Consider the following 70,462-nt stretch of genomic DNA (forward strand, 5'->3'; position numbering starts at 1 on the left):
CCGTCTCTCACTCTCTGTCTCTGTCTCTCCCCCACCCCATCTCTCACTGTCTCTGTCTCTCCCCCACCCCATCTCTCACTGTCTCTGTGTCTCCCCCACCCCGTCTCTTCTGTTCTCTTTCTCGAGCCAGACAACAGCATGACGTAACTCACAGCCCAAGCAGCCAACTTGTGTCTGCAGAAGCCGCGTGTTTTGGGCGTCTCAGAAAAGAGCTACACCCTCTTTCTCATAGGAACAGGATAGAACCACCCTATCCGGGGCTCGGCCTCTCCCCAGAGCAGGGAGACCCCTGAAATTACAAGCTGGGTGCCCCTGGGACCTCCAAAGCCCCGGTGCACAGAGGCCCTTCTGCTCGTGGTACCCCACCCCCCCGCCCGGAGACCGCGGGCCTCCCCCCGGCCGGGCAGCCCCGGGAACATGCTGGCAGCGTCCGCTGGAGACGGCGGCTAATGGCCATCCCAGACCGTGCTGGAAGCGCTGGTCCGGGCGCAGACAGGACAACGTCCCTGCTTCCGGGCTGTCTTGTTGGCTGCACCGCGGTCGGGCTCTGCCCGCTGGAGACACGTGGTGGGCCGCTCCCCTCCCGCGTGGGTGTGACGCGCACTGGGGGCGGCGCCCCAGACCCCAAGGCCCACGAGCCACTCCTGTGCGACGAGGCGCGTCTTGGGCTCGGGAGGGACAGCGTAGGTTCCCTTTGCAGCGCTGGGGCAGAAGGCGGGCCTGATGCCAGCGTCCACCACCCAGCGCAGCAGCCGCCGGCACGCGGGGACCGGACGTGCGTGCCTGGTGCTCACGCAGGACCACAGGGCAGCCCGGGAGCCTGGAACCGAGCAGGATCCAAGGCCAGAAGACGTACGTTCCTTTCAATCTTGGTTTTGTTTGAAGGGGTTTTCAAGCAGAGAAGTTTGAAGACGGGACAGAGTCATCCCAAATCGCAGGCTTCTCTCCCCTGGTGAGATAAGAGGGAGACAGAGAGAGGGGAAGACTCGCTCGTCCGAGGTCAGGCTGAGCCCTCCAGGGCGCTGGCAGGGAGGGACACATCCCCGGTCTGTCCCAGAGCAAGTCCGAGCATGAGGGCGGGGGGGGGGGCGGGGACAGGGGCGTCCCTGTCCACAGGCTCAACTCCTCTGAAATCACAGAGAAGAGCTTCCACACACTGACACCCCGGGTGAGAGTCTGGTCTCATTTTACAGGTGGAGACACTGAGGCACCCCTGGGGGCGGACCTGCACATGGCTCTGGTTCTGTCCTATTTCCTCTTTGTCTAGAACTTTCTCTGGGGAAAGAGCAAAGAGCTGTGGAACAGGTGTGTCGTTCCCTTTAGACACTGACGTGGAGACGCATCATGGCCATGCCATCCGTGCTGCCGTCGTAAGACCCCCTGGCCTGGGCAGCCGGCCCAGCATCGCTTCTCCCGGGTCTGAGCTCAGGGTGCCCACAGATTCGGGTCCTGGTGAGAGGCCTCCTCCTGGCCAGCAGAAGGTCATCTCCTCACTGTGCCCTCGCTGGTGGCCAGAAGACGCTGGTCTACTTCCTAGGCTTATAAGGACCCCAATCTCACCAGAGAGACTCCACCCACGTGACCTCATCTACACCTAATCATCTCCCAAAGGCCCCCCGAGACCACATCAGGGCTTGGAGCTTCGACATGTGAAGCTGGGAGCGTCACAGACATCGGGTCCCTGACACCGCCCTTAGCTCCCCAGTGCTCCTGGATGGAAATATGAAGATTCAGCAGGTCACCGCGGAAGGGGTGCAGACGGTCACTGTCAACTCCAGGGGGCACTGGTCCCATGGGGGTCTATGAACAGATCCCTGGAGTTGTGCAGTGCACAACCTGCACAGTCATCCACAGGGAACCCGAGTCGGGCACACACCGATCACTTTGGAGGCCCTGTATCTGGGGTTCTCCTGCATGAGTGGGGCCATCACAAGCCCCACCGGGGTAGTCCTGACGTCCCCTGTAGTTCACAGATAATGGCGTGGAGACCCACAGAGCGCAAGTAGTTTGGCCAACTTCATACAGCTCAGGCCTGCGTGAGGCCGGGCATCATCTCAGCTTCATCCAGCCTCCGCGGTGATGCACCAGGCACGGGGCAGCTCACGGGGCCGTCACTTAGGCCCATCCTCCCCGGGGGCCGAGCAGCTTGCCACGAAGGGTGTGGGGTGCAGAGGTGGGGGACGACCACGTGCCAGCCCACAGGGAGCCGCCATGCCGGGCACCAGGCCGCCTCTAGACGCTCATTCATCCTGGGCCAGGCAGCGGGATACCCGGAGACGCATGGCAAGAGGACCCGACGGGCAGGTGCAAGGGAGGGCTTTCTGGAAGGTGACATTTCACCGAGTTCAGGATGACGGGTAAGAAATGCTGCCCGAGGCAGGCAGAGCCAGGCGCCCACTCTCTCTGGGGAGCAAGGAAGCAGCGAGGCAGCAGACCTCGAGGCCGGGCACAGTGCCCAAGAGGGCGAAGCAGCCGGAGGGGGACAGTGCCAGGGTTCAGACTTGCCTCCTCAGGCATGCATGGTCTTTGGCGGTGGACGCGGGATGGCTAGAAGTGGGTCCATCCAGCCTGTCCTCCTGGGGTGCACTGGCTGAGGCAGATGCTTCCTGGGGGTCAGGTCCGGTGCTCACGCAGAAAGACAGGGGTGACTGTTCCTGGGGTCCTGCCTGGAGCTGCGAGGGGCCATGGTCGAGCTTCTCCCCTGCCTGCCCCACGTCTGTGGCGGGTGACTGCCTGCCCGGGGCCAGCGCTGGATTACGGAAGAAGGAAATCCAGCTTGGAGCCCCTCTGTCTCCCTCCACGACCCGCCATCCCTCCTGCCCCAGCTCAGGACCTCCATGGTCTAGCAGATGAGGTCTCCGTGGCCACCACTTGGCTGGAACATATTGGGGATGTCTTCACATCTGCAGAGGAGAACGAGGTCCCTGGGTCCAGCCCTGCACGGTCCTTTGTAGGTGCTGCCTGGAGGACAGAGCCCCGAGGCACAGCTGCCTGGGCCAAAGAAGCATCTGCCACTGGCCAGTGCTGGGGGCACACACCTAACTAGACTCCCAGCGGCAAGAACCCAAGCAGGGGGTCCGCCCCACAGGCCACGGAGAAGCTTCCCAACACCAAATGCCTATCCCCAAGAAGTTCTCCCAAAGTCAGCTTTCGGCCAGGGGTGGCCTCAGAGACCCACGGGCACAGCAGACCCTGCGGTGGGAGTCCATATGGATCCCCGCCCCCCACCAGCCCTTCCGGGCCTGACCCAGGGGTGCCCTCAGGTCTAGAGGGGGCAGAGCAGGCGTGTTCCCAAGCCCAGAATATACGACCCACCAGTTAGGAGAAGCTTCCAGAATATTTGTGGGGCTGAGTCCTCCGGGGGCTCCAGCAAGGCCCCTTCCCTGATTCAGTCACTCGACAAATATTTTGGAGCACGTGTTCTATGTTAGACTTCATGCTAAGCACTAGGGAAGCCAACCAGAAAGTAAAGAAAGAGACTGAGAGGAAGGAGGGGGGGAGGGAGGGAAGGGAGGAAGGAGGGAAGGAAGGAGGAGGGGGGAGGGAGGAGGGAAGGGGGAGGGAGGAGGAGGACCAGTCCCTGCCCAGGCCTGCTCTCCTGCCCTCCCCGCCAGTGGCCAGGCTTGATGCAGGCCTGTGGAGTCTGGAGCCGGGAGGTGCGGGGCAGACGGCGGCCATGGGGCCCAGAAACACTAGGGCAGAGGGAAGGCAGGACGTGGGGAGAGCCCGAGGGTGGCACCCGGTGCGCAGGGTCCAGGCAGGGCAGGGAGGGGCACCCGCGTCTCAAGGGGGAGTCCTGGGAGAGCAGAACTGGAGGGTGAGGGTGGGACAGGGAGCCCCAGAACGCGACACCTCCCCACAGCCAGACCTCTCCCGGCCCGAAAGCAGCCAAAAGAGACCCTCCCTTGCACGGGACCCGGGGGCCCCGCAGAGTGCGGAGGAGCTTCCAGAACCAGAGACCGCCGGCTCAAGACCTCTCCCAGCACCTCTGTGCGGGGAACGCCCCCCAGAGCCCCGAGTCCTGGGCCGTGTTGCACAAGTATGGCCAGAGCCTGCGAACCCAAGGGGGCCTCGCAGCCGCGGGCGGAGGATGTTTGCACAGTGAGTCAGAGCGGCGGTGGGGCTCTCGTTACACACTCGTCCACGGGGGCAGGACACCAGGCCTCACTGCCACGGAAGCCTCCACGCCCACGCCCGCCCGCCAAAGGGAGGCCCTCGGAGGGGGCGGGGAAGGCCGGCTGCAGACAAAGGCCGTGGCCGTGGCCCAGGGCCAGTTTGAATTAGTGAACATATGAAATGAGGAAAGTTTTGTTCTGTTGGAAGAACCCAAGTGTGTCTGCACAGTCGGCCGCAGATCAGGGGCCCAGGATCACCACCACCCGGCGTCCTGCTCGCCGGCCTGCAGCAGCGGATATAAATAACCCGCTTGCAGAACGTGGACTGTTCCGCGGGCGAAGGTCACAATTAAAGGGACCCGAAAGTCAGCCTCCCGGGACCGGGCACCCTGTGATCACAGGGTCATCAAGTGGCCTCATGGTCGCGGCCAGCACAGGGCACGGGCTGGGCCGGGCGGGGGGCTCAGAGCCACTGTGCTGGGGGCTCTCGTGGTGGGCCCCCTCGTCTCTGGGAGCTTCAAGACTGCACTGCCAACACCTCTCTCTCCCACCGGCTGCATGGTGCACGGATAGGAACACACACACACACACACACACACACACACACTCAAATTCTCCTGTGGCTAATTCATTCCAGAAGGCACCAGACTGAATATCGCTACTGTAAATAGATTTCTTCATTATCCTGGGGCATTTTTTGGCCAAAAGACTAAGGAAAAAACCAGGCAAGAGCCAGTAAGTGTCTGGGCTCCCAGCAGGCCCGGCAGGGGTGTGGGAGGGAGGCCCGGGAGGCCGAGTTCCCACCGCAGCCCTCCGTCTGCTTCCTTCAGGTGCGCCGGCTCACGGGGCTGGGAGCTCGCGCTGCTGCTGCGAGTGAGCGAGATCGCTGCGGGACAACGGGGCACCCATCAACACCCGGGAGGGGCGGCCTCGGAGGCCTTCTGTGATCCGCCCCGGATTCCTTGTATGGAGGTGACCAAGCTCGGACAGGAAGGGTTCCGTGCCATCGAGGAAGGTTCATTACTTACAGTTGACAAGAGGCGGGGCTGTGCCACTCAGGGCACGTGGCAGAGCACCAGACTTGGTCGGGAGGCAGAAGGAGCCCAGAGAGTTCGGCCAGAGCCCACGCTGTGGTTTCCCGGGGAAGGAACAGGCCAGGCCGGGGATGCAAGTCACAGTGAACTCAGCACTGGGTGGGGAGGGGGGGCTGAGTAATCCCCACAGGCTCTGGGTCTCTGGGGGTGTCCCTAGCCCTCTAGCCCCTGGCCCAGGTGAGTGGGGTGGGGGGGAGAACTGGCTCATGGGTGACAGCCAGACAGGAGCATGGATGCGGGTGCGGGCTCCGGACCGGCCGGTCTGTATGAGAAAAGCGTGTTTGCGGGGGGAGTTGTCAGCTGTCCCGGGAATTAGCAGGGTGGGACCACTCCCCCCCAGCTGGTAAGGCCCCAGAGATGTGAAAGCCCCCGAAAATTGGGGAAATAAAACAGGATTAACGCAGGCAACTGGACGCTTCTCCCGCCAAGGCCCACGGAATCGCCTGCCCTGGGGATCCGGGGAGTCTCATCCCTGGACACGCCCTGGGCCCTGAGCCTGGCTCTCATCCGTGCTCACTACCGTGCCCCGGGCGATCTCCGGACACATGTGCAGGCTGGACCCCCCACCTTCCCGCTCCATGTCCCCCTGCTCCGGCCCTGCTCCTGAGTCCACACCTGGGGACACACCTGCAACCCGTCCCACGGACCCCACCCATGCCCCAGGCCTCTCCTCCGTGTCATTCTGTCTTGCGCTGTCTCTGGCAGCAGCCAGGCCTCTTACCCTCCCCGGGCCCAAGCCAGAAGAGCCCCTCGGTCAACCTCATCTCTGCTCCTCCTTGTCCGCCCCACCCCAAGCCCGTCCCTCGCGGCGGCAGGGGGAGGAAAGCAGCTCCTCCACGTCCGACCTGCACCCCAACTCACCACAGGGCTTGACCGCACTCGGAAGTGGACCCCAGGTGAGATGACATGACCCGATTTGGGGCCACTGCTAGCCGGGTGAGGCTAGGTGCGCCCATGACCCGGGCAGCCAGTGGTAATCCACACCAAGCCTGGGCTTGGCCACTCCCGCCCAACCAGTGGGCTCTCCCCATGAAAGGCCGGGGCTTTGCCCCCCACACCTGTGCTCTAGAAACATTCTCCAGCGTTACTTCTGCCGGGGAAAATCCACGGAGTCAGACGGCACAGCTGGCTTCCGGCATGAGTCCCTGGAGGGAAGTAGAAACCACAGAGACTCGGGGGGGGCTGCGATCTCCAAGCAGAGGGCCCAGGTGGGGTCTCCTCCCCAGTAGGGAAGCGGAGAGGCTGACCACAGTCCCCTCCTCCCACCCGCCCTTACTGGCTCCAGGCACCCGGAGCGGATCGCACTGGCTCAGCGGGAGGAAGCCGCAGCTCAGCGCACCTACGAGCCAGGCCGAGGCACCAAAACGGGGCTCCTGACCGGCCGCAGGGCATTCGGGTTCACTGCCCTGGAAAAATGCCAAGTGCGCCCACCACGGGCTGCCAGGGCCCCCGAGGCTCAGCCCTGCTGTCTGAGGCCCAATAGCCGCTCGCGCTCGACGTCAGGCCGCCAGGGAGGTGCCGAGGGCCAGACAGGGAGGCGCACGGCCTGGAGTCCTGGTCTCCTCCGCCTCACATCCCAGAGGAGTGCCACGTCCCAGGGCCGCCACACGGGATGCGGGGCCACACGCCCTTAGAAGGCACTGCGGGCGGCCTCGGGGGTTCTCTGTGGAGCTGGCACACCCACCTCTGAGCCTCCAGGGGTCAGGAGCGCCACAGTGGGCCCCTCAGAGCCCCTTATCCTAGCCGTGCCCACAGGGTGCCATCAGCGGGCCCATGGAAGCCCGTGCGCACCTCGCAGGCCCAGAGCCACGCCCCTACTTCCCCGGGGCCCCTCTCGGCACATTGAGAAGGGCACCCCATCTGCTCCAGCCCCATCACCCTCTTCCCACAGATCTCGGGGGGACAGGAAGGGGTAGGGAAGGTGTCTCTGGGGCCAAGCGTGGCCGCAGTCCAGGAACAGCTTTGGAGTCCCCGGGGGCAATGCCGGGCAGCGTTCCAGCTGGACGCGGGTTCTGTCTGCCTGCGCTGCCCGAGATGAGGCCAGCCATACACAGAGCTGGGAAGGAGGGGAGGCCCCAGAGCAGAAACGGGGGTCTGCATGCAGGACACTCAGTGTGGCCGGGGGCTTGAAGGAGGCAGACTGCTGGGCAGGTCCTCCCGGGGAGACCCAGAGATGGTGCTGCAGCCCAGGGCTGCCTGGCCAGCCACCCCGTGCCCCGTGCTCAGCAGCAGGATGCCAAGGAGAGCCACCGAGAGGGTAGTTTCGGGCCTGAAAGATAAAGCCTGTGGAGCATACAACCAGGGGGGACCATCGGGGGCATCTGCAAGAGGTCTCGTGCCTTCCAGCCCTGTGCGCCCCTGCTGCCGTCTGCTTTAAGCTGTTTCTACCGATATTGTAATGCTTTGTGTGCCCGCCCGTCCCTGTGCACCTTCAGCCTCGGCGGCGCAGGGGCCGTGCGTTCCCGCTCGTGCTCCCCAGCCCACAGATGTCGGAGCTCCGGTGACCCTGAGGACTCAAGAGGACACAAAGGCCCCTGGTGCAAGGGCCCGACTTGCCCGTCTGCTCCTGCCGCTGCTCCTGCCGTCGCGGGGGGCTGTCCCTTCATCACTTGCCACGCGTCTGCCAGTCCTGCTACGTAACGTGTCACGGAGTATCTCGGAAGTCTTTCCTGCGGCCCCCAAACAGTCCCCCTGCTCCTGCAAGCGTGACACTGTCTTCACTTCACACGTCATGACTTAAAATGCACCTGTTTTGAGCTACATATAAATGGAAACACACATTTTGGGGGGTTTGGGGTTGGTTTGTTTTAGCTCTGCCTGAAGCTTTCTCCCCCTACATTCTCTTTGCGATCCGAGCCCGCGGCCCGTGCCTAGGGCAGCCGTCCGTTGACCCGCTCGGATGTGCGTGGACACTGGGTTTCTCCGGCACTGAGCATTCGCAGAAAGGCTACGACTGACATCCTTGCACGCACACGCTGTCACGTCTGCGCACACCAGCGCGGGAGAGAGCTAAGTCCCCGGTTTGCACAGTGTCAGCTTCCAGAGCCGGAGTCACCGTGGCGACACCACTGTGTACCCCACCCCCAACGGGGTGCGAGCGCTCCAGCTGGTCCAGGCGCTCGTCACCACTCAGTGTGTCAGTCGTTCTTAATTCGAGCTCCTGGGTGGGGGGGGGGGGTACAGTGCATCCCTGTGGTTAAGGGAAACTCATTTACTGAGTGAAGTGAAATGGACCATTTGCAAGTGAACAGGCCCACGGCACATGCCTCGCGCGGCCACCAACCCTGTCTAGCTCCAAACAACCCCACGGCTCCGAGGCACAACCCTCCTCCACGCATCTCCTCACCCCCTCCACAGTCCCTGGAGGCCCCGGGGCATTGGGACTATGTGCCCCAGGTGGTTCCCAGAGACAGACGCACACGCTTCGTGACCTCCTGCGTCTGGCTTCTTCCACTTACTCATGGTCCCCAGATTCATCCCTGCTTAGTGTGTGTCCTGAATCATCTCCCACGGGAGGGACGGGCCGTCATCCTCTCGCCGTGCTGTGAACGGGCATCTTCGGGATGGCTCGGGCCGTGACGCACGCCTCCAAGTGCGGCTCGACCTTCCCAATACTCCCTCTCTCAAGGTCCTGTTCGAGTCTCTTGCCCGTTTTTCTGCCGGGATTTGAGTCGTTTTCTCACGGACCCGCCAGAGGCTGTGCGGAGGCCGGACTGGAGTCCGCGTCAGCTACGGTTGTCAGTATCTTCTTCCGCTTCCTGGTTTGCCTTCAGCGGATCCCATCCCTCATCCCTCTTTCTGCTTTCCTCCGCTATTTCTGTGCTCGGGCACAGAGACAGCCACGGCTGGGGGGCCTGCTCCAGACCCCCGCCTGCCCCTGGCTTCTGTGCGGTCGGAAGACGTGACTCACCCCCCACCTTCCCGGCTCTCCTAACATGCTTGAGTGCGGGCCCCAAGAAGGCCCACGACAGGCTCTTCTCTTGGACTCCCAGCAGCTGCCTGATCACAGCGCAGACCCCAGGCCCACTGGGGGAGGGCCCAGAGGACCTCACCAATTCCATGCCCCTGAACAAGCCCTCTGTGTGCAACCGCTCTGCACCTGGTGGGAAGTCAGCCCCCAGGCCACACCTGCAAGCAGCTAGGGGTCTGGTGGTGAGATGCACTGGAGCCAGGCGGGGATGGGGGCAGGGCGCACGGCCGACCCCCGGACGCTCGGGCCCCGAACTCCACAGCTGCGGCATTAGCGAGGAGCATCCAAGGGGAAGTAGACATCCATGAAGGAGACAGCACACGGGGTACGATGCTGGCGTCCCCAGGGACACCATCACAGAACCTCACCTTCAGCCCACAGCAGTGGGAGGGGGGCATGTCCCCCACAACCCCTGTCCTGGGAACTTCGAGGAAGGGAACCACCGTGGGCAGGGGTGTCAGCTGAGTAACAGTCCGCCAACATCCCACATCCTGATCACCGGTGCCTGTGAATGTCGCCCTGGATCCTACAGACATGACCGTGCATTTGAGAAGGGGCAACGAGCCCGGGTGCCCCAGGGGGCCTGTGTCAGCACAAGGGTCCCGACGGGGGCGGGGTCAGAGTCAGGGGAGTCTGACTCATAAAGCAGGGACCTGGAGGATGTGTCTGAAGATGGAGGAGGGGGCCGGGAGCCAAGGAATGCAGAGCAGCTGAGAGGCAGGGCCGCGTGTTCTCCCCAGAGCCTCCAGAAAGAACCACGCTTGTAGCCCAAAGAGACGGGCTTTGGACTTCTGGCCTCCGGGACCATCAGGGAATAATCACGTTCAGCCACTGAGCTTGTGGTCATTTCTTCCGGCAGCCTGCCGTACTCTCGTGGCGGGGTGAGGCACGGTATAGACACCCCATGCAGGAGGCTGTCTACACTGGTTCCCTGGGCTGTGCCCCAACGTGAGAGCGCCCAGCCAGAGGCCCTGAGCGAGGGGCAAAGACTGCCGTCCCGTGTTGGAGTTTGAGGACTCTGACCCCCATCCCAGGAGGTGTAACGGGCAACGTGGCTCCACCTGAGAGATGAGCTTCCTCCCGGGCTTGGAGCCTGGATGACCTGAGGCTCGAGGACCCTGGTAAGTAAAGGGTTGACCCAGCGGGAAGGGTAACGGCAGCGACACCACCAGCAGCGACGGTCACCAGGCCGAGGGAGCGCCCGTCCAAGTAGAAGCACAGAATGACCCCGCAGTCCCCCGCTGGTCCCGCTGCTCCTGCTCCCAGGTGAGTCCCCGAAAGTTCCAGGGGGGGCATGGTCCTGACCCCCAATCCATCACTTTCAACCCTGATGCTCTGCTACAGTTCTAACCCCCCAGAGCTTTACTATTTAAGGTCAAAGCAAACAAAAACTGCAAACGCTCACTAATTCTCATTTTGCAAACCTGGAGCCTTTCTGAACGAGGCATTTCCTCACGGGTAATTCCTTTCCCCAGCACGGCCGCCAAGCCAGCCCTCGGAAAGTCTGAGAAAACACAGGACAGGCTCTCAAAACCTCTCCTGACTGTTTACACAGAAGCAAGGAACAAATCCACGCTCGTTATTCGTCCGGTCCTTTAACGTTCTCCAGGGGGTGACTTCCAGTGCCCGACACACACCTTCCCCAAGCATCCAGCGAGCCCTGCAAGACACAGACCGGTGCCTGCGCCGGCCAGCGTACTCAGACTCCTCCAAAACCCAGACTGACCAGTCTCCTAATTAACTCAAGTCAGTGACGGCTCATCTGTCCGCGCCTGTCCTCCTCCTCCCCAGCCAGCCTCTCCCTGGGCCAGCCAACGTCCTAGGTGCCGTGGAGCCCAAGGCCACGGTGCGTACCCACAGCAGTGAGAGCGGCCCGGGGGGGCCTGGGCCCAGGAGGAGGGCACTGTCCCGGCTAGTCTGGGGGGCAGCCTGCACCGGCTCACCATGTCGACAGGACCGGGTGGGTAGGTGAGACAGCCCGAGAGCTGCCATCAGCCCACCCGGAACTCGCGTCCCCAGGTCAGAATGACGAGTCAGGGAAGAGCCGGGGCGGCACAAGGAGACAGCCCCCTCCTGGCTCGGAGCTCAGTGTCCACCTGTCCTCGGCTGACTCCCTGCCCCTTCTCCCTGTCTCCTGGACTCGCCCGTGTGCCCAGAGTGGAGCAGGTTAGCTCAGGGACTGCTGAGCCTGGGGATCTTATCCATCCGATAAAAAATCAGAAGGCACCTGGGGGTTGCCAGCTTTAAAACACACTGAGTATCGTGCCGTCTCACAACGGCGGCAAGGACATAACGTCAGAATGAAGGACGCCGCCGAACACAGAACAAAGGCAGCTTCCTGAGAACCCGGGCAGGTTTTCCCTGTTTGGTTGAGGCCATCCTGGGCCTGTGGGAACACCAGCCTGGCCTGGAGACACATGGGCTGTTGGCTCTGGGGGCCAGACAGCCCCTGACTCGGAGCCGCCGGAGAGCCAGGGCAGGGCTGCTCTCCCCGACCCGTGGAAGTGCTCCGAGGAAGGGAACGCCGCAGCCCACGCTCGGAGCGCCTGTCCTCGGTGCCCCCCCACAAGGCGTCGCCCCGACCTGAGGCCCCCCTCCCTGGCTGCAGAGCACCGGGCTCCGGCGGGTGCTTGTCTGTGTCTCCTTCACTTCAGGCAAACGTGCTTCCCGGGGTCGCCCACCTTTTAATCTAGAAACCTTGTGATTTACATTCCAGCTGTGCCGTTCTCCCAAGAGACGGTTGTCCTCCTGCCACCATGTCCCCCTTCACGTGTTGTCTCTGAGTCAACAGTACCTCTTAGATTATTTTTTACTTGGTCTCGTCTTTTGCCAAGAGACTCCGTAAATTTCCTACATACTAATGTTTCAAAAGTAAACATTTTTTTAAGAGCGCACCATTCTCCGTAAGCTCGCAAGCAGCCTGCGGCATGTGTGTGTGTGTGTGTGTGGCGCACGCGCGTGTGCGAGACAGGCTCGGACTCGACCCGCGTAGGTGGCCGCGCTCGGGGACGGGCCGGGAGCCGTGGGCACGGATGCCGTGTCCGATCCAGCGCGCGCACGTCTGCCCGCCCCCAGGCTCGTCGCCGCTTCCCGCACCCGGGTTACTTCTGGGCGAATGTGTAAGTGTCAAGGGAGTCAGCTACGGTTTCTACATTCGAACCTTACGTGACGGGCCATGAAACAAACACAGTGAACGTCGCGTCTTTGGAACCGACAGCTACAGACACCAATTCTGAAAAGCGCGTACGTATTTATGTTTACTTATTTATGTTTCTAAGGAACAGGCTCACCCCACACTTTGGTCTTAGGGTGGGCTGGGGTTGCATCACGGCCACAGAGGCTCTAGGGCTCTAACAATGTCACAAAATACAAGAAAATGTCTTGTTTTGGACAACGGCTCGCCAGGGCCCCTGGTACTGGATGACCCTCACTCGCTCCCTTGACATGAAGTGGAAATGGGCCAGGGCCCACCCACACCGACAAGGGTCCTGTGACCCAGTCTCCCGCAAAACCTGGGGGTGGACAGAGAAGGGTATCTTGGGGTGCCAGGAAAGACAGCTCAAGCACCAAGTGGGTCCTGGGACCACAGCTGTGGCCCATGAGAACAGTGAGGGGCTGGCCCTGCGGCCTCTGGCCAGGCCCTTTGGGGAACCCATGAGAACACTGAGACCGAGGAGAAGGCACATCTTGGGGTCACACAGCGATCCCCAGAACAGCCGAGGCCTGGCCCAGCAGGATGGGGGCTGCCCTGCCAGGAAGACCGGGGGCATTGGCTAGAAACGGCCATAGAACGTTCTGCCACAGAGCCATTGTGGTGGCGAGGAGAAAGGGCACAGAGGGAGGGACATGTCAGGACAAACCCTGTCCGTGGCCAGGAAAGGCAGGTGTGAGGCAGACTGGGACCATCTCAAATTCACACGAGTTGCGACCCAGCCTGTGTGAGTCCGGGAGCCAGCCTCAGCATGGGGACCCCCACAAGTGCCATGACTCGGATGCCCCAATGCCCATCGTCGGTCGTCTCGCCCATCTGGCGACTACTGCAAACCCTTGACCTTAGAAGCCACACTAGCGTTTCCTCGGACAGTTTTCAGAAGAGCGCAGCGGTGGGCTCCTGGAACCCGCTCCTTTAAAACGTCCAGTCCTGGGGACAGGAGGCCGGGAGTGTAGCGGGGAGGGCACAGCACCCCAGAAGCCTCACCGGCACCAGGGACAGAGAGCCAGCCAATAATCCCGTGTCCGTCTCATGGGCCAGGCCCCCGAGGCTCTGCGTGTCGGACACGACCTCACAGATGGCCCCCGTCGAGGACACCTGCAGGAACAGCCCCTTCCCCACACACCCCCTCAAGAGTGACCTCGCCCCCTCCATCCCTCCCCATGTATCTGGGGAAACTTGGGACAGCTGTGGCCAACCAAGTGTGGAGAAAGTGCCACGTGCTGCACGCCCGGCTGACAGCCCCCGGAGCCCTGAGCCAGCAGGTGACAAGGCTGTCACTGGAGGCGGCCACGCTGGGAGGAGGCCCGAGCCACATGGAGGGGCCACGTGGAGGGGCTCTGGTCAAGTCCCGGCTGAGGTCGTCTGCCGGCACGGACCGCCACATGTGGGGGCAAAGACGCCTCCGAGCTACCCCAGACCTACTGTCACATCACTCAGCAAGGCCCCAGGCGAGAAGCATCGGGGACGGCCGCGCCCCCCACGCCACATCTGCTCTCGACTCTCACTGCGGGACTGGTTCGCTGCACTCCGTTCGGCCGGTGAGTTCCGCGCCCGAATCACCGGAACACCCAGGATTTAAAGTCTTTAACTTCTTTCCAACGTCATTCAGAGTTTAAAATTCGGAAGAAGGATTATTTCTACCAAGCGAAGAAAACATTCATCCCTATTGTACAAGCCGAGCGCTCTTAGCGCCTCCTGACACCTTCATTCCCCACGGCTTCCAAGCAAGAAATACGCACAGCATGTGGGCCAAGCCTGGTGTGGGGGGTTTGGGAGGAGCTGGACACGACCACGCGGTGGCCATACAGTGGCCCCAGCCGTGCCACCTCCCTGCCTCCTCCTCCTCCGTGCAGGCCAGGGGGACGCTGGCACAGCCGTCTGTGACCGGCTCCGCGTGCCGGCCTGTGTGTCGTCAGAGACTGGTGAGCTCAGCGCCCAGTGACTCGTCCGCGTGGCCTACTGAGTCTCGCCACCTAAGACCACCCTTCTGGGTGGGTGTTACATATGCCCTTTGCTGGCAACGGGCCCAGAGATTGCTTAAAAACCAAAAAGCAAACAAAACGAAACGAGACGTGATTCACACACCACACAAGTCGTCTGTTTAAAGCATCCAGTTCAGTGAGTTTCTGTGTACTCCCAGACATGTGCAGCCATCACCACCGCTGGTTCTGGAACATTCTCATTATCCCAGAAAGAAGCCCCCCGCCCTTAGTGGTAACCCCTGCACCACTCCCCAGTCCTCAGCAACTGTTCACCTGCTTTCTGTCTCAATTTCCCATTCTGGACTTTTCCATGAATGGGATCACCCGGTATGTGGCCTCTTGTGACTGGCTTCTGTCACTCAGCGTGCCCTCCAGGCTCATCTGAGTTCCAGCACCCCCTGGTGCTCTGTTCCTTCTTATGGCTGAGTAATATTCCAGAGCGTGGCTGTGGCCCGTGGCCATCCTCCACTCATCAGCTGAGGGGTACACAGGTGGTTTCCAGCTCCGGGATCCTATAGGCAATGCCACCGTGAGCACTCTCAGACACGTGTTTGCAGGAAGGGATGTCTTCATTTCAGGAGGGGAATGCTGGGTCATGTGGGGACTCTGCACATGACCGTCTGAGATGCTGCACGGCGGCTTCTTCCAGAAGGATCTGAGGGTGGGTGTGGACTAGACACCAAACTGTCCCCACGGTGTCCGTGGCATGCAGCCCATGACAGGGCAGAGCACCGACACCCCTGCCTTGCACCATCCTCAGCAGAAGGCAGTGTCTTGGGCTGTGCGTCATGACCTCTGACCTGGAACTCACACCTGCCCCATTCCTGTGACGGGACCAAGGGGAGCGGCAACATTCGGTTCTGATCACTGACTGGATGTGACAGTTTCGGAGGGTTCAGCCTCATACAAAGGTCACGCTTCCTTTCATGGATTTTTTTTTTTTAATTCCTCCTGCCAGAACTTTCCTGTTCATACATGTTGCCCATTTCCCTGCTCATTTGAGGGAGGAAGTCGTGCTCTCACTGACACGTGGAGAGCATGTGTGCGTCCTGGGCACAAACCCACTACTGCATGTACATTGGTAAGTGTCGCCTGCTACTCCATGGCCTGGCTTTTCAACCTGCCCCCAAGGCTCCCCCATCAGGGTTTTCAAACTGTAAATACCAGCAGATTTATGAATGTTTTCCTGGCCTCTGCACCCTTTTCACATCTCAGGTAAGACATCTTTTCCCTACCTCGAGATCATAATAAAAACTTCCTTGTTTTTCTCTCCTAGAGATGCTAAGGTTGTGCTCATCGGGTCATGTCTCCCAGTATCGGGGGCATATCTCCGGAGAGTGACGCGATGTCAGAAGCCAGCCGATCTCATTTCCACACCAACACTGAGCCACGTTGGCCACATTGACCAGCCTCTGCCCCACGCTATGTGCCCAGTCTCCTGTGCCAGCTGGCCGCTCACCTCCTCCTCTGTCCCCATTTTTGCCACAGCTTATACCAAGGCAAAAGAGTCCCCATCTTGTTTTTCAAACGTATTTTGGTGACAGTCCTGCCCTGGCTGGCGCTCAGCCGCACACGTGGTTGAACCAGTTATCGGGGTCGCCAGAACCAAACGCAGACCTTGCAGAGACTGTACTGGGATTCTGCTGAATGAAGAAAACAGGTAAGTCAGGACACATGGTGTCTTTAAGATCCTGAGTCTTGGGACGCCTGGGTGGCTCAGTTGGTTAAGCAGCTGCCTTCGGCTCAGGTCATGATCCCAGCGTCCTGGGATCGAGTCCCACATCGGGCTCCTTGCTCGGCGGGGAGCCTGCTTCTCCCTCTGCCTCTGCCTACCACTCTGTCTGCCTGTGCTTGCTCGCTCTCTAACAAATAAATAAATTAAAAAAAAAAAAAAAGATCCTGAGTCTTCCCATCTGTGAGCCTGGGGCACTGCCTCCTTCCTTCTTCCCAGCTGTCCAGGATTTCACTCTGGGGAGGCACAGCACTGACCCAAGCAGCTCCCTACTGAGGAGCGTTCAGCTGCATGGCTTTCAGTCACAAACCACACTGCGATGAATCCTTCCAGACACGGCTCTTGGGTGGTGAGTGGCAGGACATCTGTGGCATGAACCTCTAGAGTCGGGCTCTCCCGGCCGTACAACCCAGCACTCCGAGTTTGGGAAGATGTGTCAAACTTCGTTCTGGAAAGGGTATACCAATGTACCTGGCAAGGCTACCCACATTTGTGCACCAACAGTGGGCTCCGGGCTGGTGGGATTTCGTCCATCCTGACCCCATTCAAGGCCGGCAAAGGTGGAGGTGGTGTGCTCTGAGTTCATACACTACTGGTCCCTCTGCCCCTCTCACTGATGGGGCTCCCAGGACCGTGGCCGGTTGTGTGGTTCCCCCCTGACCTGGCCTGAGGCCTGCCCTCGACCTGCGCCTACAGAGCTTATCTTGACGGAGTACAACCCTCAATCACAGGGATGGGGCTGCACCCCCAGGGTGGCGGCAGCCTGCCACAGAGCCAGAGCTCAGGAAACGCTGGGTGAACCGATTAGGTTAAGAGCACGCCTGGCCGCTGTGGTGTCTCTCAGGCTTCACACTCGGCAGGAGTATTCCCACTTCCATTAATACCTTCCCAGCCTCCCGATGCACCCAAGGACCTAGGCACCACAAGAGCCAGGAAGCTACTTCCCCCGGGACCAGGCTCTGCAGCGGCGGGATACCTGCCCCAGCGAGCCTCTGGCCTCACCTCCCGCAGGAAGTCAGAAGTGCCTCGGTATCACCTCTGCCAGGTGTCACCGACCAGCGGACACAGAGGGCCAGCCCAGGTCCAAGGGGAGCGGAATTTACTGTTGACGGGCAGGTGACATCCGTGTACAGGAAGGAAGGAACCGGCAGTGGCTGTCCGTGGATCCATCTACCCCGGACAGTTGTCAAACCACCAACATCAGCACGCATCTGTGATACGGCTGGTCTGTGCCAGGACTGAACAAGGTACAGTCCTTTCGATCACTTTGCCCGATACATATTTTCATTCCCATTTTAAAGATCGGCAAACTGAGAGTCTGAGCGGTCGGGGGTCTTGCCGGAGGCCCCGACGATGTGAAGCAGCAGCACCAGCGTTCAGAGCCTCTTCTGTCCGCCCAGAGATCCCGTGCCTACCGCACCGGGACACATTCTGAAGAGCGGCTCCAGGGTCTCTAATTACTTTCTAGGACATTCATCCAAGAGCACTCACGCGGCCTCGGCCCTCCCAGACATCCTAACTCCTTAAATTACTCTCACTGTGAGACGCGAGCTGCAAAAGAGCGTCCACGTATCCCCCGCCTTGGTCAGGACGCAGACACCTCCCCCTTGCCCACCGAGCAGCCCCTGCATCCCTCGGAGGAAAACCACCGCCCTGACTCCTGTGGCCACCGCTTCCTTGTTTCCCTCCTAGGTTTACTATCTAATTACGCAGCCCTAACAACACAGTCTAGTGCTGTCTGGGTTTTAGTGTCCTGTAAGCGGGACCCCACAGTGAGCATTCCTTCATGTCTATGCCTTTCCCCTCCTCTGAGCTCTGTTTTCAGGGCTGTTCTAGGATTTTTCCGTGTTGTTTCAGGGAGTTCAGTTTACTCGTGCGCGCCCGTGTGCGGCTTCTGTGGGTCGTGCTTTGCTGTAGGGCACTTCACGGCGTGAACCCACCACACTCTCCGGGTGGGCATCTGGGCTCCGGCGGAGCTCAGGCACCCATCTCCCGGAGCGCACGAGCACGGGTTCCCGGGATGCGGTTCCAGGCATGGGGCGTCCGGCTCACAGGGCAGGTGCTCCGTCGGCTTCACCAGATGGCAGCCCCCACCCTCCCTCGTCGACCCCCACCCGCGGAGATTACGTGCTCCCGAAGCTTGGCGTTCTTGCCGACACCGCTTACTGACAGGCGTTCTCCGTCTCGTCCATCTGTTGGCTCCATCGTGGTCTCTCAGTGGTCCCGGTGTCCTAGAGCACCAGCAGGCCCATTCCAAGGGTGCCAGGAATGAGGAAGCCACAGCAAGGAGGACCCTCTCTTGCATCCAGAAGCCTCATTCTCTAATGAGGTGGTAGGACCGGAACCCTCTGCCCCCCGCCCCTGCCTTCCACGGTCCCGTGAGATAAGCAGCACAGACGTGCGCGAGGACGAGAGCCGCCGTCCGCGGGCACCTGCCTGGCCCGCTCCCGGAGCCCTCCGCACGACGGCCGGATCCCGCGACCAGTGGGTCGACGGAAGCAGGGGTCATATCCCGCCGTCTGCTAGTTCACTCCTCCAACACACCTGTTACCTCGGGTCAGCCTTCAAGTGAGAGCGGGCGCACCCTTGGGCGCACGTGCCCGGTGCCGACCGCAGTGTTTCTATCGAGTTAGCTCGTTGGACCTTAGACGGCATCTTGAAGGAGGTACAACACTTGCCCCAAATGACTGGCAGAAACACCAGGGCCCAGAGAGGTGAAGCAAGTTACCCAAGGTCACACAGCTAACCAACAGCGCAGCAAGGGGGTCAGAGCCAGGTAATCTGTGTGCAGAGACCACGCGCAGGCAGGGTCTGCGCCGGGCCCAGCGGCGTGTGTCCAGGGTGCCCTCCTGAGAAACCGGCCTGCTCCGTCTCAGGGTCCAGGACAGAGCCCGAGGCCATGTGACGGCAAACAGGTAGACTCAGGAAACAACCGAGCGAGACAGAAACAGAGCCACACAGGTATGCCTGCATGTTTTGCAAAAATGCACTTTAAGGGGACGCCTGGGTGGCTCAGTTGGTTAAGCAGCTGCCTTCGGCTCAGGTCATGATCTCAGCGTCCTGGGATCGAGTCCTACATCGGGCTCCTTGCTCGGCGGGGAGCCTGCTTCTCCCTCTGCCTCTGCCTACCACTCTGCCTGTGCTCTCTCGCTCTCTCTCTCTAACAAATAAATAAATTAAAAAAAAATGCACTTTAAGTTTTAGAACAGTCCTGAACTTCCAGAAAAGGGGCAAAGCCAGTACGGAGTGTTCCGGGAGGCCCGGTTCCCAGGGTCCCCCGCTGAGAGCATCTCATGCTCGTTACCCCATCCATTTGTCAAAACGGCAACATGGGAGGCTGTTGGCAACGCGCTACACTTCATGCTCGGTTCGGCAATGTTGCTCAAATGTCCTTTCTCTGCCCCAGGATCCTGTCCAGGTCACCGGTGGTCCGTGGTCACTACAGGCAGTGGTCACACCTCCTTAATGTCCTCTGTCTGTGACTACTTCTCAGCCTCCCCTCATTTCCGATGAATGCGGCCGTTTCGGGAAGACCTGGTCAGGGAGCTCCGAGAACCCCCCGCCGCCCCGAGGTCTGCCTTGCGTTCCCTCACAGGAGGGCGGGTGGCGGGGTCCGGGAGGGAGGCAAGGCGAGGCCTTATCGCGCCACGTCGTTTCAGGGCTGCGTGCTGCCACCGCGGCCGTCTCGGGTGCCGGCGGCCCTGCTCCCTCCACCCGCTCCCTTCCAGACCACCTTCCCTCCACGCGGCCTGCGCTCCAGGCGGGGGGTGTGCGGTAGGACGTAGACAGGAGCATCTACTGAAATTATTTGGAATTTTCCTATGGGGGAGACTTGTCTCTTCTCTCCATTTATTCCTTCAGCCACTTACACAGATCAGTCGGGAATCGTCGATATTTATTTTATATTTCGGGTTGGAATCCAATTCTAAATTATTTATTTTGTGGCTCAAATTGTTCCGGATTTGTCCACTAGCCGCTCTCTCAGGTTGGCTCCTGTGTCCCTGTGACGCAGCCCCCACCTCCCATTTGTGCGAAAGTCCCTACCGTCTGCCCCGCGGGATGCTCCAGGCCCCTCTCCCATCTCCCTGCCCCCGCCCGGGCCCGGCTCCTCTCACTGCAGGCGGCGTGAGACACCAAGGCTGGGCCCCGACTTCTCGGCTCACAGAGCCTGGGAACTCACCCTTGTGCACTCGTGGCTGCGTGCACACACACATGTACCATCAGGTCCGTGTGTGTCCGTCCCCGTGTACGTCACACTAACACGAGCTCGGATCGTGGCCCCAGCTTCAGTCCGCGCTTCACCCTGGCCTGTGTGCCACGCCCTCACCCCGGAGAAGCCCAGCTCCTCTGCCACCAGAGTCACTGACCTGCTCGTGTGTGGACGCACAGCTAGCGTGGCCTGCGCACGGCCCTCCTAGTTTCCGACTTTCTAGCTACTTCGGTCGGAGCTTTCCACCCACTCCCTTCGGAGAGGCTCTAGCACTCATTATAACACGGTTAGGACCCCCTCCATCCAGGGTCCCCCCTCCTTCCAGTGGGCTTCTTTCAAACTTCACAGCTGAAGGGTCCCTCCTAGAGAGGTAAGGGCATGTGGGATTTGACAGAAGCGTGCTGTCCCCCATTCCGGGGCCGTGCAAGTTCTTTCCACCCCCAAAGCGCACCCGTGGCTCTCCCTCGAGATTGGCTGCCTCCCCCACCCCAGGCCCTGGCAACCACTGATCTGTTTTCTATCTCTGCAGTCTGGCCTTTTCCAGAATGTCACGTCAGCAGAATCCGGTGAAACGCTGCCTCTCTGGTCTGGCTTCCGTCACTTGCCGGGGCGCGTGCAGACTCATCCGTGACGTCCCGCGAATGGACAGCGCGCTCCTTCTCACTGCTCAACGACAGGCCGCTGTCGGGCGGCGTCGGGGTTGGCGCAGCCCCCACTGACGGACCACGTGGCAGCTTCCGGGGCTGGGGGCTGCTGTGAACCTCAGGGGCAGGCTTCTGTGTGAACGTGAGCTCTCGATCCCCTGACACGACTGCACAGGAGCGTGAGTGCTGGGTCACCTGGGAAGAGCGTGGCCGGCCCTGGGAGACCCTGGGTGTTCTGCAGCAGCGGCCCACTCTGCTCCACCAGCAGCTGAGGGACAGCTCCTGCTGCTCTCATCCTCGCTGGCACCCGGTGTCGTCAGCGTTTGGGATTTTTCGCCTTTCAAACAGGCGCAGAGTGGTGTCCCGCTGCTGCCCGGGCCGAGTCTCCGCTGACCGAGCACGTGGTGCCACGTTCCAAGCGCGAATCTGCCAGGCGTCGTCTGCGGTGAAGTCTCTCCCCCGTTCTGGATTTGGCTTATTCTCTCGCCGGGCTGTGGGGATCTCAGTAGCCCCCACACCAGTCCTTCACGGGCGGCAAGACTCCCAGATGCTCTTCTCGGTCTGCGGCTCGTCTGTCCCCCCCGTGCACGGAGACCGTCCCCGTTCTCACCCCACCCTTGCACTCTGCCGCCTGCAAACCCTGCGCGCTCCGGCCGATTTACGCCCCGACGGCTCCTCGCTCTTCCATTTCTGACCACAACGTGCAGACGAGTCAGGGACGACGGTCCGACCTTTCCAACAATCGGTGCTGTGAAAATCGGTCATTTATGTGCAGATGAGCTCCAACCCGTACTTCTCCCAGAGCAAAACAGAAGTATCTGAGGTCCCCCATTAGCCAGACCTCCGCCCCAGCCGGCCTCCTGGGTCAGGGACACAGGAGCCCTATGGCCCGGGGCTCAAACCCCGGCAGACGTGCTCCTGGGCCGAGGGGCCTCCATGCTCCGCGGTCTCCGCTCCCCCAACCGCAAAGCGAGGACACCGCTCCCATTTGCTGGGGTCTTGGCACAAGGAGCACATGCGAGACACACAACACGCGCCCAAAAGCGGTCTGTCCGAGCTGCTGCTGAACACATTTGCTATTATCAAGGTCGCAGTCCTAAGCCCCCTTTGCTGGCTCCCGCACCCCTCCGCCCTCCCCCGAGGAGGTCCTCCCCAGAATCTTGGGACCGTGATCTCCAAGGGTCCTGTCATGTTCCCGGTGGGCTCCCTCCCTGGATCTCCTGGTCTGCAACCATCACTGAGGTCCCCTGTGGGAAGGCCTGGGGCCTGACCCAAAGCTACAGTCCACGGTGTCAGTCCCGACTGAGTCACATCAGGTTCTGGGCAGAGGTGGGACGCATCCCGTGAACGTGGCCCCCGGCCGGCGAGCAGCTACCACCGGCGGACAGCCCAGGCTTGGACGAGCATCCCCCCACATCCCCCACACCCCCCACATCCCCCACACACCCCCCTACACCCCCCACACCCCCCGACACCCCCCCACACCCCCCACATCCGTACAGACGCGGGGGCCAAAGTCCACAGGTCGCCCCAGGTCGCGCGGCTCTGAGCGGTGGAGGGAGGCTGTGCGTCTCACCCACCGGCTGCCCCCCAAAGGCCCAGGCAGAGGAGGCACGTGGCGGGGCCGTTGTGAAGCCTTTCTGACCCTTAGCCTTTCCTAACGCGTTCTTGTAGATCACTCTAAGGCCCCTGAAACCGCTGTCCGCCCCCAGGCAAGTGGCACAGGGAAGGAACGCATCTCGGACAAACACGCGAGAGGCCAGATCACCTATGGCGGCCACGGACCAGCCTGCCCCGCGACGGGCCGTGAGCGGTTTGCGTGGGGACCGTGGTTTGCCTTTGACAAACTTGCTGCCCCGGGCGCAGGCCTCGCTCCGTCTCCTGCTCACATCTGCGCGCCAAGCGGTGATGCAGGGGGCGGGCCGGGCCGGGGACCTCGTCGGGGTGCGTGAGGAGCACAGCCCAGCTCCGGCTCACTTCCTGCCCGGGAGAACATTGTCCCCCAGGGGGATTCCTGAGCCCCCAGCATTCTGGGCTAAATCTGGTTCCCTGCAGGCCGCCTAGCTCAGGCAGACGCACAACGTATAGAAGCTGCCAGGCCATCTGGACCGGAGTCTCTGCAGGCACAGGGCTGACGTGGTTCAGGGCTGGGAGCCCGGTGAGCCGCACACCCTCTCCCTGCGCCTCCCCGTCCAGCCGCCACCGGTGAGAGGCCGCTCCCCGGTTCCAGCCCCCCAGGAGCCCCCAAGCACTCGGCCCAGTGGTAAAGCGCCAGGGCGCGCCGGGCTTACGCAAACCTGGACTCAGAAGGGCTCTGCCCCTCAGCAGCCGAGCACCCTCGGGAAGAAAGCCACGGCCCCATGATGGGCCTCGGTTTCCTCATCCGTGATGTGGGGTAGCAGAAGCCACCTGATCTGTTGGGAGGACGTGACGAGGCCGTGGGGGTGGCGCACGTGCGGGACCCCTTCCTGGGGCGGCGTGTCCTGGCCCCCAGCCCTCCACCCCTCACCATCCCGGGAACCTCTACCCTAAACCTGCCCCTGGCACCTGACGGTGTGAGGTCACCGACCCATTCGGTGGGTGGGCAGGACCCCCAGAGAGCGCAGACTCTGCCAGACTTATTCCTGAACCCCCAGGCTCCCCGGCTCACAGCAAGTCTTCCAAAAAGGCTCCTGACTGACTACCATTCGGCTGGCACAGGCTTCTGGTTTACCCTGTGAGACTAGAAGCTCATGGAGGACCAAGAAACACGGAGGATTCGTAATGGGGACGAAGGACCCAGAGAGGGCAAGCAACCTGCCCAAGGCCACACAGCACAGTTGTGGGGAGTGCGACGGACACAGTGTGTCTGTCGTTCTCTGCACACAACACACCTGAGAAGCCTTCCCAGGGCCCCAGAGTTCTCATACCCAGAGCCCCCGAGAACCCACGCCCTGTGTGGGAGCCCCACAGCTGGACCCACTGTCCGAGGGCCAGTGGCCTGGCCTCCTCGGGGTAATTCTAGCCCCACCCACTCCCGTGACCTCGTGGGGAGCTGCTGGCCCAGCGTGGGAATGAGCTCAACCTCTCGTCTGCTCTCCAGATGCCCAGATCCCGGACCTCCGCTCCCTGCTCAGGCGATGCTGATCCTACCCCAGAGCACATTCCACAGCTTGTCCTCGGAGACCAAGGTCGCACGTCATGTGTGCCGCACTCAGCAAGTAGCTGTCCCAACAAAGCTGGGGCCGTGGCGGACGCACGGCCAGGACAGCCGGCAGATGCCCCCTCACCTGCCACCTGGTCGGCTTCAGGGGCGGGCAGGAGAGGGGAGCATGGGCAGGAGTGAGCCAGCAGGGACGGGTGATGTCGCCCTGGCCACAGAAGGAGGCTGCCCAGACTCCTGGGGCATCTGTCACCTCCAGTTCATCCGCTGACTGTGGGCGGGGCAGGGACCTGCTGGGCACAGTCCAGGACCCCGCCTGGGTGACACTCCTCCTCCCAGACAGCTCCCCAAGGCAGACCCTAGTGGCCATCCCAAGGGGAGCTGCTTCCGGTCTCCACGGGCCCCAAAGCAGCTAAACGGCAGGCAGCACCAGGGCAAGGCAGGAGGCAGCCGTGGTCACGGATGAGTGCTGACCCCGGGCTGGACAGCAGTCAAGGCCGGCCCGGACTCAAATCTCCAACAGGCCCCCACCTGCTTCCTCCAGGCCGGGCCCAGGATGCCTCTCGCTCTCACGCCTCGGCTGCCACCTCAGACCCTTTCCAGGCCTCTGCATGCTCACCTGAGTCCCACACCTGCTCCCTGGGTCCCTGATGTGCCCGCCGCATGACACACACCTGGCCCTCACCACCAGGCCTGCAGGCCTCCACTCCAGCTCTCCCTCGGGGGGCGCCGCCTGCCCCTCCCTTCTGAGCCCCTCAAGTGCAGGGGTGCCCCTCCTTGCCAGGGCACTCTGAAAGGCCCCTCCTACCCTCCTCTGCCTCCCATGTGCCCATCGGCCTGGAATGGCTTCAGCGAGAACAGGTACAGAAGACAGACGTTTCCCCAGCACAGGAACACGGCACAGCAAAGCCAGGCCATGTCTGCACCAAGAAAGCACTACTGTCCTCACAACCATGTCTACCACGTGTGTTTTCCTGGAAGGACAAGGGCCTAGAAACTTCCAGAGCCACACGAGCCCGCAAGGCCTCTGACAGTGCCCCTGGATGAGCTGGGGTTCCCCAGGGAGAGGCTGCAGAAACCCAGTGTTTCAGGAGGAGGACACCGGCTGCACCTGGGTGTCTGTCCGGCGAGTCCCGTCTTTAACACCATCGTGGCCGGGCTTCAGCGAGGCTCCCTAAGTGTCTATGGACATGCCAGAGGGGTGCGAGGAGGCGGGGGTCCAGGAGGAGCTGAGCACGGTGGAGAAGGGAATCCATGGGCCCTGGCTCTCCTCATCCTGGCCCCACACGGCCCCAGGTCCACATTCTGCACAGGGGCACACAGTAGGCGCCCAAGAATTATCTGTTACATTCAGGGCTAGGATGAGAATCGAGGCCGAGGCAACGCTCTGACCAGAGGTCATCAAGGTGGCCCCGGGGGCAAAGCCCTACTGCTCCTTCCGCCCCAAATCAGAGGCAGGTACCCACGTCCTGAGAGCAGGGAAAGCACTCTAGAACCAGGGGGAGGCCCTACGCCCGTGACCTATGCCTTCCAGTCTGCCCACGCCCGGGGGCCCAGGACAGCCAGGGGCAGGGCCACTGACGGCAGGCGGGACGTGTCATCCTCTCTGCCAACCGGACCCACCACCCCCAGCCCCTAGACGGTCACTCCCACTTGCCCAAGAGAAAACGCCGCAGAAGGGCTCAGGGGAACCTGAGCCCCAGAGGCAGCGCTTCTTAAGCTCGGAGTCTGCTCTCCCGAATGTTCACTAAGCTCTCAAGGCGTGGCCAGCGTGGCCGGCGGGCCCTGGCCAGCAGCAAGGGCCTGGTGGAAGGCCCAAGCCCCTCCGGGAAGCCACAGGCTGGGCGGGGCTGGCCCCAGGACACATGGGCGCGATGGGCAGCGCGAGGCTCCCGGTTTTCTCGTCTGCTAAGAGGCAGACAATGCCGGGGCCCAGAAGGTTCCTGGGAAGAGCTAGGGTTTGCCACTCCAGGAGAAGGAGCCGGCGTGCCACGTGTCATCCATCTGTGGTGGCGCACACGGTCTTAGGTCTCTGAGCGGGCGACACGGAGGACCCTGGTCACACTCGCCTCGCCTCTTTGGCTCTTGGAGGGCCCTCCCCAGCTCCAGGGTTCCCGTCCACGTCTGCCCGGCCCACTGATCCCAGGAGGCAGGGGACACAGGACTCCTGCCAGCCGGGCTCTTTGACGCCCCCTCAGGCCCTATCCTCGGGCCTCCGGGGTCCACGGATCAGGCACGGCATGGCCCCGGCGGGGAGACCCAGAGCCCGGCTGGGCAAAGACCCCAGCTCTTCCCTCGCGCCCCTTCTGTTGAACTTGGCCGTCCCAGGTTCCCCTTCTGCTTGTCATTTGAATCACTCAGGGCAATTTCCTTTCTCGTCTGAGCACTGATTCCTCTCCAGATGGCTTCCTCCCTCCGTCTCCCTCTACCAGGGTCTCGGGCCAAACCCCACAGCTAAAGGTGGGGCAGGAACAGCAGAGGGTGGCGAGTGGGCAGGAAGGCGCTGGCGGCCCGGAGTGCTGGGAAAAGGGCTGTCCTCTGCACAAAGTCCGGGCCCAGTAGGCTGGGGCTGGTCCCACCAAACCAGGCTCAGTGGCCACAACTATGCCGTGAGCACATTTTTAGACTGTGAGTCAAACTGGTAATAGAGTGACTTGTTTAATCACCCCAGAAGGAAGGCTGACTTAAGAGCTCTTCTCCGAAGCATCGGGGGCGGGGGAGGGGCGGGGTCCGAAAGAGGCTCAGGAATGGTAGGTGGCAGAGGGACCCCAGAGCAGCCACCGGCTACGGGGGAAGGGTGAGGGGAAGACTCACAGACCTCCAGGCTGCAGCTCCGCGAGGAGCCCGTGCTCCCCGAGACGAAGGGCAGGACGGACTCCCTGGCCTACCAGCACCAGCTTGACACCAGCTATGTCCCTGTCACCTCAGCTCCTAGTTACAAGGGAAGATGAACCAACCACAGAGATGGTTTTCCTGGTCCTCCAGTCTGTGCCAAGCCTCGTGGGCATCGAAGGGTGAATGAGATGGGCCTCTTACGTAGCGAAGTCCCCACGTACGACAGTCCCAGATCTAAGTAAGGGTGCTTGTGTCCTGTGGGAGCCTATAGGGCTGGGGCCTGGCAGGAGGGAGGCTGCGTGTGCTCCCGACGGTGGGTCGTTGTGGCCTAGGGGAGGGGGGGACACGAAGCTCCAGCCCCGCCCGCCTGCCTGGTGGCTCCTGGGAGCCAGCCCCCAGAACCTCTGGGGTCTCCAAGGACAGCCCCACCTTCACCCCCGGGGCAAACAGACAATCCTGCCACCACGGGGAATGCCACTGCCCTAGGTCACAGCTGCCTCGGCACAACACAAAGGTCGCTGTCACACCGGCCTCAAGAGGACATGAGGGGGGCACCTGGAGACGCCCACAGAAAACAGCAGGGACACACGGGTCTCCCCCCGCCGTCTCCCCCCCCAGCCGTGGCTGGTCTACACAGGCTTGCTTCCTGGAAAGGCGAGTCAGGATCCTGCACACGGCCCTGGACGCCACCGCTTGTAAGTGCCAGGACTGTGTCCGGAAAGCCACGCCTCTGTGGGCACTCGGTACCACAGATGACACAGAAGCGAGTCCCCAAGGGGGCCAAGACGGGCCGGGGCCCTCGGCATCAGGAGGAGAGCAGACACACCGCTGCGACTGCCCAGGACAGGAAGGAGGGTACAGGGAGGGAAAGTCGGTCCAGGCGAGGCAGGAGCCGCCAGGTTGGAGGCACCGGAATGAAACGGGACCAGAAGGGGTGGCCACGGAGCGGGACGTGCTGGGGTGGGGCACCTGGCCGTCACCGGGTCACTCGGCAGCCCCTCCGTGCTCACACCTGGCCAGGGACAGCCTGAAGACGCCCCCCGAAGGTCAGGAGCTCCAGGGCCCAGGCCGAGGGCCGGCCGAGCAGGAAGAGGACCTGGCCTGCAGGGCTGAGGGCCTGACACGGTGCGGCCGGCAGCCAGCCCTGCCCCCGACAAGGGAGCCGCCTTGTGGGTTACACGGCGTGTCCGTTCCCTCCGCCCAAGAGGCAGGGACCGAGAGTGTCAGGGACGCAGGAGCTGCAGCCGGGACAGGGCAGCGCAGAGCGATGGTCTGTCCAGGACACTGGCACACGCTGGTGTGCCCCGGGCTCCCTGCGCACACGCGGTGCCCAGGTGCGAGAGGCGAACTGGGGTCACAGACGGGTGGGGACGCACGGGTCTCCATGAGCCCCTGCCCCGCAGCGCCGGCCCGGAGCCACCCGGTGACACTTGTTGAACGCACGGTCAATGGGCCCCGCTGGCCGGGGGCGGGGTCCCGGTGGCCGGCGAGACGTGCACGGCAGCTGGGACAGCAGGTGAGGAGGCGCGAGGTCCCCCTCCCAGGCCACCAGGATGACACCCTCCGCCCCAAGAGCAAGGTCCCCAAACGAGCAGAGACGAGGGGGCGGCGGTCACACGTGACATCGCTGTCCTTCAACAGGAAATCTTGCCTTGGGTGGTGCTCGGGGGGCTCAGCAGGCTGGGCGCCCAACTCTTGGTTTTGGCTCAGGTCGTGATCTCAGGGTGCTGAGATCGAGCCCCACGTCCGGCTCCTTGCTCCGAGCAGAATCTGCTTCAGATTCTCTCCCCGTCTGGCCCTCCAGCTCGTGTGTGTATCCTCTCTCTCCCTCCCTCTCTCTAATAAATAAATCTTATTTTTTTAATCTCTTTTAACGGTGGGAAAAGAACATAAACTTGGACCAGGCCCTGGGAGGGAGTGAGTGTCTCCAAACACCCGGCAAGCAGCAAGACGCAGAGGAAGAAACTCTCTCGGCCGGAGTCCCTGCAGAATCATTTCTCGGAAGGCCAGTCCAGGGAGGTCCCCTTGAGGCCTCCCAGAGAGGGCCAGGGGCTCTGGCAGCCCCCACAGCCTTCAGAGGCCCCCACCTGCCCGGGACGAGCGCCTGTTCACCTCTGCCCCCTGGGACGTGGCCCAAAGCTAGCATGTCCGCTAAAATGAGGAAAAGGAGCCGGACAGAATAGTTATTTCCTCCCAAATGACCACGTTCATGCTTTCTATGAAATGTCAAGCATCACGTTATGTTGTAGGAATTCGACTTGGCACCCCTGGCTCGCCCGGGGTGCAAACGACATGTCAGCCCAACCTGCGGCCGGGGCCCCGGTTTTCTCGCACAAACCCCACCAAGGACTCTGGAGGCAGATGGTCCTGCGGGCCCGCTCTCCCCCAAGGGACCTGCGTCCCCATTTCCTCCACGCCGGCCCCACTCCAGCAGTACCCAGTGGCCAGGTGGGACCCTGATTCAGAAATGCTCAGCAAGCTACGGGCCGCGCTCTGAGGCTTCAGATCCCTCAGATCCTCACGGGGATCCCCACGGCTGCCGGGAAGCAGCGAGAAGCCAAGGAGGTCTGAGACCGCCCGGCCCAGGACTCTCCCTCCGAGAGGCCAAAGAGACCACCCAGATGAGGAGGGCTGCAGTGGGACAGATTCTACCAACCTGCACGGTCAGAAGTGCTGGGGACCCGCAGTGGGAGGGAAGCACAGCCCCCCACGCGCAGGGGCAGGGAGGGTAAGAAGGTTCGAGACTCAGACACACCTGGGTTTGCATCAGACCCTCCATCCCAGCCCAAACCTGGGGGTCGGGAGATTCCCGACCTCTGCACGCTGACTGAAACACACACATCCACGCATGTCCCCACGGGCGACAGGCCCACCTTGGAGCATCTGCCACTTTCTGTGGCCTAAATATCCCCGTTTTGTCGCAACATCTCTGAACACAGGGCTGCGCGGAGGCGAGCAGGGCCCGGCTGCATTGAGCCACTGGACACGCCAGCCCCACCAAGCCACACTGCAGAGCTGTGGCCTGAGGGAAGGACGGGAGGGCCATCTGGAGACGCTGAGGCCCCTACTTGAAGATGTCACCTTGTGGGCGGGGATGGGCCCCTCCCCAAGGGCATGGCATATGCCCCAAGTCACAACCTGCTCCGAAGAGGGTCAGCACACGGGCCTGAGAGCCAAGGGGCAGAAGGAAGGCTCCCCCGCTCCTGGTCACTCCCAGTGATTAACCAGGGCCCTTGTCCCCAGTTGGTCCAGAAGTCCAAGTTCTCAGAGAGTGCCCCGACTCTGACCCATGACCATCTCCCGGTAACCTTGAGCTCCTCTTGCCAAGAGACCAGCCTCTCAAAGGGAGAGTAAGGCCCCCAATGGGCTCACTGGCCCATTACCCGGAGTCACTGCCCCGTGTGAAAGGAGACCAGGCCGGGGCAGAGGGGTGGGTGCAGTGCGGGGGACGGAAGGACATGGGCACCAGTCTGTGCCTACAATGGGAGGAGGACCTGGAGGCTGGGAATGGCTCTGACACCCCCACCTGGACCCCTTGGGAGTTAGAGACGTCCACTGTCTCTGAGCCCCGGGGACCCTTCTGCAGCAGACGGGGGCAAGAGAACACTGGAGCCTCGCCCCACAGGCGGGCTGCTGTCCTCTTCAACTGCACAGCGTCGTAGGTAACCGCCAGAGAGGGGAGGGCCTGTCTACATGGCATATTTTCATATACGGCGAGTACGCCTGTAATCAGCGGTACGAAAGCACCATGGGGATTGCCTGTTCACTGGCTCCCTTTCAAGGGGCCGCTGGAAGAACTGAGCCACATACACGAGCCTCGGAAAAAGGCAGACCGCTTCCCCGAGCGCATGTGGATTCCCGACTGGGACCCTCGGCGCAGGCCCGAGCCAGACGTCGATTCCTCTAGGAAAACATCTGAGACTCTACTGAAAAGCAGTGAGAGAATCACTCCATGTACGCACTCTGGGCGATCCTCACGAGGGAGCGGACGCCGTGTGTGAAGTCAGGCCTGCCTGGGTGTGTGCAGACCGGAGCGGAGTTTTCTAAAACACAGTTTGGAGGGAGTGAGAAGCAGACAGGACTGGGGAGTTTGCTCATTTCCCAGCTGTGTCTTCTGGAGCCCGAGGGGTCCACGGACGGCACACTGACCCCAGACATTGCCTCCGGTGGCCCCGGACATTGCCTTTGGCGCCCTGGACTTCCACATGCGACTTCGTGTGACACCAGGAATACGGTCACACAGGGACAGCTACTCTCCCACGAGCTCCAGCCGGAGAAAGGGGAGCGAGCCGGCGGTGCCCACAGAGCCATGAGTCAGCCGGGCACTGAGCGGCCCCGTCCCACGTAGGCAGCACGCAGGACCGCATGGTGGGGGGAGGGTAACCATGGCAACCCCCCCAGTCATCGCGAAGTCATTCCTCCACAATGTACAATTGCTCTGTTTATAGGAAGAATGCTGACCATATATTCTGGTTTTCCATGCACAATACTTCACTAGGAAAGAATGCAGAACCCACCAGAACGAGCACACGGCGCACATTTCTCTTTCAACCGAATCTCTTCCCAGTCCTTGGAGGACCTGATGGATGGGGCCCCAGGGCTCTCCCCGAAAGCGGAAAAGGCGGAGATCATCCCAGCCATGGGCGCACCGCCCCAGGGGGTCTCCCCGGGGCGAAGTGTGGGCTCTCCCTCCCAGACCGGCTCCGCGGGACAGAAAGCGCGTGCGCCGTGCCAGGTATGGGCCACAGCGTATGATCAGGCCAAACTGCACGGCACCCTCACCCGTCACAGTGAGACCCCCGCCGGGGCAAGTCCCAGAGCCAGAGCCTTGCTTCTTGCCCACGAGGCCACAGGCACTTCCTTGTGACGGGGCTGAGCTCGGGCTCTCCGGGCAGAGGCGCACACTCACTCATCTCCTTGCAACACCAAGTTCAATTTTAGGAGGGAAAGATGAGTTTCAGATGCTAAAAATAATCTCTTGGGGCTTTTCAAGGAAAAGCAATGGGTCCGCAGTTGGAGAGATGTGTCCACTCCCGACTTCCGCGTTTCACGGATGCGGCGGTCATGTCATGGATATTCCAAATGTGGCCCGTAATTTCCGGCGACCTGCAAATCCAGATGGTCCCCGGCTTAGACTTTGCATCTGAGAAAAATGAATTGGAACATCTTAAAACTTTTTTTTTTTTTTTTAATGGGACAGGCATTCTGGAAACCTGCACAAATCCAGAGTGTCCCCATTGAGGGATCACAAAGTATGCGCCCGGGCAGGACCCCCCACCCCGTCCAGAATCCACACGGGCCTGCTCCCTGGACACATCTGGCACCCCACCCCCCACAGCCACCCCTGCCCTCAGCCAAGGGGCTGCCCGGCCCCACAAGCACATGCGATCCCACCAGAGGTGAACGCGCTGCCTCCCTCCTCCTGCTCAACACGCGTGGGATGTGCCGCGTCGCCAGTACGGCCTTCGTGCGTGCCCTCCCGCCGCTGCGTATTCCTATGGGGGCCTTTAAAAAAAATCCCCTCCCACTGTGGCTGTTTGAAAAGAAACCTGCCTGGGGCTGAAAGATGCAGCCCCCAGGGGCCCCTCTGGTGGGGCACAACTGCCCCCCGTCGGCCCCCTCGGTCCCCGGGCCCCCAGGCCGGGCACCACGTGGGACACGGCCACAGCCTCCACTGAGCTGGCAGCGGGAATCTCAGCTCCCTCCCTGCAGCCACGGCGGCGGGAGCCACGATGTGGGAGGGACAAGGTGGCTCTAGGATTCCATCCATGAGCAGGCCCGGCCGGCGCCCCCCGCCCCCGCCAACATGCTCCCCCACCCAGAGTGGGGACAGAGCTTGTGTGAAAACACCACAGAGCTCAAAAGCCACCGTGCATGTTTAACGAGACACGTACGGGGTCCGTGGGAAGCAGGAGGAAAACGTGACAGAGGGGAGGACGAACGCGGGGGGAAGACGGTCACCCCTCGTGGACGGAGATAGGCTGAGCGTAAGGCTACCTCCTACGACTGTATCCAACTCTACCCCACCCAACTGTTCAAACGCCGACAGTACTCTCCGTGCGGGTGTTGGAGGGCCCCGAGAAACGATCTTTCCGTTCAAACGAAATGACCGGGAACTGCTGCTGGGTAACGAAGCCCAGGGAACCCACTGATGCGCCAGCCGCCACGCCGTGGGCAGCCCGGTGCCGGAGAGCGCGCCCCCTCAGCGAGGCCGCGTGGATCCAGACAGAGCCCCAGGGAGACAGGTGGGCTGCAGAGTACGATCAAGTGCAGGGAGACGACGGGACGTCCCATCCGTGGCGGTGCCGTCTGGAGGAACAACGCTCAGGGGGAACGAAGTCCTGCTTCCCCTGGAACAGCTTCCCGCAGGGCAGAGCTGCGGACAGGACAACAGCACCATCAAAACCTAAGGGGCAACCGCACGAGGATTTACAACACCGTCCTGGGCAGGAAGGACCAGTCTGGGGAGCACCCAGACACGTCGTATCAGAGGACACTAACTAGGACACGTACCGGGCACACCCCACGTATGTCCGTGTCACACACACAGGCCTCGGGCTCCGCATGAGCACGCGTGTGTGCACATTCCCACGGGAAATCTCTCACACAGAGGAACACAAAGATCACCCGCCACCCACGGGGTCCCGCTACCGGACAGAGCGAGGCTCCCGTCCCTTCCTCAAGCACGAGTGGGCACGAGTCAACACGGCGATCGACGCGGCCACGGACAGGAACGCAGGGAGCCTGCAGCTGTGTCAAAGACGCGCAACCCAACTCCGGCTCTTCTTGACCTGCTAGACCGACGAGGACGCAGAGCCGGCACGGGTCTGGGCGAGGGGACAAGTCGGGGGGGGGGGGTACCACCGCGTGCTGTGAGCCAGCACTCTGGTCCCATCCCCCCTCGTTTACAGTGCACCATCCTCTCCATGGAGCTCCCTGTGAACTGACTTATTTTCACACTCGGCTGCAGGGCGTTTACAGGCACAAGTCCTGGGGGTGCTGGTGACGCTGCCCAGCACCAAGGTCCTCACCGTGGGTGCCGCTCCAGGGACTCGGGGGACAGGGACAGACTCCTGGTGAGGGAGGCTCCCACCCCATCCCTGAGATATAGACAAGGAAACCAAGACCCAGGGAGGCGGGGCTGCCGTGCAGGGGTGCAGGGCAGGGTGCGGTGGAGCCTGGCGTGGAGTCTGGCACGCGGCGCACGCCACGCTTACCACGGGCTGTGCCGGCGAGCCGGGCACTCGCTGACTTCTACCATCCTGCCACAAAGCCGGAGGTGGAGCGTGCTTGCCTAAGCACTCTGACGGGCAGCAGACCGCAGGGCGGACCCGACACGGGCCAGCAGGACTGTGAGACCGCAGATGTGGTGGGGCTGCTGTGTCCCCAGCAGACCGTCCCGGGGAGCACAGGACGGTCCCGGGAGCCGAGAGGGAGTCAAGTCCGGAGCTCCCGGGGGCTCCACGGATTCTGTCTCCCTCCCAAGCAAAGCCGCAGAGCCCACGGCCCACCGTGCCCCTGCTCTCTGCATGGAACATTGCTCCCCAACGAGGCCGCGGGGACGGCAAGCCGCACTCGACCATTTCCAGGAAGTTATTTGAAGCAAGTCATAAAAGTTGGGAGTATCCCCCCTCCTCTGGGTTCCGGCTCTGGAGTCGTTCCAAATGCGCTCCCCACGCCCTTGGCGGAGGTTCAGGGGGATTTTTCCCTCTAGTTGAACCAGAGAATCAATGGGGTGTTTGTCCCGCCGATGAGGTGGGGGGTCCTGGGTCACTGAAGGCGCTGTGGAGGTCACTCGGGGGGGCAGCGCCTGGGGAGGTCATGGCCTCGGCCCCCAGCAGCTGGAGGAAGGCATTACCCAGCGGCTCCCGGCTCCCGGCTCCTTCCGTTCGGGGGGTCCCCGGACCCTCCTCTGGACCCACGCCAGACCATCCCCAGGGTCTCCGAGAGTGCGAAGGGGAGGCCACAGGGGACATGTTAGGGGCCTTGGTGGGAGTGGCTCGGCCAAATGGCAGGGAACACACGGCCCACTCTGCGGACAACTTGTCCACCCCACCCCACCTAGCACACACGACCCCCCCAGTCCGAGAGAGGAGCGCTCATGCGCACATCGGGAATCTCCTCACAGAAGAGAGACCCAGCGGCCAGCTCTGGGCAGTCAGTGCATGTGAGCGTTCGGGGGAAAGGAGGGCTGGACGGCCCAGCTGGAGCCCTCCAGCCCCCAGGTGAGGAAACCACTGCTTTCGCTACCCCCGGCTCAGCCAAGACCGTGTTGTGCGTGGCCGTCAGGAGGCCTTCAGAAAACGCGAAGTCGAGGACAGTACGACGGCGGGGTGCAAACAGGCAGCCTCGAGGTGGGCCGTGGACGCAGCCCCTCCCTCCGGGAACCACCCTGGCAAGCTCCTTCCCCCCCAGTGCTCAGGTTCCCCAGAGGAGCGGTTGGCTGCTTCGGCTCCCGCGGACCCTTCCGGCTGGCCCTTCCAGGCCCCCCACACCTCCCAAGCAGCTCCACGGTGTGGCTGGGCACATGGGGGACGGAGGACAGCTGGTCACAGTGGGGCCGTGGAGGGGCCGGAAGCAGGCAGATGGGCTGGGACGGGAGAGAGGGAGGGGACGCCACGAAGGGGCTTGGAGAGTGTCCAAGAATGGGGCTTCGGCCGCGCTCGGGGAAGGAGAGGAGCTGCGGTGGCAGGCGGATGTGCCCCTGGGCGAGGCCCCGGGGAGGACAGGGCAGCCCCAGCCAGTCCCCTCTCCCACGGCCTGCAGCTGGGCAGCAGCTGTGGGCCTCTGACCGCTCCCCACTCCCCTGACGTCCTTTGCTTAGAGTGCTTCTTGGTCTCGTTGGAATTTCATTCCAAACGGTAAATATTTCATTTCCACCCGCGAGGCTCCCGTACAGATGACTTTAACACAACGTGGAAATACCTCCCGCTCCTCACTGCAGCACGGGAGTGGGGAAGATAAGTTCACGGGGCGGTCAGAGGGCAAGCTCTTGGCCAAACACTTTGACTTCAACTGGACCATGATAAACCAAGGCCCTGTGCCCCCTCCCTCCCCCAGGACCCGCTTAGAGTGTGGAAGATGACATCACCGGGGCAAGGAAGCCGGGTGGCCCCAGACGGGTTTCTGTTTCAATCCCGGCTGGCCCAGGGTTGCCACACAGCCCCCACCGAACCCCCTCCCCCGAGGGCAACGCTGCGGTTGTCAGCCCAGACTCCCTGCCTAGCTGGGGGATCTGGGGAAGGTTACTTTCCCTCTCTGGTCCTTGCTTTCCCTTTCTGTGAACTGGAGGTCAGAACAGAACCCACTGTGCAGAAAGTCACAGCACCGTGAGGTGATACTTGTGAAATGTGTCCTCCCCCGCCCCCAGAAACGCTGTCAATCTGGCATCTGGGAAGCGCAGTGCGCTCCCTGAGCTCACGAGTGGGCCGTGGCACCCAACACACAGCGCACACTGTTTGGATTGCTAATCAAAGCAGCGCTCCGGGTACGCAGGGGCTGCTGACACGTCAGCGGGGTGCGTGCTGAGCCCCAGAGCAAACCCTGTGCGCCCGCAGAGCAACAGGCCCCAGGCCTATTAAAAGAACGACCTCGGGGGTGTCTGCGTCCAGGGAGAACGCGCGGCGCGCCCGTGCGCGGCCGCTGCTGCCAGCCTGAGTGCGGTCCGCCAACAAGGGGACGGTGCACGGGGGCAGGGGGCCCCTCTGGTTCTCCCCTGGAGTCTCCCAACAAAGTTCACACCCGAGAACAGCTGCCTCATAAATGCGATTTTCATTAATTTCCTGGAAAAGGGAGTTCTCGTTTCCACACGACGGGTCTTGGGAGAACGGGGACGAAGGCCCGAGCGTGGCTCTGGAGCCTCCGCGGCACCTGGCGTCTGGGTCTCTGTTCGTCCCGCCCTGCTCGGTGCATCTCTCCAGCCTGCAGGCCCGGCCCCGGGCCGGACAGGAGTGAGTGGATGGGTGGGAGCCCGAGGCAGGGCAGCTGGAGGATGTGGGGGGCTCGGAGGACCCCGGAGGACAAAAGTCCTGTCCCTCCTCTAGAATGGGTTTAGCTTTCCCCAGCGTCCATCCCAGGGAGCAGACGGCTGCGGCCCAGGAGGCCGGGGAGGGACCGTCTCAGCCCCTGCCGCAAACATACGGTGTCTGGACAGACACCGAGTCCGGCCGGTTCCAAGAGTCCAGAGTTTCTGATTTTCTCCAGGCTTCCACACGCCCTCTAGTAAAGGAGAGGAGAGCAGGGGTCATTTCCAGTATGAGGCCAGGGCGTGGGTGGGATGAGGTCATGCGCCTGTGCTGCTGAGACCCGGACCTGACGGCAGCGGCCCAGCACAGCCCCCCTGAGCCAGGGCTGGCCCCGCACACACGGGAGGCCCGGCCGCGCCGCAGAGGTGGAGGGCCACGGGCCTCGGGCTGACTGACTCCATGGGGTGGGGCCGGGGCCCGGGTCCCTCTTCCTCCCCAGCGACTCAGAAACACTGAACGGTGACAGACCCTGCAGGACGGCAGAGCCGCACACGGACACTGAGCCGGACCCCCCACCGACCGACCGCGTGACCCGGCGCCGCCCACAGGCCCCTTCTGCCTCAGGCTCCCCCACTGTCCAGTGAGATGCATCTCGTGGGAGCGCCATACGTTAGATCGGCTAAAACCCGCGGTTTTTCAAAAGCAGTCGAGGCACGGAGCAAGTCCTCCATAAGTTTTACTTAAACGGAGAAAATGCAGGGGCGCCTGGGGGGCTCAGTGGGTCAGGCCTCTGCCTTCGGCTCTGATCATGATCCCAGGGTCCTGGGATCGAGCCCCGCATCGGGCTCTCTGCTCCGCGGGGAGCCTGCTTCCTCCTCTCTCTGCCTGCCTCTCCGCCTACTTGTGACCTCTCTCTGTCAAATAAATAAATAAAATGTTTAAAAATAAATAAATAAATAAATAAATAAATGGAGAAGATGCAAGAGAAAGGAAGCCGGACTTAGGAGAAAGAAGGCTCCCCAGCCCCAGAGGCCGGAGGCGCCACTCGTTCCACAGAGGGGGAGTGTAGGCATCCGAGGCCCAGGGGCGAGCAGGGCCTGCCTGGCTGCCCAGCCATGGGGCCAGCCCCTCCGTGGACGGGGCAGCAGCTCTCGCTCCTGGGGAGGAGGGAAAGGGCCTCGAAGGCCCCCTCCGGGCCACCAGTCAGCCGCAGAACCGCACGGGCATCTGCGGAGCTTCGGGCCAGCGGCCCAGGGACTTCCTGGCCTGCACGTCCCCGTCCCAGCTTCGGGCCTCAGAAGAGATTCCTGCTGCGGGAACCAGGACACATGCTAACGTGGCACGTGTCCCTGCCCCAGGACGGTCCTGTCCCCAGACTCACCCAGCTCGGTGGGTCCAATCCAGACGGAGAGGCTGAGTCCAGGGGCGGGGCTCCGAGCCAGCTCACCCCAAGCCAGCGCCCGCCGGCCGGCTCTGCCCCCAGCCTCTTCTGCTGCACTGGGGTCCAAACCCAGCTCACTTCGGCTGTTTGGGGACCTTTTAGCACTCTGTTTAAAACAGTCTATTTAAAAAGCATGAAGTGTTTCGAACACACCAGCAAGTACAGAGCAGCATAGGCCACCAGAGCTCCGAGAGAGGACTGGGACGCCCAGGTCGGTGGCCACGGGACGGACGGACGGAAATGCACACAGAGGGCCCGCAGACCCGCACCCCAACCTCAGTTTGCCTCAACCTGTGCACTTTGGGGAGCTGCCGAGCCGCCCTACCCGCGGGTCAGCACCGGCGTGCAGGAGGGACACTTAACAACATACATGACGTCCCTGCGAAGTCAGAGCTTCCAGAGTCGGGCGCTGGGACAGGTCTGTTCACACGGCGGCCACGGCTCCACCCCATGAAGGAAGGAAGCTCTGACACCACAGCGCCGGGGACCATCAAACACGGCGGGAGGTGGACACAGAGGCCGCCTTGGTGCGTGCTTATGACCATGTGAGATGTCCAGAACCAGCAAGTCCCCGGACACAGAAGCACATTCGTGGCTTCCGGGGGCCCTCGGGGAGGGGCGAGGGGCATGGGGCTAGCAGGCCGGGGGCGACAGAGTGCTATGGAACCGGCAGAGGTAGTGGCTACAGGTCACCATGCACGTACCAAGTGGCCCTAAACCGCTCGCCCGAAGGAGGAGTCCCGCCTGGAAAAGCAAGAGCATATGAAGCCGGCCCCGAGAACGTGACTGTGGAGGGAGTCCTCTGGGGCACACAGGGGACCGCCCAGAGCTGAACCCACTGGGGTTCACCTCCCCGACCCCCGCTGTCACACTGGTGGGGCGTCTGGGGCCCAGAGGAGCCATCACCGGGCCAGGGCCATGTGAAAGACCGCCCTGGGAGGGAGAGCGGGTGACCCCTCTTCCAAGTAATAGTAGTGGCACATGGGAGAGCCCAGACCAGCAGGCGCCCCCCTGCACACCTCCCGGATCCCACCCCTCCCCAGAGACCACCTCACTCTCTCCTCTGGTAGGGAGGTGATGGGCCCCAGGGCCTGTGTCCTCACACCCTAAGCCCGTGGCTAGTGCTGCTTTGCGCCCCCCTCCGTGGGAATGATCGAGGGAGAGTTTGAGGGGGGCCCGGGGTCATCACAGGGTCCCCTGAGGAGGGAGGCTGGGGTCAGAGATGGGAGCCCGTGAGCAGGAGAGAAGCTGCTAGCTTGACGCAGGAGGAGGGCCCGGGCCAGGGAGGCGGCACGGCCAGCAGCGGGAAGGGAAGGGACCCGCTCTGGCCACACCGCGACTCTCGTCCCGGGACGCTGCCTGCGGACTTTGGACCTCCGGGACTGTGAGACACTGAACGTGGGGTCTGAAGCCCTTGGGTTTGGGGCAGCTTATTTCAGCGAGTCAGGTTGTCACGGTACAAGCGTGGATGACCGGCCCCTGCCACAATGGTGTGTCCCGCCCATCCCCGCTGACGCACATCCCCCACCCATCCTCCTGCTGCATCGGACCCTGCCCCATGGACACGTGGCACCTCTGTCCGGTCGCCTGCGATGGGCCCTCTCCGCGCTTCGGGCCCGTAAACAGCGCTGTCACGAACGCTCCCACGCATCTTCCCTGTTCTGTAAGCAGGAGTTCTCTGGACTCGTGTGCTCTGGGATCCATTTACTCGGCAAATCCTTCCGATGCAGCTGTGCGCTCTGCTAAACCCGGGGAACACAGCTCGCTCCAAACACAGCTGGGCCACCACCCACGGCCCCCGGGACGCAGGCTGGGGGGGTCCCCCGGCCGGCCGTGAGGAGGAAGCCCCCTCTTCTCCATCACCACGCGCATCCCCTGTGCCCCGCAAGGAGCCCTGCCCACCTGTCCCCTCCAGGGGCAGCGGAGCCCCTGCCGCGTGCCCTGGGCAGGTGAGGCAGAAGCTGACCCACGGCTTGGAACCGCTCTTGCCCTCGGGCCCCTTCCCCAATCTCAAGACACGAGGAAGGCCGTATTCGGCAGACGTGTCCACACTCGTCAGACCAGGAGCATCTCCAGGCCCGGCGCTCGGTGCCGTGACGACACACCGCACAGCTGGGAGGCGGTGCCATCCCAGGGGCCAGGCTGGGCGCCCCTGCACCCCTCTTCCCAGCAGCATTCCGGTCGTCCTCACAGGGAGGTTAACGTGTCCGCCTTTTACACACGAGCCGCCGACTCCGGGAGGTGACATCACCTGCCCAGGTGAGCCGAGGAGGGCAGAGCGCGTCCTGCCTCTCCGCAGCCCGCAGGGCCTTCACGCTCCTCTGCTGCACGAACTCGCACCTCGCCGTGGGGCCGTCCCCTGCCCCCGGAAGTCACCTGGGTTTGTTTTCCATTGGGAAACTCCTAGGAGAGAGGTCAGTCTCTTCTGCAGCCTGGACCCCAGCCACTGGCTCTGACGTGCTCGGAAGAAACAAGACTCGATTTCAGCGGTGAAATAGTCCCTTCCTTTCTCCAGTAAGTAGCTCCGAGCCCCGCCAAGGGCTGGATGGGGGCTTGCTGCTAGCGGGGCCCCTTCAGGGAATGACAGCCCCGGAGCTCCTGCCTCAGGGACGTGGACAGTCTGACCGCTCACTCGCCCGGCTCAGACCCTCTCAGGAAACAGGGGGCTCGCTCAGGTCAAGATATCTCAAGGAGGGCTTCTGTACAAAGGCAGCATCTGCAGCGTGTGCGTGAAGGGGACCCCAGGCATAGTACAGTAACGGGGGGCCACCCTCCCCTTCCACCGAGGGGAAGGGGAGGCTGAGCTTCAGATCCCGCCTTGAGGGGAGCAGCCTGACAAGGCCCCACGGCGGGTCACACACCCTGCCTGACTCTCGTCGCCTCCTTTCCTCTGACGCCCACCCTTTGGTGGAGCCCAGCCTGAGGTCAGAAGCCAAGGTCTACCCGGGGCCACCTCCCAGAGCCAAGAGCAGATCCGAGAAGCCGGGACCGGGGGTGTGGAGGACAGTGTGGAAGGGCGCCCCATGGGTGTGGGGGCAGCTGTGCTTCCTCGTAAACCAAATACGGTCACCCCAGGACCCAGCAACTCTACTCTCAGGCACACACCGCGAGGAACTGGAAACCGACTCAAACGGAAACGTGTGCCGTCCCACGTGCGGCCGCACCATCTACAGCAGCCAAGAGGCTCCAACTACCGCAGTGTCGTCTGCGGACGAAAGCATGATCCAAACGTGGCACGTCCATCCACACACGGAGCCAGACCCGGCCGCGCGAGGGAGCGGCCCCGGCACTGGCCGGGGCTACGACACAGGGGGACCTGCAAAACGCAGGGAAAGCAGCGGACACAAAGACAAGCGCTAGGTGACACCACCTGCAGAGTGTCCGGAAGAGTCAAACTGCTAGAGCTGAAAGCAGACTGGAGGCCCAGAGGAGAGTGAGGGCGTTAGTGCCCTGTCCCGGGGTTCCTGCCGGGACCGCCGAACAGCCTGGAAACATGCGGTGGGGACAGCTGCAGGGCACAGTGTAACGAATGCCACTGAATCACGCGTTCAAACGGATGAATTGTTCGGTCTGTGGGTTTTTCTCAATAAAGCTGTTTATTTTTTTAAAGGTTTTATTTAGGGGTGCCTGGGTGGCTCCGTGGGTTAAAGCCTCTGCGTTTGGCTCAGGTCATGATCCCAAGGTTGTGGGATCGAGCCCCACATCGGGCTGTCTGCTCCGCGGGGAGCCTGCTTCCCCCTCCCCACCGCCTGCCTCTCTGCCTACTTGTGATCTCTGTCTGTCAAATAAATAAATATATAAATAAAATCTTAAAAAAATAAAGGTTTTATTTATTTATTTGACAGAAACACAGTGAGAGAGGGAACACAAGCAGGGGCAGAGGGAGAAACATGCTTCCCACCGAGCAGGGAGCTTGATGTGGGGCCGATCCCAGGACCCTTGGATCATGACCTGAGCCAAAGGCAGACACTTAACGACAGAGCCACCCTGGCATCCCAATAAAGTTGTTTTTTAAAAAAAAGCACCCAACACATTTCCCCCTCCAGCCCCTCGACATCCATCTAGTCCTATGGTTGAAAAGCTCCTATGCACCATCCAGACGACACACCGAGCCCCATGTGACATCCCCGTGGGTAGGGTTGTGACCGCACGTCCCACTCCCCTGAGACACGCGGCCCGCCCGCGGCAGGTACAGCGCGTGCAGGGCAGAGCAGAAAGGGTGGCGGGGAGTGGAGGCCGCTGCACAGCCCAGGCGGGGCTCCACGTGCCCTCGCACCTGTGCCACGGTCTCCGCCGGCACCACCTCCCCTGAAGGACCGGGGTCCCTGGTGGTTCTGTGTTGTTCCCCCTCCTTAGGGGGACTCCCCATGTGAACCGAGCCTTCCGTGTGTTTCCCATCTATCCGTGTCCGTGAACCGGTAAGTCCAGGCCCCTGCCATTTACTGTGCTCCCTGCCACATTTGAAATTCTTGTCTCCCTCTGCGTTCACCCATTCTGACGCACCCGTGCCCCCCACCCCGCCCCTCCCGCCTTTGCGCTGAGTGGGGAGGCCTTCCTGGGTTCCACGGCCGCCCGCTCCTTCCGCTGCTCCGCCGCTGCCCGCCCCACTTCCCACTCTGCGTGTGGCCGCCGTCGGCAGTTCTGCGGGGAGAGCGTCCCCACGCTGGACGACGGTGTCTCCACCTGCTTCCGGAACAGTAAGAGAAGTCCAGACTCCTCCAAGGCCCAGCAGCCCTCCCGTTTTCTCGGTTATTCCTGGCTGGTACTGTAGTTTTTCTCCTCGACCCCTCGAATTAGACTTGGTTCCGCACAGTCCTCGCCGACAATGCCGCAGTCGGGCCGGGTGTTCCCCCTCACCGGTTCTCCAGCAGCGGCACCAGGGAGCGTGTGTGTGTACCCGTGTGTGCAAGCCCATGTGTGTGTATACATACACATGTGCATGTGCGTATATGGGTCTGTGTCTCTGTGGGCCTGTGGATGAGTACATGTGGATGTGTGATGTATATGAGTGTGTCTGCGTGTACTGTAATGTGCATACATGTCTGTGTGTCTGCATGAGTGTATACACGTGTGTGATGCAGGGATGCACGTGTGTGCATGTCTATGTCTGCATGTATGTGCAGGTGTGTATATGGGTCTATCTGTGTCTCTGTGGATGAGTACGTGCGGATGTGTGTCTGTGTGTACTGTAGTGCGCATGCATGTCTGTGTGTATGTGTGCCTGTCTCTGTATATGTGCACACGCGTGTGGATGCGTGTGTGCATGTCTGCGGGCATCTGGGTCTGCGTGTGTGTGTGCACACACATGTGCCAGTGGGCCCATCCTGCCGGCAGCGGCTGGGATCACAGACCAGGTGGGAGGCCCCGGCAAGCCCCCAGCCCTGCCTCACGGCGAGGGGCGTGTGGTAAACACGGGAACGGCTATAAACCAGGACTTTGCAGACCAGTCCTCCGGCATCGCCTTCTCCCCGGATCATCCTTTCCTCCCGCACCCTGAAACCCACGTGGAGTTGTTGTCCCCTCCCTGGGGACACGCTCTCTCGGACTATGTGCGTCTCAAGCTGCAATGACATGCTGTTATTTAAATGACACTGAACCGAACACAATGAAGGTGGCGGCTACTTGGAGCCTTTTGGAGATGTCGTCTGGCTGTTTTGGCTTCCCACTGTTGCTGTCTGGGGACCCGCTATCGGCGCAGTGGCTCTCTGGGGGAGGATCTTTCCCGGCGGCCGCCTGCGGGCCTTTGCTCTCGCAACCCGGTCGCTGCGCTGTGTCTCGGGCGGCTTTCAGTGACCCAGATCCCCTTCACGGAGCGTCTGGAATCAGAGGACCCTCGTCCTCCACCGACCTCAGACACTTCTCAGCTGCGGGCCGGCCCACCACCGCCCACCACCGCCCTCCGGTCCCCTCCGTCCCCTCCCCCCTTAGTGGCCGGTCCCAGACAGGGCTGCACTGCCCACCCCCCCAACGGAGTCAGGGCTGGCCTGGGTGGCTTCCCCGCCGAGGTCCGAAAGGTCGGCGAAGCTTCTCCATGCTCTCTGGGACATCTCACTCCAGGGAAGCCGACCTCCACTCCACCTGCCACTAGGAGGACACCCAAGCAGCCCCACGGAGAGGCCCACAAGTTGGGGAACTGAGACCCTGCAAAATACCTCACCTACCTCCCTGCCACCCGAGCAGATCCTCAGAGGGCAGACAGTGGCCGCCAGGATTGCGGGGAGGGTGCACACTGGGAGGGTCTGTGAGTGGGGGTGTCCTCTGTGGGAGATGCACGTGCTCTGCGAGGTGGTCCTGGCTGCCCAGCCTCCAGGGGCGCTGAGAGCTCCACCTGCACGCTTCAACGCCTGAATCGCGTGGCACGTGAGTTACAGCCCAGCCGAACTACTCGGGAAACCGGACTGTGCTTTCACGGCCGGTGTAGCTGTCGGGGCCCCGCCTCCTCCGCGTGGCTGTGTGTGCAGCCTTGCTCTCCGCCGGCTGCTGACCAGGCCTCGCCCGTCCCAATGCCAGGGAGCATCCCAAGCAATCTTGAGTGCTCATGAATCAGGCCCAGCTGCATTACCCACACACGCATTCCCCGCTCCCCCACTCTGGAAAGTGTCAGACTTCACTCTCCTCCTGTGCCCACGTGTGCATTTGCAGGGGTATTTGCAGCAATTTACCCAGAACTTGTGTTTTGCAGTGAGGAGGGGATTCCAACGTCACACTGGTGAAAGAGTTGGGGTCTGGGGCTGGCACCCTCCTCAGGGATTTTCCCAGAAGCCTCGTCGAAGGGCGCTCATGGACAGACAGATGCTCCGACAGCAGACAGACGCACCCAGTCCCAGCTCTGCTGCTCGGCAGCGGTGAGGCCCGGAGCTGCCTACCTTCTCTCAGCCTCGGCTTCCACATCCACTAGCGAGCTCCCCTGCACACGCGGACCTTCCTGGGCCCCAAGAGCCTACTTCTCTTTCTCTGTCCCAGGCAGTTTCCGGAAGACCTGAAGCCCCTCGGCTTCTCCTCCCTCTGGGCATCGGGCCCGCCTTCACTTTAGTGTACGCCCCGCTGTGGCCCAGAGAGACATTTCACTCATGCGCCTTGACTGGTCCACAGACTGCCATCCCTTTTCCATCCCTTCTCCTGAGTCCCTCGTGGTGCTTGATTCTGGGCACAGCGGGCCCGGCAGCTGCTCCCGCGCCCACATGAGATGCTGTGAAAGTTCTCGGAGAGGCCAGGGCCCGAAGCAGACTTCTTCCCGTGAACTCATCAACAGGCACAGCTGCAGAACTGGCTTCCGCGGCGGCAGGGACCACGCTGCTGTCCTCATCGTCGGTCCTGGGTCCCCATGCAGGGCCTGACACACAGGAGGGGCTCGGTTTCCATTTCCAGGATGAGCAAGAGGCGCGCTCCCACCTCTGGCTGGAAACGCAGGAGCCGGGCGCACACCACAGGCTTCCGGCCGAGATCACCTTGCACTCCTCCCCTATCCTCTGGCCCTCATTTCTGTTTTGTTTTGTTTTGTTTGAACCTCTTCTTATTGTGGTAAAATACACATAACGTAAAACTCACCATCGTAACCACTTTAAAATGGACAATTCAGGGGCACACAGCCGATTCCCAAAGTCGGGCCGTAACCGTCATCGCTATCCTGTTCCAGAGCGTTTGGCCCTGACTTTTTCCAGTGTATTCACACTCCAGTGTTTTACTCCGAGTGTCTCCTGCAAGCTGCCTCGGATCCTCACGGAATGAGGCAAGACTTCCGTTAAGAAAATGCCCGCGGAGAAAGGGTGCACCATCGGTTCTCAAACCTGTACCGGCCGAGTGCGTGCAGCCAGTGGAGGGGAGCCGAGGGCTTCTGGGGCAGCCTCCAGCGGGCCGCGCGGCCCTCCCTAAGCTCTGGCAACTGACAGTCTCCACCCGTGGGTGCCGCAGGACTCACGGTGCCTGTGCGCCAGGCCCTCGGTGGCTGCCAGAGCTCCCGGGGCTGCCGCAGACCACGGGCTGTTTCCCTGGGTTACACACCAAAGTTTTGTCCCCTTGGCTCCGCAGACAGGCGCTGTGTAATACAAAATGACCGACGCCAAGAGGAGCCGGCCAGGAGCCCGCATCCTGGAAAGGCCGAGGGTCGGCTCTCAGCCCCCCAGGCCCCATCGTGGGGGTGGGCGGGAGGGGGCTGCTCCGAGGAGACCCCCACGAGGCCGGCCAGCAGCTGCCCGCGAGCCGCGGGACGCTGTTGCCTTTCTTGGCCGCTGTTCGCCTCTGGGGCATCTTTGCCCAACCCTGAGTGGAAACATCTGTGCTAGTCTGGCTTTGTCTCAAGGCTGGGATTGGAACACAGTGATTTCGGCCTGTGTGCAGCTCAGGGTTGCCATCTGGTCAGCACATCTCGGGCCGTCCTTGGCAGCTCTGCATAGAGATGTCTTAGACAAGAGGTCCCAGCTTTGCCTTTTCCTGTGACACATGGCAACCCAGGCTGGCTCCCTGGAGGAGGCGGCAGAAGCAGGGCCGGGGGAGGGCAATAGGAGAGTGGAGATGGAGGTGGCTCCTGGCCCTCTCGGCCCTAGAAGCCTGATGTCATCTGTGACTTGACCATTGTAACCGTACCCCCATCCTGTCAGGAGTGCCCGTGAGGCCTTGGGAAGCACGAAAGGGAACCCCCAGCCTACCACGCCCTTCTCCTGCCCCCAGACCAGGCTCGGCCACTCCAGGCTGAAGGTCCAGTGGGCCAGAGCAGCTGGACAGGGTCCGTCCCACTGCCTGGGGGACTCAGGGAAGGCAACGGGGTCACTCTGCAGCCATGGGGTCCGTCCGCGGTGGTACCGGGTCGTGTCTCCAGGCGTTGCAGCAGAACTGTGATCCCAGGGGTGAGGGAGCCGCTCAGGACCCTCAGGCCGAGAACGAGGAGTTCCTGTCTCGGCTCGCTTGAGGGGAGAACAGTCAGCCCTGCTGGTTCCCTCTCTGGGCCTTGCAGGCAAGGAGGGGCCAGGGCGCATCACGCAGCTCCCCACAACCTCATCCCGCGGCACAGCCAGAGACTGGGGGCAAGGGGGCTCAGGAAGGTGGGAGCCAGTCCACTCACTCCTGGGAGGCAGAGGCACACGGCAAGTGTCCGCTGAGGGTACCTGCCCACTTTACACAAGGCCCGGTGCCCACGCACGACGAGGCCCCGAGCAGGAGGGCTGAAAGGAAGTGCTCCCGCTGCAAATGCGCACAGGGCCCAGAGCCAGCCCTCGGCACCAAAATACAGGGGACGGGGGAGCAAGGAGGACGACACCCAAGGGCTCCCACGAGCTCGCTCTCCAGAGTGGCTCTCCCTGAGCCACTGCTGTGGGGTGGGGAGTGCTCTCCAGGAAGACGGACCGGAGGCAGACCGTGGCACGTATGTAAGGGCATTCCCTGTCCCCTTTCTTTAAACACAGGAATGCCGAAGTGTGTGCAGGTGACGTGTCCTGCCGTCCGCAGGACGTGTGTTTCTCTTCATCGGTTATTGGGCCAGGAAGGAGGAAGGAGAGGAGAGGGAGAGAGAGGAGGAAGGGAGGCGGGAAGGGGAAGACAAGGGGGAGGAGGGACAGAGGGAGGGGAGGGGCAGGGGAAGAAGGAGGGGGGAGAGGAGGGGGGCGGGAAGGGGGAGAGATTCTGTTAGAAACGTGGGCCCTTTGACAACTTTCGTAATAAAGAACAACTGGGCTTTGGGGGAGGGAGAAGGTGGCCAGAACGGAGTGAAAGCAGGACCCGGGCCCAAAGGAGTGCTCGGGAAAACTGCTGCAGACCATCCCTCTCCGGGGCCTGGGGCTGGGCAAGGAGGGCAACAGGGGGCAGAGCGGGCACGAGCGCGGGACGCCCGAATACACTGGGTAAAATGGGAGTGGGGTTCTGGGGGGCACACATCCGGGACAACACCAGTCTCCATGGGAGATGGTCACACCTGTTTCATGGATGAGCCCTGCTTTCCTGCGGAATGACAAGGGTGTAGGAGGGTTAGGAACCTGGACCTGGAAGCAGAGAGCGACAGCACGGAGCAGAGCTCAGGAAACCAGCAAACCCTCAGATGTGCTCAGACGCGGTCCCCAGGTTAGGACCAGCACCGCCGTGTCACACAAACACAAGAAGGACACGCCAGCCCCAAGCCTGGCCCGGACGGGACCCAGAGCACCCCCACCAGAGCCTCCTCGGGGGGGCCCAGGGCCCTGACAACCCCACCCGATACGGACCCATGCCATCCCAGCCCAGAGCCGGAGGCCTGGCCCCTACACTCAGGTCTGTGTCTTGGTTGCTAAGCGCCCAGAGCAGTGACCTCATCGGCACAGAGAGACCAGCTCTGGCTCTGCAGAAGCCAGAGCAGAGAAAGAGGAGGGGGTGAGGACCAGCCGGTGCAAGGTGCCTGCAGGGACCCCACAAGTAGGGAGCAAGCTGAGGCTCAGGGAATGGGAACGGCCCTCATCACCGACCCCTGCTCTACTGGTGAAACCTGCAGGCAGGGCAGGGGCCAGGCGGGCCCAGGCGGGAGACCACAATCCCTCTTCCTGGCTGTGTGCCCTGGGCAGGTCACCCAGCATCTCGTCTCTGAGCCCAATGGCTGCTCTGTAAAACGGGCCTGCCTGTGGCACCCACGTACAGAGGCCCATGAGAGCCACCCGTGAGCACGCATCTAGAGCAGTACTTCCCCCCTTGAGTTTACGTCCTCGTTTGTCAATGTCCTGTGGCCGCTGTAACACATGACCACACACCAGGGGCTTACAACGACAGAAGGGTATCCTCTCCCAGTTCTAGAGGCTCAAGGTGATGCTGGGCCACGCTCCCTCTGACGGCTCCAGAAGTCCCTAGGGGCCCGTGTCCCCAGGCCTGCGGCGCATCCCTGCAGCCTCCGCCTGTCTGCACGGGGCCTCTACCGTGTCTCTCCTCTTCTTCAAGGACGCCTGTCATTGGACTGCGGGCACCCTAAATCCAAGCTGACTTTAAAACCCTTAATCAGTTACATCTGCAAAGGCCCTAATCCCCAATTAAGCCACATTCTTTTTCTCCCCCCGCTAAGATTTTTATTTTTTTAAGTCATCTTTATACCTAATATGGAGCTCGAACTCACGACCCTGAGATCAAAAGTCGCAGAATCTACTCACTGAGCCAGTCAGGAGCCCCAATAAAGCCATTTTCTGAGGTTCTAGGTGGACAAGAATGGGGGGGGGGGATGTTCAACCCGCTACACTTAGACTTATACATCAGGGTAGCTACAACATCTCCAAATTTCACTTCTGGGCAACAAAGGGTCGCTTAAATATACCAGCTAGAAAAAGGGGTCTGAGCGGGTCATGGTCGGGAGGCAGGGAAGGGGCAAAGCTGACCCAGACAGACGTTTACATGGGGACGTTTTAGCCCTTCTGAGGGTAAAGACAGCAGAATGACTCCCCCATTAATAGTTCAAACTCTGAAAAGCCACTTTCAACCAAGCCCGGCAATCAGAGCGCAGGGGGCACACTCCCGCGGGGCGTGGGGGGCCACCCTGCCTCCGAGCACCGCCCGGCGAGGCCCGCCAACAGCCCAACAGCAGGCCCCGGGCCGTGATGGATCGGCCCCGCGACGCCGAGGCCCACGGTGACACAGTGCAAGGCAGACGGAAGCTCCTGCCTCTCGACCGGTCCCAAGGAAAAAGCCACTTCTGGAAATGGACGGGCGGGAGCTGAGTACGAAGACGTTCTCAGCGGTGCTGTTGAGAAGCACCCAAGCGCTCGGCTGCGGGAAACGTCTGCCCGTCGCAGCAGGCCGCGGGTCTTCACGGGGACACAGAGAGCAGCAGCGGGGTCTGCTCACGGAGGAATGTTACCTGGGCAATGGGGGACGACGGGGTCCACCGCGGCCACCAGAGAGACACGGGCAGGAAAGAGCCACCTGGAAGGGACAGCGTGAATGCCAATGGAAACAATTTTAGGGCATAAAAACAGACGTAAATAAAAACCACCTGGAGAGAGGCCATATCGGCGTGGGCGCGTGGCGGGGACGCGGGGTGCCTGGCCACACGGGTGGTTCCTTACCCGCCCCAAACGCCCTGCAGAGGCGACTACTGTCAACATCGCACCCGTGCGCAGGCGCTCTCGCCCGAACGCTCTGCAGAGACTCAAGCCGACAGGCCACTCAGGTCAGCAGGAACACGCGAAAACCTGCGGCCAACCAGGGAAGGGCAGAGGGCGGGACGGGTCATTTCCCAGGGGGAGGCCCCAGGCAGGCCCGGCCGGACCCGGGGGCGGCCCGGCAAGGCCAACGACACAGGTACACTTCCCAGACCTGTGCTCCGCAGGGGACCCTGTGGCCGGCAGCTCACCACAGTGCCCTGTCCTCTCCTGGCTCTTCAAACGTGGCCCCTGGGCCACCTATCACCTCCTGACCCTCCCAGCAAGCTGCCCTGTAAGGAGACGACGTTTGTCAGGACATTTGTCCCCCCAATCATGGGGCGTGCACAGGGCAAGGACCAAGGACCTCGCATCCTGCTCTTCACCCAGACCAGTAACAGCACGGGGGCGGCGGCCAGGAGCCAGGCTTCGGGTCAGTCCAGACGTGAGTTTCAAGCCTCCGCTCTGCACGGTGCTTGGGTCTGTCCCCTCGTCCGTGAACAGGGACACTGGCCCCGTTAGGCAGGCGTCTCAGGCCGCCTCCAGCACAAGGGCTCTTCCTCCTCCGGTCTTGGCCTCCCCGCAGGGGCCCTGCAGCTTGTGGGCTGCTGCCTCTGGGCGACACACACGGCGACCTGGACAGCTGGCTCCACCCTGTCCCGTGTTCACAGGCAGCAGGAAGACAGCCCCCCCACCGGAGGCAAGCCGACCCCCACGCAGGGCCCGGCCTGGCCTGCTCCCAGCAGCGTCAACAGCACAGAGCAGCGTGGTGGCCCACAGGCCAGGCCGGGGCTTCTAAGCAACACGACGCTCCACCCACTCCCTCCTGGGACAGCTTCTCAGCCCTCACTGTGCCCAGGAGCGCGGCCCCACCCCGCCGTCCGGCCGCCCCACCATCCCCCACTCTGCCCTCTGCGGCAGGCCCGGATGCAGGGCCCAGGCCGCGGCCCTAGGATTAGAGGCCCAGGGCTTGAGCCACAGGGCCCCTCACTCACTAGGGCTCCCAGTCAAGCTGTCACGGTGGCGGGCCGCCAGCTCCCGCCAGGCCGAGAGCTGCGATGACATCACCCTGGCCCGGGAGGCTGCGAAGGGGAGACAGATGACAGCTCGTCCCGGCCAGGACCTCTCTCCCCTCAAGCGGCCCACCACCAGGTAGGCCCTACGTGACCGTAGGCACCAGGACAGCTGCCCTGTCATGGTCCCCACCCCCCTGAGCCCTAACAGCCATGTGCTTCTGCCACAAGACCATGGGGCCACTGCGCACACCCTGTTCGCTGGTATGTGAACCAGTGGCACCGGCACTCAGGAAACTCCGACCGACCGACCGGCCCAGTGAAAGGCCACCAGGCTGCTCCCGAGGAGCGGGTGGGGGTCTGTGCTCCCATCCCCAGGGCCACCGCGTCCTCCTGGTGGGGCTCCTGCTGCGTCCTGTGGGCTCCCAGCAGCGCCTGAGACCTTGCATGAGATGACTCCTGTCCCACGAAGTGTCCCCAGGAGGCGAGTCCACGGAGACAGAAAGTGGATGAGGGTCTGCTCACGGCTGGGGATGGGGGGCATCTTTGGGAGCGAGGACAGTGGCCGCATGAGGCTGTGGCTGTGCTAAAGCCCTGGGCCGCACACCCGGGCAGTGGGTGTGGACAGTGTGTGAAGTCTATCCCCATAAAGCTGTTTAAACAACAACAAAAGAGCTGGGAGCAGATACGCCAGAGGCCTAGAGCGGCCCCCTGGAGCATAGCTCTGAGGACCACCCATGGGCACCGATCCAGCAGGCGGCAGCCAGGGCTGTCTGCTTGAGCCCCCCACCCCTGTCTAAATGGGGCCCTCCCCGTAGTCGGCGGAGACCGACAGAGACCAGTAAGTTAGCCTTACTGCAGCCGTCAGAGCAGCGCCCGATGGGATCTCAGTCAGTCCTTAGTAGAACCTCCGATGGATGGTAGAGCGGGCGCAGGCGGCCTGGGGGAGCCACGGCACAGAGGGGCTGGGCGAGCTGCCCGAGTACACAAAGCCACGGGCTGTGGGCGACCCACCGCTCTGCCAGTGGCTGTAGGTCCGCTCACCATCCCGAGGCCAGCAGAGTGCCATTTTCAGGAAATTAAAAGCATGGCTGCCGGACAAACAGAAAACAAGTGTTTGCCAACAACGGACTAGCTCATTGACACAGGAACCAAGCACAGAGTAAAGACTGTTCGCAGAGCCGTTCGAGGACCAGGAAACGGGTTCTGAAATCCACGAGCCGGGTTAGAGCTGAAATGTGTCAATGTCCCAGAGGCGAGAGAACCAGAACCTTCCAGGTTACCTTTCCTGCCAGATGCAGGTCTGCAAACAAACATTAATTACTTCACAAACCTGAATCCCTAACCCACAGTAAACAGCAAAGTCAAACACTGTCTCTCTACATGGGCCTACTGCCCAGTGCCCCAGGAGGACTCGGGAAAGGTGCTTTCCCTGGTTTTCAACCTCTAAGTAATCTCTCTTGACACCGATGAGAGACACTGCAGATGACACAAACAAATGGAAAGATATGCCACGTTCCTGGTCTGGAAGAATTAACGTGGTTGAAACATCCGTACTACCCAAAGCAAACTACAGATCCGGTGCAATCCTGGTAAAATTCAAACAGCGTTTTCCACAGAAATACAACAGTCTTCGGGATTCTGCGGAGCCACCAAAGATCCCGAGGAGTCTCGAGAGGGACGAAGCCGGAGACCTCCCACACCTGATGCCACCGTAGGTTGCAAACGACTGCGATCAAAACGAGTAAAAACAGGGGCACCTGGGTGGCTCAGTGGGTTAAAGCCGCTGCCTTCGGCTCAGGTCATGATCCCAGCGTCCTGGGATCAAGCCCCGCATCAGGCTCTCTGCACAGCAGGGAGCCTGCTTCCTCCCTTCTCTCTCTGCCTGCCTCTCTGCCTACTTGTGATCCGTCAAATAAATAAATAAAATCTTTAAAAAAAAAAAAAAACGGGCGTAAAAACAGACACACCGATAAACAGAACAGAACAGAGAGCCCAGAAATAAGCCCTCACACTTGAGCTAGGACGAGGACGCCAAGAATACATGCTGAGGAAAGACACATCTGCGAGGTCCCCGGCCGCAGGAGACCAGTCAGCCACGTGTACAAGCGTGATACTGGGTGCTGGTCTCACGTGATACACAAAAATTAACTCAAGACGGACTGGAGACTTGCATGGTGAGAACTGAGCCTGTAAAATTCCTAGAAGAAAATAGGGTAAGCTCCCTGACATCGGTTTTGGTGGTAAGTTACTGGAGATAAGCAAAGGCAACAGAAGTGAAAAATTGGCAACTGGGACCACATCAAAGCGAGAAGCCTCCGCACAGCAAAGGAGACCACCAGCAAAGTGAAATGGCGATGAACTGAATGGAAGAAGTATCTGCAAGTCATGTGTCTGTTTAGGGGCTAATACCCAAACATGAGGAGAACTTGGACAGCTCTACAGAAAAAACGATCTGATTAAAAATGGGCAGAGCGCGTGAACAGGCATTTCCCCAAAGAAGACGTCCCGATGGCCCAGACTCGCGAGAAGATGTTCCTCGTCACCCAGCGTTGGGGAGATGCAAACCAAAACCACAATGAGATACCCCCTCCCGCCGGTCAGAAGGGCCAAAACCAACAACACAGAGAACAACAGATGTCGGTGAGGGCATGGAGAAAGGGGAGACCTCGTGCACCGCTGGTGGGAATGTGGGCTGGCCCAGCCGCTCCGGAAGACGGTGCGGCTGCTCCTCAGCAAGCTGAAAACAGAGCGGCTCTACGACCCAGCAAGTCCACTTCTGGGTATTTACCCAAAGGAAATGAAATAATCACTACCGTCAAAAGACACCTGCGCCCCCATACGCATCACAGTGTTACTTACAGTATTTCCATGACTCATAACTACCTACGACTTATCAGATGAGAACACCCCCATGTCCATCGACGGACGGATGGACACAGAAGTGAGGTGCATGTACACCACGGAGTACTCTCCAGCCTTAAGAGAAGGAAACCCTACCAGTGTGACAACACAGGTGGTCTTGGCGGCATTATTGTAAGTGAAATGAGTCAGAGAAAGACAAATACTGTATCTTCTCACTTACATGTGAAATGTAAAAACAACAACAAAAAGTCAAAACAAAACCCAAACTCATAAATACAGAGGAGGAGGTAGGTAGTTGCCAGAGGCAGGGGTGAGAATGGGTGAAAGGTAGGGGCAGAGGGAGTCAAAAGGTACTACCTTAAGAAGAAAAAATTATACTTTTTCTTAATGAGAAGCGCACGAATGAAGCCACAAACGCCGAGTCTGGAAACGCAGCCCGTCCCCAGCCTCCAGCTCCCTGCCAGCCGAGGCCACTGAGCTCTGTCTGTGCTCCTCTCGCCCCCGAGCAGCACGCAGAGAGAAGAGCACCTCCCTGCACCCGCTTCCAGGGTAAAGGGCAGGCCTATCTCTCCCTGAGGAACAAAGTGCAGAAAAAAAACTTAAAAAGAAAGAAAAGAAAGAAAAGAAAGGTAACAGGATGATAAGGAACAGGATGCTGCAGCCTGTGTGGGGAGGGGGCCAGGGTCAAGCCCCCAGAGCCAAACTGGATGCTCATGGCAGAGCCGCGTGGACCTGGCGTTCAATGCCCTCGTGCAAGGCCAAGAGCCCAGGCCAGCCCCCCCGCCCCGAGAGCCCGTGGGCGGGACCCCTCTGCGCACTGTCCCCAGAAATGGGGATCCCAGCCAGCTCTGCGGCATAGACTCACATCTGGTGATGCAAAGGTAGTCACATGGGACTGGTGGCCTCATCCGTAAACTGAGGTCAGCGCGGGCCTGGGCCTGCGGCGGCCAGGGCGCAGAAGGACCAACCACAAGCCAGCCCCGCTGGAGGCACCCCCTCCTGGACCTCAAAGCGCCTCCACGATTATGTACCAATAAGGAACAGGTCTCAGTACAAGTGCAAAAGGGAAGAAAACCCGATGAGCGAGAATAGGAGAGGAAAGAGCAGAGCCAGATCCGCAGAGCGCGGATCCCGGACAAACCAGACACACGTCCTAGAACAACTATGTTTCTGTGAAAGTTAAAGAAAACACCCAGACTGAGATATCCACCATAAATGGGAAACCAGTAAAAATGAATCGCTAGAAGGGATGACCGCGGACTCAGTTCGGCGTCTGCCTTTGGCTCAGGTCATGATCCCCGGGTCCCGGGGTCGAGCCCTACGTCGGGCTCCCTGCTCAGCGGGGAGCCTGCTTCTCCCTCTGCCCCTCCCCCACTCCTGTTCTTTCTTGCTCACTCTGCGTGCTCTCTCTCTCAAATAAATAAATAACCTTTAAAAACAATTTAAAAAAAAAAAAACAAAAAACGAATTGTTATAGTAAAAACAAGTAGAGAGCTGGAAATCCAAAATGTCAAAATTTAAATTTAAATAATTAAAATGAAGTTACTCAATTTTCTTCCTCATGGTGTATTCAGTTCTGCTGAGGGAGCGCCGATGACGTCAAGAACACTCAGAGCTGCTCTCAGAACAGGCAGCAGGGGCAGGCCAGGGGGTCCGAAGCCTGAGAAGGCCAGGGGCGGGGAACAGCAGGGCTCCGCCGCGGCCCGTCTGTCCGTCCATCCGTCCGGGAGGCACCACAGGAGGGCACGTCCGCGGAGGTGGTGCCTGATGACCTCAGCGCTGATGGAGCCACCGGACAATCTCCTGGACAAGCCCACAGAGCCGCACGCAGTGCCTTTATAAATAAAAGGGAGAAAGGGAGCCCACGCCCAGTGCGCCTTAGGGAAACCCAGGGAGCCCGTGGGCTGCAGCGGCCACCCAGGCCGCCCTCCGGGAGGCGAGCCGTCGGCCGGCTGTGGGGCGCGGGAAGGAAAACCAGCGTCGTCCACCCCCCGAAAGGAAAAGCCCAGCGAAAACGCGTTCCAAGAACGAGGGCAAAACCAAGGCTCGCCGGAGCAGCAAAATGGGAGCAAGCTCGGCGGCACCGGCCCGGTCCGGCCGGAAACCAGAAGGGCAGCCCCAGGCGGGGTGCGGTGCGTGTCCGCAGACGGGCCCCCGCGGCGGGAAGAGAAGGCGGGCGCGGAGGGCCCACCAGGCAGCTCTGACTCGTCCAGCCCTGCGCGGCACGTGTGCGACGCGGACGACGTCTGGTCCGCTCGGCGCAGGCTGGTGGCATCAGCGGACCTGTAACCCAGGGAGCAGGGGCACCTGTGCTGCCGGCCCTGGCTGGAGGGCTCTGCGCCTCCCCCACGAGGTTGAGTACTGTCCCCCCAAAATTCACGTCTACCCAGGACCTGAGGCAAATCGGGGCTTTGCCCGTGTGATCAGTTAAGCACTGAGACGAGATGGCCCTGGGTTAAGGTGGGCCCTGCATCCAGCGACCGATGTCCTCGTGAGACGAGGAGACACAGAGACACGGGCCACGGCAGCGGGGACGGAGCATGGGGTTCCCGGCCACCAGCAAGGAAAGAAGGAGCAGAGGGAGAAAGATGGTGAGGCCGGGCGGCAGCCGTGCCCGTGCTCCTGGGTAGCAGTCTAGGCCAGGAAGATGAGGGCGGGCGGCAGCCCTCGGCCACTCAGTAGGAGCCCCGAAGCACTAGGGCCTCTAAGCGCCCTCATCGGGCCCAGACGTCACGCCGCCCACCGACTGGGATCAGACGGAGACGCCTGCCAGGTGTTGGGAGCGGCAGGTTCCAGAAGCTGCCCACAGCCGGCTCGTTGCCCACAGCTGCACCACCGTCCGTGTGCTCTGCCACCGGGGCCGACCTGGAGCTCTCGGGACAAAGAAGGAGCCCTACGCTCGGAACTCCGGGCTCCAGTCCTAACTACTTCAGGGCCCGTAACTTCATTTCTGGGGGCCTTGGTTCCCCTCCCAGGCCACTGTATCAGGAGGGACAGCGAATGTTCTCCAGCTGTGCAGCCCCAGCGAGGGGGCCAATGGCTGTGTGCCCAGGACTCTGTCAGCTTTAGCACGGAAGGGCTCGATCCCCCAGACACTCCCCAGGCCCGGGTAGCACAGCTAGACCTGGGGATGGCCATGCCCGGGCCCTCTGCATCGTGCCATCCTGCAGCCTGAGACGGCCTCTCCCGGGGAGCTCGCCAGGCCAGAATGCCTGCTGCACGGAGGCCTCCCCTTCCTTCCCGCGCCTGGCCTCACTTTGCAATAACACAGGGATATCCCCAAGGCTCTGTGAACAGCTGGGCCCATTCTGCTCGGCTATCAGCTCCCGATGAGTCAGCCCTGCCGGGCCTCCCACAGACGCCACGTCCCCACCTCCCGCCCTCCACCAGGCAGCTCTGCACCTCCTGAGCGCCCCCGACCCGGAGGTGGCCTCTCCAGCTCCGGCCCTGATGTCTGCAGCAGCGGCAGGAGGCTGGGAGAGCTCCGGGGTCTGAGAGGCAGGAGAGCAGGCTGGGTCAAGGCCCACAGCCACGCCCGCTGCCCACACAGCTCGGCCACCCCCTCTGGGCTCTTCCTGGGAGTAAATCCTTCTGCAAGCAGCAGCGCCACACAAGACAGACAGAGCTGGGCCTGTCCCCATGTCCCCTTCCCACCCGAGGCCCCTCGAGGAAACCCTCCGGGCCAAACCCCGCCCAAGCCGCATGGAAGTCCCCAGAAGCTCAGAGCGGGTCCCGCAGCTGGCTGGGGCAAGCAGCTCTCTGTTTCCCGCGGCCTAAGGCTCCCCCCCAACACCCCCCCTTCTCCCGGGTCTGGGCACAGAGGAAGGAGGGGACAGGGTCATATCAGAGCCCAGAAAAGGAGGCCCAGCAGCGACCCCCACTGGGTGTGCAGGGCCCTCACAGGACCCCACAGCGGCTCTGCAGGGTCAAGGCAGCCCCTCATGGGGCGGGGCCGACAGTGCGGAGAGGGGGCAGCTTGGGGGGGGAGGGGCATAAAGGGCGCCTGCCTCTCCCTCGCCCCCCGCGGGAGGATGCCCCAGAAGTGAGGTCCCAGGGGCTCCACGAGACAGCTGTGTCATCAGGGAGGCCGGAGGCTCTTTCCCACTTGCCCCGTTTCAACAAGATCTGATCTTTTATCGGCTCCAAGAATCCGCTGCCAAATCATTCAAATTTACATTAATCGTTTTGAATTCCTTGAGGGCCCTGCCAGCCCTTTCTCTGCAGACCCCGCAGACCGCAGTGTTTCTCCCTCAGAGGACACACTCTCCACAGACAGACGTCTCCGCGGTTTCTGCTCCCGGAGGGGATTCAGAGCCCCAGGCTCATTTATTTGGAGTCTGTCGTTTCTGGGTTTGCTCTGCTTAAATGTGTAGATGTCCCGGCGCAAACATTCTCTGGGGTGCCATCCTCAGGTCTCTATTTGGGCCACCCAGAGGCTCAGGGTCTCCATGCTGCGACAAAGCGCTTACAGGCAAAATCCAAACGAGCTGTCCCCACACAGAAACCTTCTCAATGACCATCTCAATTTTGTTCCGTTGAGTTTCAAAATACAAATTTATGCAATTAAACCTAAAAGCACCCTCAAAACTTCTTCCCGCAAGTACAATTTTCCAAAGCACAATTACACCATTTGGAAATTAGGTCTTGCACGCCCTCCGTGGCCCCGGAGTTCAGTCTGGTCTGTCTCCTCCCGGCCGCCCTGGGGACACACAGCCGCGTGGTGTTCAGCTTTGCACACTTTACTGGCCATCCCTCTGGTTCCAGAGAGCTCCCAAAGTTCAAGAGCGCTGGTGCTCCCTCTGTCAAACAGCATGATCTTAAAACCTCCAACTCACACAAAATGCAGCCAAAACATAGACCCGCTTCCAGAAACGTTACTGCCGTCACAGGCTGTTCTCCGATGGCCAAGCACGTGTGCCCTTGGATCTGGTGGCACAGGGGTGGCGTGCTCGGACGCTCTGTCCCTCGACACGCCATACCTTTGAGACAAATTCTGTCATTCAGCTGTTCTGTGTGTACGTAAAAATACTTGCATGTTTTGCAAACCACACCTTCTAGGTCTGCTGATGCCTCCCCAAGCTGGTTTCAGCGCGACGAGGAGTTCTGTGCGCCACAAGGCCCCCAGGGATAATGGGTTTCTTTTTTTTTATCTTATTTTTTAAGATTTTATTTATTTATTTGACAGACAGAGATCACAAGCAGGCAGACAGGCAGGCAGACAGAGAGAGGGAAGCAACTCCCTGCCAAGCAGAGAGCCAGATTCAGGGCTTGATCCCAGGACCCTGAGATCATGACCTGAGTCGAAGGCAGAGGCTTTAACCCACTGAGCCACCCAGGCGCCCAGATGATGGGTTTCTTAACTTGGCCAAAACAGCGAGTTTTTAACCACAGAGCAGGGATCCTCCGAAATCTGTCTTCTTGTAATTGCCTTCAAAAGCAACAAACCTTCCGCGAAGGTGGTTTTTCTCCCTGAATTGATGGCACCATTGGCGGCGTGTTAGACGGCTCACGGCTGACGGGGTACACGCGTGGCTGCCTCACCTAGACTCCGTCAGCTGTGTGAAGACCATCAAACATTTTGAAATAAACTGATTTCTCACCTGAAACTCCAAGGTCACTCATCGACACGCTGGCCGGCACGCAGAGGTCCTGACCGTCCGTGCCCAAGAAGGCCTGGGCTTGGAGGTGGGCACAGTCCCTTCATTTAGAAGGACAGACAGTAGCTCTGTGTGAAGCCCCAGGCCTCACAGAGTCCTGGGGAAAGGCGCCCCTGCGCCAGCAACTCTGGGGTCCTTAGCAACCCTCTCTGTGCCACAGCTGGCCTGTCCCCAGGCCCCGCTCCCTTGGGGCTGTCCCTGAGGACCCGTGTTGGATGGCAACGTCCACACCCACTTTACACAAGTCAGCATTCAGCATCCGCTCTCTCGAGAGAGAGACAGACGTTAAGACCCCAGCACTTCGTTAAGCACGACTTCCGACTCTCTGCTTGGTGCTGGTGGAAGGGTTTCTTGCAAAGTTTTTCAAGCATTAGCAAACAATAAAAAAACAGTTGTGGGTTTGCACCATGCCACAAGTGCCCCAAGTACAGTAGTAGCCAAGCCTCTCCCCCGTCCGCTCCACGGCCGGACCGCATGCCTTCACTCTCCGCACACAGCTCGGGTCATCCAGCACGAGTCGCCCGAGGAGCCTGCCCACGGGCTGCCCGACACTGGTGACGTGCAGAACAGCAGCGCTCACCGTGCGTCAGCCCCACTTGCTTGGGTGTGGCCTGGAAAGGCAGAGCTCCGAGCCAACCTCGCAGGGAGGCAGAAGCGGCAGGGGGCAGAGGTGACTCCAGGACGGGGCGGATGGCCTACAAGGGCAGGACTAGGCCAGAGAGCAGGAGGTCTCGGGGACGGATGGCTCCCAACATGTGAACTCTGGTTCACGGGCCCCCAGCCCCGCCAGGGATGGCATGTGGGCACACTGGCGTGAACACAGCCAGGCTGCGGGCTGTGGGCCAGCCAGCCTCTCCGCTCAGCACCGCACTTGAACAAGGCACCCACAGACAGAGCTGCACGGCGACCGATGACCTTGGCTCCCTCTCACCGAGGCTGCTTGTAGCTTCTGTGCCATGATCAGCGCCTCCCCGACCAACCGGCACCCTGACGATGCGGTGAGCGTGCGGAAACCCATCAGACCCCCCCTTCCTCGTGGCGATTTGCCTTCCTGTCCAGATCAGCTTTCGAGCCTGTCTTTGCCTTCCCTCTCCACAGGCCTCTGCCAACCACACATGCCAAGGGCTCAAGGAGTACCTCATCTGCCAAGCCAAGGTCCCATGCGCTATCACCTCAGGCCAACAGATCCCCATTAGAGTGAAGGAGTGACAAAGGGACCACGACCCGGGGATCCGCTGGTCCCATTTTACACCTGGTCCCACCCAAAACCTACCAGCCTGAGAGAACAGGAAAAGGCTCCTTCATGGCTTAGCTAATTCCTGGTTTGACGATGACCTCCCAGGACTTAGGACACTGTCCTTTGAGATGCAGAGCACCAAAGCCCAAAGGTGGAGACCACCCAAACGTCTGACAACAGACAGATAAACAAGTGTGGTCCACCCAGATGGCGGGACAGCAATGGTCCTTACAAGCCACAAAGTCACTGACGCTTGCTGTGACCTGGATGGACCTCGAGGGCGTGACACTCTGTGAAAGAAGCCAGGGACAGAAGACCACACTTGCATGTCCCTGCCACACACAACATCAGCATAAGCCAAGCTACGGAGACAAAGAGCAGACCGCTGGTGGCCGGGAGCTGAGAGCAGGGACACGGGGGCTGGCGAATGGGTCCAGGGAGTTCTGGGCAGGGCAAGGTCACAGAGAGAGGCGGACACATAGCTTCGTGAGCACGTGGAGTGCCACCGCATATACTCGCTGACAAACGTGGATCTATGTGCCACGTGAATTTCATCTTGATTAAAAACACATGTTAAATACGACAAAAACAAAAGAAAAGAAAAGAAAAACATTCAGTACGTTTTTGAACCCCGTCCTTCGAGATACAGTGCATATTTTGAAGTCTGGCCGCGCTGACCCAGGAAGTAGAGCTGCCGGCCCAGGAACAAAGGCTTGTGGGGGGCAGACTGGTCCTTCTCGCCTCAGCCCCAGAGACTGCCGGGGGGTCGTGCCTCTGAGCCACAGCCTCACAGCCCATGGGAGCAGAGGTCCCGGTCCCCAGCGATCCTAGCGCTACAACCTAACGCCTGGGCCCTCGGGCTCCTAGGGCAGCAGACCAGCACGCAGGGAAAGAGGCCTCTCCTCTCCTCTCCCCACGAGGGGCAGGGAGGCGCAGCCCTGGGCCCCCCGGATGAGGGTAAATGGACGGTCAGAGCAACCAGGCCCCGCAAGGGCAGACTAAGCAGAAAAGCTGAGCCGGAGGACAGAGCCCGCACTTCCTGAACGGCGTCCCCGGCCGGTGGCCGTGCTGGGGGGGGGAAGGGGCATGGCAGCGAGGCACACACACCTGGAGCCCCGGAGCGACCCGCCACCACGCTGAAGAACGGAGGACAAGACAGGATGGACTTAACCAAGGCTTTGAGGGCTCTGAAGGGCGAGGGGTGCGGGGCACAGCCAGGCTGGAGGCCCAGTCCCAGAAGGACCCCCGCTTCCTATGTGTCTTAACCCCGGGATTTCTCTGGTGTGGGTGTTGTTCTGTCCACGGTGCAGAAGACAGAAAGCCCCCAAGTGACCCTAAAATGGGAAGGGCTGAGAATAGCTGCGTACCCCAGTGCCTCGAGCACCCTTGGGGGACAACGCAGAGAGCACCCAGCAGGCCGCGCTCCGCCTGCTCCTGCCCCCATCCCGCCCCACAGGCAGCCCTAGCACCCCCTCCAGAACAAATGACACGTGCCCAGGTCTTCGTCTCGGGGTCTGCTGCGTTGCGAAGCCCATCTGTGACAAATAAGGCCTCCGCAGGCTGACCCGGTCAGAAGGTGTCAGCTGTGTCAGACGGAGGAGGGAAAGCGCGAGCGGTGCGCCCCACTCGTTTCCCAGAACTAAGCACCTGACGAGAGGGTCCCCCGTCCGCGGCACGCTGGCCTCGTGTGCGGGAGAGAGAGGCTTCACCCTGGACCCCCAGCAAAGCCAGAGCCACCCGTCACTAAACACAGACCCCAGTCCTTTGAATCAGCTGAGCTATTCCCTCTCCGCGAGGTGTCCGCCCCGCCCACGCAGGGCCTCTAGCACCTTCTCTTGCCCAGAGCACTGCAGGAAGCTCACCCCTGTTGCTGTGTCCTCTGCACACCCTCCACACCCCTGCTGTCCGGGGATGCCGCTGGCTACATCCCCGCACTCTGCTCCCATTTAAGTTCCTTCCAGGGCTCCCCAAGGCTGCAGTACCGCTGGGACATGGGGACACCAGACCACCGTACACACCCCAAAATACTGCCTCACCCATCAGTGACGGTGACAGTGGCTTTCCCAACTCCCCTCTCCTTGCCCCACAAAGAAAGTGTCCAGAGTCTGAGCTGCCAACCCCGAGCCTCACGCCAGCCTGGCCCTGCCTCTCCCCCAACGCTTATCGGTCTATGCTGTGCACACACCTGCCCACCTCCGCCACGTGGCCCCCGCTCCCCGCCCCTGACTGGCTCACGTGATCGGAGCCCTAGCACTGGCCACACTCCCTCCCACCATGGACACAAGCTGCCCCTTTGGCCAGGCAGCCTGTGCGACCCCAGCTCGGCACCTCACTCGCTTCTACTCACCCTCAAAATCTGACTCAAACTCCACTTCCTCCAGGAAGCCCCCTCTAGCCCCTGAGCCGAGTTCTGGCCCCGCTACTTCTTCCCACAGTCCTGGGCCCCTGCCACCCGGCACCTGTCATCTGGGCAACTACACTCAGTCGGGTTCCGGGCTAACCCTCTGCACACACAGCCAGCTTCTCAGGGGCGGGGTCTGAGGTGCCAGCACCAAGTGAGGTGCAGCCCAGCCCAGGCTCGGTGAACGAGCGGATGGGATGCCATCCCGGCTGGGCTCCAGGCCGCTCTGCCAGTGCCCCACTCGGCCGTGGCACGCAGCACCGTGCGGGCTTCGTCGTGACCCGGAGCTCTCAGGAATGCTTTGGCAGCACAAAGAATTTTGCTCAAAACCCCAACCGGACTTCTTATCTGAGAGGATTGCACAAAACCCTGGAACTCTTCGTAATCCTGTCCACTAACACGCAAACCAGTAAAACTGGGGGCCTCAGGGGTGAACTCACTGATCCTTAATCCGTAGCAGATGCTGGGCAGGGCGTGGGCAGGCTCTCCTGAAACATGTGGACTGCTGACGCCCATGGTGAAAGGCTTCAGCGGCATATCTGGGTTCCCTGGCCCCTCAGGCCCGAGATAGAGACAGCCATCTCGTCTCCGACTCGTCAGGGGCCTTGCCTGTGGCCCACGTATCCTCTCAGGCTCGAGAGTCGGGGCCCCAGCAGCCTCTCTGACGTGGCCAGGCAGGGACACCTCTATCAGCCTTTGGAGAAAATTCACCTTCTCCAGCACTGCCCATGACACCCACTTCCTGACTCTGAAGGCTTGTGTAGGATTTTACACAAGTTAGCAACGACCCATCTTCCAGCTTGATCGTCGGGACAGTGGACTGATTGCCACAGAGGAAGTCAGGGCATCTGAGCGGTTAAGTGGGGTCAGAGCACGGCTCCCCACTCTGCCCCTCCATGGGCCACAGTCGCTCTGTCACTGACTCTCGGAAGGAATCATATACAGTTGAGGGATCAACTATAAAGAAGGAAAAACACACTCTTGCCTCGTGGGCTCAATATTTCCACTAGGTGCTCAGTCTGCAAATGACTCTGTTGTGTATCTGCTGGGTGCCAAGCTCTGGGCTCAGTAAATGCCAGCCCTTGTGGTCCCTGACCAGAGGGCCATATTTCTGGCCGCAGAAGGAGCCTGGGTTTAGCTCAGATTATAATGAAGCCCCTTCTTCATTCGGGGAGGAAACAGAGACCCAGGAAACAAGCATGCAAACAAGGGAAGAGACAAGAAAATCAAGGAGCCGTGTCCTCTCCCAACAACAGGCTGAGAAGGCAACCACGAGTCACGCAGAGCTTGTCAGAGGCGACAACGACACACAGACACTCTCCTGGAAGGTTCACCTCACCTGAGCTGGGGTCAAAGAGCCCAGCCTCCTGGTGCGCACAGGTCAGACCCGGCCAAGGCAGCGTGCTGCACACAGAAACACAGTAATGAGACATCCTCTTGCTTTTTGTTGTGATCCTAGGGTGCCCTGGCCAAGCGGCCCCCCTAGCCAGGTCCCAGGCTAGGTGCTCTTGGCCAGTTCTCTCCGCAGATTCCTGCCATCTTCCCGCCGCCCCCTCACCAACAGCCCAACAGGGTAAGCACCATCATCGCCCTGATGTTACAAATGGGAGTTCGCTGGGGTTGGGGGGGGTGGGGGGGGGGGGTCAGTAACGCCTCCAGGATCCCAGATGGTGGAGTCAGGATGTGGACACAGGCCGATGGATCCCAGAACCGCTCTCTCAGGACAATTCACATGGAAGAGAAGGATTCAGACCAGAGCAGAGACCTGTGCTCTGTCACATCGAGCAGCAAAGCCCAAAACTCCTCGGCGAGGAGCTGGCATTTATTCTCAGGTCCCTGCTGGCTGTGTCCTCTCAATGGCAGCTGTCACCATGTCTAAGCAGACTTCACGGTGTCCTCCCCGCGTTTCCATGCTAAACTATGGGCTTGACCATTTGCATGTCCGCTGTCTCCCCAAAACCCTGCGGAAGAGCAGTGCTCCTCCCTGGTAGTCTTAGGCACCGGCATCTAGAAGGAACAGACCCCGACCGCCACAGCCAAGGCTCTGGAGCCCCGTGTAGGAAACCCAGCCGCCGCAGGAAGGCAGACTCCTGCATCCACTGTACACCACGGGCTTCCTACCGGTGATCTCCAACGACCCCTCCCCAAACCGTGCAAGGAGCCGGCATCACCCACCGACCGCGGGGGACACAGGGTCCACGAGCGCACCTGACCTCCGGCAGCCGCATGCGCATGTGAACCCAGGTTGCTGGCTCGCAAGCCTGGGGTCCTCGCGCCGCACGGCCCCCTCACCTCCCAGCGCGGGACCCTCTCTTCCGGCTTACTTCCCTGGGGGCCGGCTCCCGCACGCAGAGTCCGGTCCCGTGCTGACAGCCGACTCCACCGCGGGTCCGCCCCCCGCCGCCAGCGTGTCGACCGGCGAGCGCAGGCAGGCGTCCCCCGCTCCGGAGCGGCCAGCCCGGACAGGCAGCCCGCCGCACGTCAGCGTGGGAGGTGCGGCCGCTGCCTCCAGCCCCGGCCCGGACACCGAACCGCCGCCCCCACAGCGGCGCCAGAACGGACGCGGTGGCTACCCGGCGAGCAGTCTGCGTCCGCGCGTCCAGCGGAGGACCCCCGAGAAGCCCGAGGGGCACCCCTCGCCGCCGCCCGGGACGCCGCCCGCCGGGAGCGCCCCCTCGGTTCCGGCCGGCGGCCTCCGACAGGGCAGGCCCGCGGCCTCCCCTTCTCCCCACTACGGAGCTCTCCGCTCCTCCGCCGGCCTCCGAGTGTCCGCGAAGGACAGCGGCGGCAGCCGGCCAGCGGCCCTCGCTCGCCCCCACCCACGGCGCCCGCCGGAGGAGTCGGCGGCTCGGCGGCACAGGCCCGCGGACGGCGGCACAGCTGCTCCGGTCCGGCCGAGGGACGCCCGCGCGCAGAGGCCGGCGCCGCACGCAGGAGCGAGCCCGGGCCGCGGAGCCGCGCGCTGCCCCCGCCGCCCCGCCGCAGCCGCGCCCGCACGTGGCCACGTCTCCCGCCGCGCGCTCGCCTGGCTCCGGGGCGGGACGCGCGGCTCGGCGCTCCCGGGGGGCGGCGGGCGCCCTCAGACTGGCGTCACGGGCCCTAAAACGCAGACGCAGAAGCCCGAGCCCGGGGCGGCCGGAGCGCGAGGGCGGGAGCCGCCCGCCGCCCGTTTCCCAGCCTCCTTCGCGGCTGCGTCCGCCACGTGACCCGGCCTGGCCCGCGGAAGGGAACGGGCGGTGCCGCGAAGCACTTCCGGGTCGAGGTGGTCCGAGGGCCTGCGCGCCGCCGCGCTGTCTCCGCCCGGAGCACGAGGCCGCCGGGGTGCGACGCCCCAGCCGAGCCGGGCCCGCCGCGCCGGCCAGGCCTCCGCCCTGGGGGATGGGAGGAGGGAAACGAATTGGGAGAGCGGCTGTGCCCCGCGGTGGGGACGAAGCGGACCTGGGGGTCGCCCTCCCCGAGGTCAGCGTGTCCGTGCGTCCGTCCCGAGCCGGGCACCCGCTGGGAACGAGGACCCCCCAGCAGGTCATCGGTGCATCGTTCGTACTGAAGGCGTGGGGCCCACCGGAGGGTCCGCAGCAGCGTGGCTGGAGGCGAGCGTTTGCCATGCTGGTGGCCACGGCGCAGGCGCACGGCGGCGCAAAGACAGCTGGGAGCGCGCGGGGTCAGCCCTGCCCCCACCCCTACCCACGGAGGAAGCGGGCCCCGCGCCGGCTTGGGCAGGGCGCGGGAAAGCCCCTGGGGGCCCACGACCGTGCCTCCAACCCCGCCCGGGGGCGCCCCACGTGCCCGCGCGTGCACGAGCCCAGGGCATGAGCAGCCCGGCGCCCGCAGACTGGACGCGCAGACCTGCAGAGGACGCCGGCGCTCGGCTTCCCGCGGCGGCCGCGCACACCGGCCGGAGGGGACCCCCGCGCCTCGGCACGTGGCCCTGGTCCGTCCTGCCAGGAGGAGAGGGCCTGAGACCCCCTGCCCTAGGGGGCAACCGGTCCTCATCCCGGGGGCGGGGACCACTGGTGGGCACAAGCCACCGCGAGGAGCGGGAGCTGGGCGACGGCCATCCAGGCCCGGGCAGCTGGGCGCGGCGTCTTCGTCGGCGGGAGTCAGGTCCGGGCCGTTTTCCCCGCGCTGTGAGCTTGGCTTTGCGGGTGGGGCGGTCGAGCGGCGCGCTGTGCAGAGGGGAGCCGTTCTCCGTGAGCTGGCAGAGGGGATCTTCGAGGGACCCTCCTGGAAGGCGGCATGGGCACCCAGAGAGGGAGGACCCAGCGCGGGACAGAATCGGTCCCAGAATGTGAGGGCTGACCTCGGAGGCAGGACAGCGCCCCCACCCTGTCCTCCCAGTGTCCCCGAGAGCACGCCCCCGGGCCCAGCCCCTCCCTCCGCTCCTGACCCAGGCCACCCTGGGCTCTTCCCAACCTCTGCGACCTAGAGGGGGCAGGAGGCCCTGCGTGGGGCGTCTGGTGCTGGGGTTGTTGGGCACGGCTGTCCAGGAGGAATGGTCTCCGTTCTACTAGGAAGTTGGTTTGAGACCGGCATGCCCTCCCCACCCTGCGCCACTCTCTCCCTCTGTTCACCAAGAGGATTCTCTATGGCCCCACCCGGCCCCAGGAATCCTGTGAGTTCATGAGCCCGTGGCTGCTATCCCCGGATAAACTCTCCAACCCACAGGACCACGAACTGAGAAGTCAATTCCAGAACCAAGGAGTGTGTGGGAATGTGACGCGCACACCCACCGTACCAGCCCAGCGTTGGCGCGAGGCTGAAGTCACCCCAGCCTTCCATGGAAAATCCACATCTGAAGGGCTTCTCCTGAGCATCTGGGGCTCGTTAGGCTCTGGGCCCTGGGTCTGAGTGGAGCTCAATGGAGTCTCCGGCCAGTGAGTGTATTCCTGACGCAATGATGGGTCTCTTGGCTTTGAAGGAGCGGAAGCACTGGGCCGGCTCCTGATGTGATCTCCGGTGCCAGCGCCGCAGGTAGGCTTGGATCTGCCGGCCCCCAGCACAGCGAGAGGAGCCGGGGCCGGGCCAGGAACGTCAGTCAGCCCTCCTAGCCACACGCGGTTCTCCGGCCACTGCCTGCCGTTACGACCTGGAGCATGTGTCCTCACCTTCCCAGGCCTGTTTCCTTACGTGTCCAGCAGAGGTCTGCCTGTCAAGATCATTTTCACCGATGCCATCTGTCCCTAAGGCCCTCTCTGACCAAAAACTCTTGGATGGATTTTCTCCTGGCTTCCTCGATGGCAGCGTCCATCCCAGCCCCCAGTGCTGGAAGGACGGGAGTGCCCGGCGGCCCAGGGCCTGGAGGCAGCCTCGGCCAGAGCAGGGTGGTAGTGGAGGATAATGCCCGGCTTCCTCGCCCCCCACCCGGGACACTCAGACGTGTTCAGCGTCGTCCTCCAAAGTCCCTCTGGCCTGTGCCCCTGGTTCTCACAGCGGAGGCTTCTTGATCAATTTCCCCACTTCCCTGGCCACGCCTCTTGGGCTCGCCCCCAGAGAAACTAGTCGCCCTCGAAGCCGGGTCTCAGAGACTGCTTCTGAGAGGGCCCTCCCTGAGCAGTCCTGGATGTCGCAGGCTTTTTCTTAACAAGCCGGGCAATGAATTCGTTAAGCCCTATGAGCCGAGAGACAAAATTGAAGACAGCAGGTAAGCAGGCACCTGGGTGGCTCAGTCGGCAAAGTTTCTGCCTTTGGCTCGGGCTGTGATCTCAGTAGAGTCGGCCTGCTTCTCCCTCTGCCCCTCCCCTCCCCGCTCATGCACGCCATCGCTCTCCCTCCTTCTCAAATCAAAATCTTTTATTTTTTTTTTTTAAAGATTTTATTTATTTGTCAGAGAGAGAGAGGGAGAGAGAGAGAGCGAGCACAGGTAGAGGCAGAGGGAGAAGCAGGCTCCCCGCCAAGCAAAGAGCCCGATGTGGGACTCGATCCCAGGACGCTGGGATCATGACCTGAGCCGAAGGCAGCTGCTTAACCAACTGAGCCACCCAGGCGTCCCTCAAATCAAAATCTTTTAAAAAATAGTAATAAAAACAAAATGTCTGTGAAAAAAGAAAGCCATTTTGAACCCAGGGCCACACACAAGGAGCCAACAGGCCCCATGGAGCTCCCAGGCCATGGTTTGCTGACCCTGGATGTCATACATAAAGCCTGAATCTCAATGGCTTAAGAAAATAAAAGTTTACTTCTTGTCTGTGTAACATCCAGCCATCATGAGGACGGGTGACCTCTTCCTCCAGGCCGGGCAGTGGTTTGGGGACGCAGGCTGACCAAGGCTGATGTGTGATTTGCCGAAGGCACCCTGGGCATCAATGTCCAGCTGGTGAAGGAAGGGAGAGCGTGGGGGTTTGAGTGGGAGGGCCCAGGGACCAGAGTCAAGGTGGCATTGTATAAACGTGCCCACCTGCATTCTGTTGGCCTGACCTGGGCTGCACGGCCCCAGCAGCCATAAGGGGTGTTGGGAAGTGTCTCCCGCCCGGCAGCTCGTTCTCTGCTGTAACTCGGCGGGCCTGGCTGTCACCGGGGCAGCAAAAGTGCTCCTGCCGCAGATGGGCAGTGAGTATGAGGGGAGGGACCTCTCTGTACTCACTCCCCGGGTGCCAGACCCGCGCGGTCTCAGCATAGCTACCTTATTCCACAGAGAATACGCAGGCCCTCCGCCTTCCCGCTCCCACCACCCAGGCTAAGGACTAAAACACCACCAGTGGTTTCGAAGCCACTTTGGGCCGCAGCCGTGTGCCCGCATCTCCCCACCCTCAGCCCCCAGGACCTGTTTTCCTTCCTTTCCGGCCCCGCCGTGTCCCCTCCACCCCCCACCCCCTCGCCGAGAACCGTGGCTCAGTGTTGCCTTTTCAGCTGCTAAAGAGAATTTACT

Source organism: Martes martes (assembly GCF_963455335.1).
Source record: "Martes martes genome assembly, chromosome: 12".
NCBI classification, from domain to species: domain Eukaryota; kingdom Metazoa; phylum Chordata; class Mammalia; order Carnivora; family Mustelidae; genus Martes; species Martes martes.